The 70,732-nt window shown below is 51.7% G+C and overlaps 1 protein-coding gene and 1 pseudogene across 13 annotated transcripts; both read right to left on the minus strand.

Annotated features, from left to right (window-relative positions):
- Positions 1 to 2,628: 2,628 nt before the first annotated feature.
- LOC141917672 (tropomyosin beta chain-like) lies at positions 2,629 to 16,651 on the minus strand. Of its 13 annotated transcripts, none has more exons than XR_012621396.1 (10): positions 16,532 to 16,651; positions 15,644 to 15,769; positions 9,299 to 9,432; positions 8,069 to 8,186; positions 7,869 to 7,939; positions 7,035 to 7,110; positions 6,843 to 6,905; positions 6,071 to 6,140; positions 4,044 to 4,253; positions 2,629 to 2,934 (listed from the first exon to the last, which is right to left on the minus strand). XR_012621396.1 is itself a non-coding variant. In XM_074811061.1 (9 exons), the coding sequence occupies exons 1-9, from the start codon at positions 16,643 to 16,645 to the stop codon at positions 2,852 to 2,854; spliced, it is 855 nt and encodes a 284-aa protein (XP_074667162.1). In that variant the 5' UTR covers positions 16,646 to 16,651; the 3' UTR covers positions 2,629 to 2,851. The 13 variants fall into 13 exon arrangements, 9 of the variants coding, with proteins under 9 accessions (XP_074667162.1, XP_074667160.1, XP_074667166.1 ...); XR_012621395.1 differs by lacking the exon at positions 7,035 to 7,110 and adding an exon at positions 7,546 to 7,621; XR_012621398.1 differs by lacking the exons at positions 15,644 to 15,769; positions 16,532 to 16,651 and adding an exon at positions 11,582 to 11,812.
- Positions 16,652 to 20,936: 4,285 nt separating this feature from the next.
- On the minus strand, positions 20,937 to 45,920 carry LOC141917829 (talin-1-like; annotated as a pseudogene).
- Between the last annotated feature and the right edge of the window lie 24,812 nt (positions 45,921 to 70,732).

Consider the following 70,732-nt stretch of genomic DNA (forward strand, 5'->3'; position numbering starts at 1 on the left):
GGGTGAGGTGTGCTGTCTGTCCCCAAGGGTCCCTAGCTGCCTGTTGCCCCACCACAGGCCTGCCTCAGTGTAGGGGGCCTCTGGCACTGCCCCCAGACCCCCTGCAGTCCCTGAGCATGCAGGGCAGGGGCCACGCGCCCCCCACCCCCCTCACAGCTCAGGAAATGCAGCCCCCATGCGGGGCACTGCAGGGCAGGGCGTATGTAACTCATCCGGAAACAAGACAGCACCGCGTGGTTATAACTGTGTTTTCCTCCATCTGCTTTGTCCTCTGATGGGATTGGTAAATTGGTAATATTGATTATATTGACTGGGAGCTTCATGTGGTGCTTGGCTTTATGTGGCCTGACCTGTTCTGAAATCACCCAGAGCCCTGCAAAACCCACACAGCTTGGCAACACAGCTCTTCCCGCCCTCATCCAAATGTCTCGGGCTGTAAATGCAGGGGTACTCACACCCAAAGGAGGGGCTGGGGGGGCAGCAGTGGTTTCTGTCCGGCTCTGCGTGACTCAACATGTCTCATCAAAATGTATCTGCAATGTTCTTTGTGTGGTCCTTCCCCTCCAGCACATTGTTCAAGGCTATTGAACAGGAAGGAATCAGAGATGAGATGAGGCACCAGAGCGATGACAAAACTGGAGAAGAGAGTGGAGGTGAGAGGCTGCTGGAGGTTAATGTGGTGGTTTATCAAAAGGGTGGCAGCCCACACCAGAGCTGAAAGCACTTTGGGGAGATCTTCAGTCTTTCAGGCCAAGATAAATAAATCCAAAGGTTGAAATTCAATGGGAGAGGTGCAAGGGGAAGGAGGGAGGAGGGGATGGGCCCTGTGGTTCTCAGCGTGGATCTGAGTGGGGAGATGTGCCTCCAGGTCAAGCCCCCCCTGCTGCCTGGCCTCCCAGAGTTTCTCCCAGACTGCATCTTTCTGCAGGACCACAGGGGGAAGCAGATGGGTGAGAAGATGGAGAAAATGTGAAGCTTTGCTCAACCATGAAAGATACCCTCACATCTTTGGGGCAGAGCATCACCTGGGAACAGCAGCCAGGATCTTGCTGCCAAACCACAGAAAGTTCAGAGGGAGAAAAAGGCCCTTGCAGCAGGGTGTAAACAGTTAAGTTAAATGGACTGGTCCAAACCAGGAGGCTCGGCAGCTAATAGGGAAAAACACCTGGTGTGAAAGGGCTCTTTTTGTCCCAGCAGGAAGGCAAGGGCAACAGAGGCTGGATGCAGGGGACCCATCCTGATAGGTGTGCAGGGCAGGTTTGTTTGCAGTGCAGGGCACTGCTTGCTGGTACAAGCTCCTGAAGAAGAGATGGTTTTGCACTCTTGTTCCTTTTGCAGCCAAACAAACCCCTGCCTGGAAAGTGCTTTGACCAAACAACAGAATGGCTCAGCTGATGTGCTGTGGAAAAGCAAGGAGGACCCAAGGAGGAGCCCCAGCCCTTGTACAGGACCAGATCTGCCAGCCAGGACAGCTGTGCACAGTCCTTCCCCTCCAGCATGTCCCAGGGAGGGAGGCTGCCGCTCCTGGCAGGTCCTGCACCCCAGAAGGACAACCAGAAAATGAGTACCCAATGGAGGGGAACTCTTTTCCCTGTAGGAGAAGGTCTTAGAGCCACAAACCAGAGGTTCTGGGCCAGGGGGAGGGCAGGAGGCTGGCAGCACCTGGACAGGAAAGGGATGCAATCTCACCACCCTCCTTTTCTGAGCTGAGAGGTGCAGCAAATAAAGAAAAGCAGCTAACAAAAGCTATCCCTACCGGCCACTCACGGGGGCAATGGCCCAGCTCAACAAGGGGTCAGCATGAATTATGTTTCCTGGCAGCATGAGGCTGTGCTTTTAGAGGGATATTCGCCAGGTAGCGTGGGACAGCAGGGCTCAGTGCACATTGTGGAGGGGCCCAAAGTGGAGGGCAGGACTAGATCATGACTTTGGACATCCCCAGGGAATCCAGCCTTTTTTGGTGATAGCGATGAGACACATCCTGCAACTCTTTGTGTTGGAGAAAGCACAGAAAGCCAGGAAGAAACTTCCTGAACACTTTGGAAATTGGTTGCCTACTGCATTAATATTTGCTAGTTTATACGACTGTCCCTCACGCAGGCGTTCAGCAACTGGTAATAGAAAATGCAACTAGTACGTGGGGTAAACAGCTAACCACAGACCTGGAGAGACCCTGGTAAGTAATAGTGTGTGCATGCATGGTCACATGCTTGTATGCATGCTCAGATGGCATCATGAACATGAACCATGAAGCAGACTCCATGAAGAGATCAAAGACTTTGTGGCTTGTCCAAGTGCCAGGCAGGTAACATGCCAGCTGTGGAAGGGGACACGCCCATGACATATCTCTATCACTGTACTTGAAGAGGATGGTCAGTTTGGACTGAGCTTGAGACTTGGAGGTTTTCTGTGCATCCCAAGGAGGTGATGGAGACGTGGGAATGCAGCCCAAACTGTGCATGTTATTGCTCCCAGCCCCCCCACGGGCACAGAGGACATCCTTACATTTGCCATACCTGTCCCAGACTCAAGACCCTGCAGAGCCTCCTTGTGTAAACTGGGCAAGGAGACCCCCACCATGTCTCCCAGTACCTGTGCCTGCCCACAAGGACCAAATGCACCCAATAATCTTGTCAAACTGCTTTAATATTTGAACATGAAGTCAGGACAGAGCCAGTCAGGCTGTGCACAAGCAAGATACCCTTGATCCATGGTATAAGGCTTCAGGGCTTCTTTTCTCAATGGATGTGTGGATTTGGCCAAGACGCAGTTCAGCTGATTGTCATCCTGAGTGTGCCAGTGGGGTGCACGTGTGGGGTAGGGAAGAGTGACAGGGGATCCCCAGTGCAGCTTAAAGGTTGTTCAGTTCCAACAAAGTCTGGTCCAGGACCTGATGGATGCCCATGTTCTCCTCTTTGGCACTGGCCAGACTCTCTGTGAACACAAGGGACACGCAGCCAGCCACACACACGGACACAGCCCAAGCGTACCCAGGTGCAGCCGGACCCATGCACACCACACCAAGCACAGACACACACACAGAGACAGACATTTCAATACGGCACCAGCCTCCAGCCACGCAGGGCATCCCTGTGGAACAGACTCCGTGCAAGCAGCCCCGCTGCTAGCAGGGATGAGTCTAGCCACTCCAGGATCTGCCGAGGGGGCCAGGTCAGCCAGGCTGGTCGCTCAGGGTGGGCAGTCCCCACTCTTGGGCATTTCCATCCTCCCATGGCACCCCGTTGCCCACGGCCAGGCCCTCTGCAGCATGGATACCAATGATGGGTACCCCTTCCCAGCCAGCCACCAGCATGGCCCCATCTCCCTGCTCTGCCCACAGCACATCCTACCCCAGGGCATCACCACTGTCTGGCTGTAGGCTCACACACAAATCCTTGGCCAGCAAAAGAGGAGAGCCAGTGCCTACTGCATGACCCAGCGGTGCTCCATGAAGAAGAGTGAGACAGCAGCCCAGGAAGGAAGGCAGAGAGGACAGCAGAGAGAGAAGGAACAGAGCTAACAAGGCTACAGGGATGAGCTCTGCTGGGCAGTCTGCTGCCAAGGCAGCCTCCTCCACTGCTCCCTTCCAAACAGCAACCTCCTTCCCTCTAGAGATGGGGATGGGACGAGAGCTTTGTCCACCCAGCCCCGTCTCCCAGCACTCCCAGTCAGGCTCTTCCCCGTCCCCCACCTCAGGTTTGGGGCAACAGGTGCTGCCAGGTCCCCAGCTCCTGTCCCAGCCCTCCCAGCACCCTGCAGGGACCCCACTCCGAGAGGATCCTCCCTGCACAGTTTGGGGTGACCAGAGTGAGGGGAGAAGAGGCTGGCTGCTGACTCCTGGGACAAGGGGAGAAAGGCAGCGATACAAGCCCCTGCATCCCTCCCCAGCAGGGCCAGACTGATGCTGGGGGATAGCCCTCACTGCGTGGGCATCCCAGGATATCGCAAAAACCCTCGTTCCTCTCCCAAGAAAAAACGATCAGCTCTGTTCCCCCCCAAGTAGGGTGGTTACCCCCAGGGGGATAAGTCAAGGCTTCACGCACCGCCTAACCCCAGCAGGGAGTGAGGAGGGGCTCCTAGCCCCAAGCCAAGCTGGCCGAAACAAGGCAGAAAGTGGGGTCAGTGGCAGCCCGGGTGCGGGAGACTGGGCTGGGGCCAGGAGCTCTGGGCAGCTCAGTTGTTAAGTTCGGTAAGGATGACCTGCAGCTTGTTAGTGAGAACACGGTTTTTCTCTGCCTCCTGCTGGGAGCGCTCTAGAGAAAACAGAGACGTCAGTGCAGCAGAGGGAAGAGAGAGAGAAAGGTGAGTTAGTGAAAAGAGACAGCATTCCCCAAAGCCCTATCTGGAAACACTGCTGCTGCCCTGCCAGCAGCGGGGAACAAGCTGGGCTGGCAGGAAGAGGCAGCCGGTCTTGGGGCAGGAACAGGGCTGAGGGTCCATCAATTCAGGGACAGAGTTGTCAGGCAGGGTAGGATGCTGAGGAAGGAAGGGGAAGATGAGGATCAGGGACCCATTTAGGGCCAGGGATCACTGCTGAAGGGTAGGATCAGCCCCTTCAGTGTGGGAGGGTGATGAAGGAGAGATGCCAGGGCTGAGACTGCTGCTTGTGGGCAATGTCTGGGAGTGGGGACAGGGAATGGACAGGACCAGGTTTAACCCTGCTATTTCAGGCCAAAAGAGTCATGGAGAAGGTGGCATGAGATGAGGAAAGCTGTGTCCAAGAGCCGGGGGGTGGAGGGGGTTATCCCCTAGGTGGAGGCACAAAGGGCCCTGTCCCACTCAGCCTGGTAGTGCAAGAGCTACTCAGGGCTCAGCCGCATCCATCCCTGGGGTCCCATGGTTGTGAGCTGCCTGCAACCACCTCCTATCACCCGGCTGCCGGCACTCACATGAGACAGGCAGAAGATGAGAGACAGAGCAGCATGAAGAAAACAAAGGAGAAACAGGAGAGAAAATGCTTTATTGAGACCAACTCAGTAACCCAGAGGGACAGAACAGAAAAGAAAAAGTCATGAAACACAAACTGAAGAGCGATGTACAAAGGACAGAAGAGAGGCAAGGGCAAGGGAGGAGCAGGGGTCTGGAGGCTGCCTGCCTGGGGACAGGCTGCCTGCACAGTTGGACCCCCCGCTCCATCCCCTGGGCCTAAGCACTCCTCTCTGTTTTGGCAGTGGAGGTGCCACTTCCCCTGTGTGGTTCCCCCCTGCCCTGGGCTCAGCAAGCAGAACCAGGGGGCTTTGCTGGGGGGATGTGGGGGGCAGGTGTCCCCCCAGCACCAGAACTGTGGGGTCCCTGGTGCTTGTGCTGCCAAGGAGCCAAGGAGGGAGCTACTGAAGCAAAGGGCTCCTGGGCACAGCTCTGTTCCCCACCGGGCAATGCTGGGGCATACACCTGCAACTGTGTGGGCACAATCCACCCAGCGTGTGAAGGTCCTGGGGACTGCTCCCCTTTCCCACCAAACACCCCTAAGCACCTACACCTTCTCTCCCCACAGAGAGGGGTATTGCAGGAACACCCTGGGCTGGCTCCTGTCCCAAAGGAGCCGACAGACAAGAGAGGGCTGGGAAGGACAGACGGGACAGAGCAGGCAGGGAGAGTGGTGGGATGGCCAGGCAGGCAAGCAGCCAAGCTGGGGAGGGGTGAGACAGGCAAGGGGGTGTAGTGCTGGTGCCCAGTGGGGAGTTCAGAGGGAAGTGATGTCGTTAAGTGCATTGTCCAGCTCCTCGCTGATGGCTTTGTACTTCATCTTCTGTGAATAAACTTCATCTGCAGGCAGGGGGCGGGAGGGGGGCAGGCGGTGGAGAGAGAGAGTGGCTGTGAGCAGGGGGGTGAGGGCAGCAGGAGCATGCAGGCACAGGTGGTGTGGATGCACCCCTATTCCTCACCTGAGGGCAGAGCCACAGACCCCAGCATCTCTGCACCCCCACAGACAGACACCACAGCATCCAGCCTCCCCCCTCCCAGGACTCCTGCCCACCCCCTCACTCCAGCCAAGCCCTATCCAGCCCCACTTGGGGGCACATCCTTGTCAGTCCTCCTTGGGAAAGAGGGGCTGGTGAGGACATTTTACCTTCTAGATCATCGATGGTTTTCTCCAGCTTTGCCACAGACCGCTCTGCAAATTCAGCTCGGGTCTCAGCCTGCAGGAGTGCAGGGGTAGAGGGTGAGCTGTGGGGCACAACAGGGACAGCGCAGGCTGCACTGCATCTCAAATCTGCCCCACCTGCATCTCCTGTATCCCCCCCGCCATGGACCCTCCCCTGGGAAAGGCAAAGGACAAGGGCCCCATGGACCCCCATGCCCTAAATCAGCAGCAGGGGCGAGAGCTTGCCCTCAAAAGAGGCAGCTGGGCAAAGTGCCTCCATGTTAGGCTTCCCATTTATCCTAACCTGTCCTGACCACCAAAGCAGAGGCATGGGAGCCTGCACACTTCACAGGTTGTGTGTGCAACCAACACTAGACAGATCACCCCAAATCGAATGTGGCTTGAAGTTGGTGTGTGCAGGGCATGAATTCCTGCTAGCGCATGTCCTGGGAGCAGGACACAACACTGGGCAGAGGCAAGTGGAGCAGGAGCAGAGCACAGCATGGGGCTGCAGGATTCAGCCCAGTGGGGCTGTACTCCCTGGGGATACAAACACCAGCCCTCCAGATGGGACAGGGACCCTCTCCAGGGTAGTGAGACCCCATGGGGGCATCCCAGACCCAGCCATGCTGCAGGGCTGCAATTTGGGGGAAAGGTGAGAGGACATGGGTCAAAACCCACATGGAATGGCAAACTTGTACCTGCACCAGTGCAGTGCTAGCCCCTCTCTTGGGGGTCCTGGCCCCACACCCCTTACCTCCTTCAGTTTTTCCCCTAGAAGCTTGATTTCCTCCTCATATTTGTCCTCCTTGGTGGAATACTGCAGACAGAGATGGGCACCCATGAGCCCTACAGAACACCTCTGGCCATCCTTCACCCCGGTGGGTGACCCCAGCAGCCCCAGACCCCGCATGCTCTGTCCAGCCCCAGCAGCCCCGCCGGGTCCTACCTTGTCAGCTTGGGCCTCCAGGGACTTCAAGTTGTTGGTGACAATTTTCAGCTCCTCCTCTAGGTCACCACATTTACTACATCCCAAGCAGGGGCCACCAGGTGGGGAAACAGGGCCGAGGGGCAGATGAGAGGGGGGAGCAGAAAGAGCAGGCGCAGGGAAAGAGGAAAGAAAGAGAGAACAAGTTGAGAGAGGAGAAAACTCAGGCAGTGCAGGTGGAGAAGGAGCAGAGCCGCTGTGAGGAGAAGATGCTGGGACACATCCGTTCCTCGTGCCTCCTCGCACAGACGCCCCATGCACTGCTGCCAGCCAGGTTCCCACCAGCCCCGCCGAGGAGAGTGGACACAGAGGGATGGAGGAACATGCCCATCCTGCGCCCACCAGAGAGGGAGGCGAGGGGAGTCCAGTGGCAGAGGCAGTGATGCAGAGAGGAGATAGGTGGCTCACATGGTTCAAGAGACAGAGACAGAGGGGGACTGCTGCATGTCACCCTGCGCCCCTGCCCCAGTACCTCTTCCTCTGAGGCAATGAGGGATTTGAGAGTCTGGTCCATGGTCCGCAGCTCTTCTTCCAATTGTCTCATTCGGCTGGGGTGGAAGAGGGGCATCCCGGGGGGGACAGCAGAGAACAGGGTAAAGGACGTGCTGCTGGCAAGCTGGCATCCCCCTGCCCCCAGCCTGCGAGCCCAGTGACTACCCTGACAGCAGACCCTGCTGTTCCCAGGGAGGGACATCCCTGTCCCCACATGGACACACAGCCACCCCCAGCTGCTAGGGACTCAGGGCAAGGGCCACATGGGACCCCTGCATGCTGCCCACTGGGAGCCCTGCTCACCTCTCCGCCACCTCTGCCCTCTCCTCTGAGCGCTCCAGCTCTCCCTCAAGGACAACCAGCTTGCGAGCAACCTGTCAATGGCAGCAAGGGGCACGTGTCAGCCCCACGCTTGCTCTGGCTCAGGGCACAGGGCTGTGGGGAGGCATCCCCGGGTGCCGCTGGGGGAGTCAGCACTGGGGGAAGTGTGTGCGGGCATGCACCTCCTCATATTTGCGGTCAGCCTCCTCTGCTATGTGCTTCGCCTCCTTCAGCTGCACTTCCTGGAGCTCCATCTTCTCCTCATCCTTCATGGCCCTGTTTTCGATGACCTTCATGCCTCTGAGGAAAGCCCAAGCCAGAAGATGTTACTGCTGTGGGTTGAGGTGGCATCTGCACCCCCTGCCCACCCACTGTGCCCTGACCCTGCCATTCTCCAGTTCCGGAGACTTGGGACATCAGCACTCACTGGCCACCTCATGCAGTAGGGTCATACCAGTGGTACCCCAAGGATGCTTCTGCACACAATTAAAGCAGCAGAACGGACCCCAAGGCCACCCCAGGGCTATGTCCCAGAGCGAGATGTGGCCATGGTGCCTCTCAACCAGGCAAGTCCTGAACCCATCATCCAGGAGGGGTAAAAATGTGTGCAGCCCAGGACAAACTGGCCGCAATCTCCACAAAAGCAGCCTGACAGGCCAGCAACCTTTAGGAAATGCTAGAAAACATCCTGTGGGAAAGCCTTTTCCCATTCAGGGGTGATGCTCACAAGCAGGGGGTCACCAAACCCCCACGAACCCCTGCAGCAAGGACTCCTGCAGACTCTTCTCCTCTCGCTCAGATGCTGTTGCTCAAACTGGTCTTTGCCAATGGAGGGAAGAGCTCACGTATCTGTCAGGAATGCCGTGACGTGTCCAGGCATTCCCATACAACCTGAGTGCCCTCGCCTGCATGGCTCCTGCCTGGTAAACCTGCTTGCCTCAAGGATGGGGAAACACACTCTGCAGAACTTTTTTTTTGAACAAGGCTGGTTAGAACTTTTTTTTTTGAACAAGGCTGGTTTGTTCTCCAAGGTCAACCACAGTTCCCAGGTGCAGAAGTCCCCTCCTGGGCCGTTGCTCTGCTCTCAAGCAGAAGAGGCTGCTCTGGGGCAGAAAACAGGCTCCAGGCACCCTCTGGCTTCGGTTACAGACTGATATTTGTATAAGTACCAGATCAAATTTTTCAGGATTTTATGGGTGCCTTGGAAATTTCAAAGCATGCCAAGAATGCCCATATCTGGGGGACTTCTCTGTGTCATAACTTTGCTCTTTCCCTTCAGAGTCTGCAGGAAAACCAATGCAAATCCCATAAGATCACTTCAGGGGGATCCCCAAAGCCCACCACAAAACCAAGGGGGCTGCCTGCAATCAAGGGTGACCCAACATCACTCTCGCTGTCCCTCCCCATCACACCTCTCGCTCTCATCAGCCGCCTTCTCAGCCTCCTCCAGCTTCTGCAGGGCAGTGGCCAGGCGCTCCTGGGCTCGGTCCAGCTCCTCCTCCACCAGCTGGATACGGCGGTTCAGAGAAGCCACTTCAGCCTCGGCCTGGAGGAGCAAACCCCTCAGTCACCCCATGTGACATATCTCTCTCTCTCTATATATATATATAAAGCATTTTCGACAGTTACTTTTGCATTTGTTATCCAGAACACCCCTTGGCACTGTACAACAAGCTCGGCTGGGGCACGCATCCCATCACCTTTCTATATGGACAATGGGGTTCTCTCTATCCCTAGCACCCTGTTTGACATTGGCTCCTCCCAGCCATGCAACCCGAGCCCGGCACATGCAGCCCCTCCACTGCATCCTCGCACCTCCAGCTCCCACCTTGGAGAGGGACGAGGCACGTTTGCCAGGGTAGGGTGGCCAGAGTGGCCACGCCATCACAGGGATGGTATTTGGGGTTTGCAGAGCAGTGAGTAAAGGGAGAGGAATGCCCTGTGTGGCTTTGTTCCTGAAAAGGAGATTGTAGCTGCTTGTAGATTTCCTGTTTACAGAGGCAGCAGAGCGAGCCAGGAGCCTCTTCTGAGGGGAACCCCCCAGCCCTGTGCAATGGGGCAGCCCAAAGTTGAGCATGGCCCCCTCCCCCAACTCCTCCCCCTGCTGATGTACAGCACAGCACTAGGGGCAATGGAGTGAGTTGCCCTCAGCAGGCTGAAGCCCGACCAAGCTGCAGCTGCTGGGGCCCGCAGGACTGGAGCTCCCTGCTTTCCCAGGCTCCCTGCGTGTGGGGCCAGGAGCCAGGGCCGGCCAGGAGCAGTGGCCCTGGCCCCTGACAACCCCTTGACACCTGGCCCTGCGCTCTTTCCATTTAGTAAAGGCCTCCTACTTGCTCCATCACCACCACTGGGAAACACTGCCTCAGCAGCTCCTGGCCCTGCTCCCCACCAGGGGGGCTGCAGGGAATTAAAACCCCAGATGCAAAGAGATGAGTGTCAATGAGACCTCAGCCCCATGCACCAAGATGCAGGGAAGCATGCACCAACCTGGGAGATAATATCTCCTGCTTATTCACAAGCTGGAGCAGGCCTGGCCAGTTGCAGCACCCGGCCCTGACCAGTCTTGTGCTCCAGCACCAGGAATGCCCTGGGGAACATTGGCCAAGCAGGGGGGCCGTGGGAGCAGCAAGGGGCGTGGCAAGCCGGCAGGGTGGGGACGGGCACAGCCAGCACCGCTCCAATCAGGGCAGCCCAGCAGTGTGCCGAGTGGGCAGCTAGCCCCGTGGCTGGCACATGAGCAGCCTCCACCCCATGAACACCCTCTTTTTAGGCTCACTGAGAGCTCATCCCCAGTCCAACTGCCCAATGGGGAGCTGGGGCTGGCCCCCACCAGGACGATGCTCTGTTTGCAGAGAATCGTCCCCAAAGTGACTCAGAGCTGCCCAGATGGACGCTCAGGAACATGAGCTCTCCAGCAGTGCCCAGTGACTGGGGAACCTGATCTACGGCTGCAGGAAGGGGCCATTTCCTCCACACACAGCCTGAGTGACAACAGCCCAGGTACCGCACCCAGCTCTGACACTCCTGATATGGCGAGGATGTTAAAGGAGTAGGCATAGGAAAAAAGAGAGAAAAAAAACCTTGCAAGATCCAACAACAATAAAAAAGCCAAACCAGGAACAAGCTGCAGCCTGGAAATACTGTCCCACTGCCACAGTTGAAATTTTGGCCCACAGCAGTGCAAAGGGGTGGCTTGTCCCCACAAAGGGACACACTGGAGAGCCAAAGGCTCTGCAACTGCTGTGGCCCAGACCGCAGAGCCCACTGGAAGCCAGACAAGAGCCTGGGTGTGGGATTTTTAGCCATGCACACCACCGGCCTCCGAGGGGGGGATCCTTTCCCAGGATCTGCCTGACCCCAAGCAGAGCTGGCCACTGACTGCTCCCCAGTGCCCCGCCAGCCGGGGAAGCCCTGGGGAGTCTTGCCACACGGAGCATCCCTAGCAAGACCTGTGGAGGAGGCAGCTGGAGGAGGCAGCTCGGAGTCAGGGACACTGCCACAGCACCTGGACCCCCGGGATCTCCCGGCACTCCGCCCCGGGAGCAGCCAGCCTGGCTACCGGGGCGGGGGGAGCAACCGGAGCCAGCCTGCGGTGAAGGATGCCGGCGGCATTGCTGGAGCCGGTGGGGCATCCCGTGGAGCTGCCAGGGCGCCCCCCGCCGTGCTGTGCCCCCGCCCCCCTCCCTGCGCCTTACCCGCTCCCGGGCCTGCCGCTCGGCATCGGCCTCCCGCTGGAGGTGCTCAGCGCGCTCCTCCGCCTCGTCGGCCACCTGCTGCAGGCTCTGGATCTTCTTCTTGACGGCGTCGATGGAGCTGATGCCGGCCATGGCGGGGGGCTGCCGGCGGGGAGGCCGCGCCGCCGAGAGCCCTTTGTGGGATCCGCCCGGCTCGGGCAGGAAGCGCTCAGGCAGCGGCCGCTCCCGCTGCCCGCCCTGCCTCCATCCCTTCCTGCTGCTGCTGCTGCTCCTCCTCCTCCTCCTGCCACGGACCGACCTGGGCCGCCGCTCCCCCGAGCAGCGCACACAGACCCCCGGGCAGGGTGCACGGTGCCCACCCACGGCAGGGGACAGTCCCCCCCGCCCCAAATAGGACATAGTGTGCCCTCCTGGGCAGGACACATGGTCCTCCCCAAGCAGGGGTCACTGTCCCTATCCCCCCAAGGCAAGAAGCACAGTGGCTTCTGGACAGGGCACACCATCCCCCCACCCCAGGCAGGGTGCATGGTGCCCCCCTCCAGGCAGATGCACAGTGACCATGGGCAGGGCACATGGTGCACCCCCAGGATACAGGACATATTCCCCCCCCCAAGCAGGGCACATGATGTCCCCCCACCGACAGGGGTGCATAGTCCTACCAAGCTCCCCCAGAGTGTTGGAGAAAAGCCCAGGGAGTCTGGGGGTGCCAGAGCCTGGCCCCTGTGAGCCCCCATGGACACAGGAGCAATGTACCTATGGGTGCTCCCCAAGCTCTGCCCCCCACACCCCCTGCTGCAGAGCCAGGGGGCTCATGGGCTTTTGCCACGGGGCCATGGGGAAGAGCCCACTCCCAGGCATCCCCCTGGGGGACCTGGGGCTGGAGCTGTGGGGCACAGCCAAGTCCCCAGCAGCCATCCCACTCAGCCCCTTGGGATTCACTCCCCCAAGCGGGGACCTGGCCTACAGCCCCACAGAGACCCACGGGGCCCATGGAGCCCCCTGTACCCCCCAGCTGCCCTGGGGGCTCTGCCCCATAGAGGAGGCCAGTTCCCAGCTCCTGGCTCTGCTTCCTGGCCAGGGCACATGCCCTGATCCATCAGAAGAAGCCAGCGCTGGTGGCACTCAGTCCTCTGGTGGCACTCAATCCTCCCTTTAGGAACTCTGACAGTTCCTGGGCAGTCCCAGCTGCACTTCACACCTGACTCCAGGGATGCCAATTCCCAGGCTGACCCTGCTGGCTGCCCTCAGCTCCAGGGCCAGGGGTCCTGGGGGGAAACCGGCCACACCGTCGGCAGAGCCCTGCAGACCCACATCCCCCTGCTAAGCAGTGGCAGAAGAGACAACACTGCAGGTCCTCTGGGAGCACGTGGCCTTGGGCTTGGCCACAGTCCTGGCCGTTCCTGCACCACTCTCAGCCCTATGCCTGGGTGCCAAGAGTGCTCCCAGACCAGCACACAGGGCCTGGAGCAAAAAGCAGTGTCCCTGTCAGCAAAGGGGCAGAGGCAAGTTGGCTGTGGGCAGGAAGGGGGTAGGTTGGGGGGCAGCCACCTGGCTGGGCTGGGTGCCTCCTGCTCTGGCTCCACCCAGGGATGCAGTCACTTCCCAGCAGAGCCCCATTCCCTCCCACCAGCTCGAGGAGTCACCAAATAAGAGCAAAGTCTCAGACGGGGACAGCAACCAGGGCAGGAACTTTGGGATCACAGCCTGGAAACTGCAGAGTTTCCCTGAACCCCTGCTGCACCCCACGGGGTGGCCAGGGACAGGCCACCAGCTGGAGACACAGAGGGCTGGAGGGAGCTGATCTGGCTAAATCTGCTGTCCCGGCTGCACCATGTCCAGCAGCCCCTGCCCACATCCTGCCCTGGGCACCACGGGCTGTCCCTCCTGGGGTGAAGGAGGTGGTGGGGCCGCAGTGGCCTCACAGAGCTGCTGGGAAGGGGCCGCCAGCACTGTGGAGTTGCCAATCCGGGGTCAGGTGCTCTCTGGTCTGTGCCACCATCTGACCCCCCTCCAAGTGCCTGGGGAGGTTGCATTTGCACCCCTTAGTGCAGTCCCTGTGGGCTTCATGTGCTGCCACCCCATTTCAGAGGCAGGGCAATGCCGGAGCAGGGGGAAATTTATTCTTTTAAGGCATTTGTTGACATTTTTGCTGAGACCAGGAGCCTGCCTGGATCGCTGTGATGGGCCCTGACCTGGATGAAGAATGGGAACGCTCCGTGTCCTAGCAGCCAAGGAGGGTACAGGGGTCCCCAGGGAAGCGGGTGGGTGGGCTCTGGAGGTCTACCCTGCACTTCCTCCACCAGAACTGGGATCAGCTCTGTGCCTTGTCCTGGGAAGGAGATAATACCAGCCCTGGCACTTAGTGTTGTCATCACATTCAGGTCCCTGTCACAGGGACCTGGTGACTCCCAGTGCCCTGCACATGGCGCAGCCTGTCCAGGCTTCGGCATAGTCCTGGGGCAGCTGTGCTAGTGATGGGCTCCCATCCCTGCCTGCAGCACCTGCCTGCAGCCAGCCTGCTCTCCCTGACACTGCAGGACTGCTCTTTCTCCATGCCTCCCCATCCAGCCCTTCCCTGGAAGGGTTGGTGGGTCCTGTCCCCCATATCTGCTGGGACAGGACTCTCCTTGCCAAAGCCCACAGACTTGCCGAGCTGCTGTGGACCAAGAGCGCAGCAACGCACCCTCCCTGCCAAGGACAGCATCGCGTGGCCCGTTGCCAGCAGCAAACTGTTCTGCACCTCGCGGCTGATGTCTGCCCTGTGGCACCATTTTCCCCTTCCTCCGAGCCCCTCACCCGGGACATCCCATCCATGCTCAGCCAGATCCCGCACTGAGTTTACCCTGTCCCACACCAGCATGGATCCAGTCAGACCAGTACAGACCCCTGCTACACATGGCAGCCGCCCTGCCCAGCTTGATGTGCCTGTCCCATGCCAGGATAAATGTGCCCTTCCAGAGGATTTTTAATGTTTTAACTACTTGGTTTAGTATCTAACTAAACTGGGGCAGGTCTGTAGGGTCAGCAAACAATGATGGGAAGCCCCCCAGCTGCTCCCCAGGGGCTCTGGTCCACCCCAGGGACTTGTGTTGCTGCTGCTGCTGCTCATCCTTGTCTGCTTGCCCCTATCCTTGGTGGCTGCCTCAGAGATTTGATGCATCTCCCCCATTTAGCTCTATAAACCAGCTGGGATTGAATTTTTTGTTCTCAGTCCTAAAAAGCCTGGACATGCCCTGCTGGCCGCAGTCCAGCCAGCTCCCCTTTAGCTTCTCCTCCTGTTTCCAGGGTTGGTTTTCATCAAAGAAGGGCTGTCTATCAAAAGAAGGATTTATTTATAGGGTGTCAAATACCCTGTGTGGCACTGCAGGTCATTATACCCTATTCCTGAGCAGCTCCATGGCCACACACAGCTGTTCTACCCTTCATCCTGTCCAGGCACAAGCCAATTTCAACACCTTCCTAACATCTCCCCGGCGGGATCCATTTCTCAGGAGAAACATCAGTCACAGCACTAAATAAAACTCTTTCTGGCCTTGCTCTTCCCAGGGTACAGGGTGGTACATTGGACCCCAAAATGACCAAGCCCCCCCACGCACCCCAAGGATCCTTCCTCACAGCCAGATCTCTGCAGCTGACCACAGGCAAGAGCTTTTTCCATTTTTCTGCTCTTTTTTGCTTTCCTGCCAGTTTAGCAAGAACCACAGACTTTTTTTCTACAAGCATCACAGAGGTGCATGCCTGGGGACTGGTGACACAGATTGGGACACTCATCCCCATTAGCTTTGGGAAACCAGGCAGGAGGATGCCCACAAAGCTCCAGAGCTGACAGAGTGGTGCCTGCCACAGCCTGCCTGGCCCCTGCACCCTGAGCAGGATCCAGCCAGTCCCTGCCCTGCATCTCAGCTGGGTTCAGTGTCAGCATTGCAGGAATGGGATCCTGACAGTCTTTCACATGGACACTTTCCATATAAGGCCCCTCTCTTCCTTTACACCCCCCTACTCTACCCCCCCCCCGAGGTCCGGCACCCGTGCAGGGGAGGAGTTGCTGGCATGCCTACGTACATCTGTAGCTTTCTTCTCCGCCTGCTCCAGCTTCTCTTGGGCCTCCTTTACAGACTCGGAGTACTTCTCCACCTCATCCTCTGTGCCCTTCAGCTTCTTCTGCAGGCCCTGCTGTTCCTCTTCCAGCTGGGGAAGGGACAGAGGGCAGGGGTCAGGGGGGATGGTGATGCCCACAAGGCTGGAGAGGGGATGGCCATCCTCCTCCTGGGGTGGCTGAGGTTGGGGGCACAGCAGGAGCATGCAGACATGCTCACTCTGTTGACTTTGGAGCCACACATCCTCGGGGAGCCCTTGGTTCCCAGAGCCCGAGCAGCCCCCAGCATCCCTGAGCCTGGTGGGAGTAAGGGGGTGATGGGCTTCCTCCCTGTGCAAGGGACTGGAGAGGTCCTGACTGGGGGACACAGCTCCGGGGGACACTGAGAAGGTTCCCATCTCTGTGGCTGGGGTGGGAGTACACTGTCCCCAAGGGTCTCCCTGGCAGAGGGATAGGGAGGTGGCACTGTGGTGTCCCACCGAGACATGGCATGTTTGGGGGGACCAGTGTGAGTGGTCAGGGGCAACAGGCTGGAGTGCTGGTCCCTGGGAATGGGAACCCAGCAGGGTGAGGTCCCCAGGTACAGACACCCAGTGGGGTGAGACCCCAAGGGCTGGGCACTCCTAGAGCTGGGATCCGCAGGCTGGACACCCAGTAGGGCAAGGTCCCCAGGGCAGAACACCCCTAGGACAGGTGTCCCCAGGCTAGACACCCAGTGAGACGGTCCCCGGGGCTGAGCACCTCTAGGCAGAGGGTCCCCAGGCTGGACACTCAGCAGGATGGGGTCCCCGGGGCTTGAGACCCTTAAGACGGGGGTCCCTGGGCAATGCCGGGGGAGTCCATGGGACACCCACCTGCTTGCAGCGGTCCTCCGCCTGCTTCTTGTCGGCCTCCGCCTGCTCGGCGCGGTCGATGGCGTTCTCCTTGTCCAGTTTCAGCATCTGCATCTTCTTCTTGATGGCCTCCATGGTGGCGGCGGGGCGCAGGGTGGCGGCGGCGGGAGCACTGGGGGCGGCGGGAGCACCGACACTGGGGCCCCCGCCCCGTAGCGCCGCCTAAGAGCCGGGGAGGGGCTGCGCCGGGAGGGGGCCGCCTTGGCACCTCCCCCGCCACCCGTCAGAACCTTTTAGGGACAGGCTCGCCACCGGCCCCGCCGCGCCTAGCGGGACGGGCGGGCGGTGCCCCCGGCGGGCACCACTGCAGCCCCGGCGCCGGGCACCCACGGGGGCACCAGGTGAGAGATACCCCGGTGGCACTGTGAGAAGGACACCTGGGGGCACTGCACTAGGGACACCTCAGGACACTGCACTAAGGACACACTGGTGACACTGTGGAAGGGACACCCTGAAGCACTGCACTAGGTGTATCCCAGGGGCATTGGACTAGGGACACCCTGGGGGGAGCACTGTACTAGGGACACCCCGGAGCACTTCGGTAGGAGCATTTCTGTCAGTGCTTCCTCACACCCTGGTGGCACTGGGCTAGGGGGACACCCTGTTGCCTCTCACCACTTGTGGGGGACATCCCATGGCTGGCCCTGCACTTGGGACACCCATGGGCTGGCAGTGTGCTGTTACCATGCCCCAGGGACACCACCAGCCATCCACCCCCAGGGCCTGAGATGTGCTTCTGCTGCGGCCAGAGCTGTCCCTGTGCTAGAGGACACCATATGGCTGGAACTGTCCTAGGCACACCTTGTCACTGCACCCTGGGGCCTGGGACCCTGCTTCCTGGCACTGGCTTGCAGGAACTTCAGGGGCTGGCACAGCAATTGGGGGCATCCATGGGCTGGCACTGCAGTCTTGGGGACACTCACAGGCTGACTGAATTCAGGGATGCCCACAGGCTGTGATTGCACTTGGGGACACCATGGGCTGGTACTGCCCACATGGGGAAAATCCTCTGGGAGAGAAGTGAGCTGAGACCTCAACCTCCCTGTCCAGCTCCTGTGTCATGATGGGACAGGAGGGCCTTGGCTCTGCACAGGCTCCCTGGCACCCATCTCCCCACTGCCTTGCACCCTGGTGCCACCATCCCTGGCACCCATGGGAACACCTGGCCCATGCACAGCCCATAGGGTGGCATTTCAGCATGATACAGGGTATGCAGGCAGCCCGCTGCCCTGCTGTCTTTCTGCTCTAAATAAACTATATTCCACAGGCAAAAAAATGCAAACCTTTCAGATCCTGGCTCCTCCAAAAATAACATGCACTTTAATAACACTTGTAAATGCTTCTGGTGCATTTCCAGCTGCAGGGAGGGCTCTGGACCGGAGGGCTGGAAGGAGCTAGCAGAGGGGTCACAGGAGCTGTGTGACATATGGGGAGGCTGTCATGGGATGGGGACAGGAGGGGTGTTCAGGCTCCCCCAGTCCATCACCCTGGGACTGCATCCAGCCCTTGTCTGCCACAACTTTTCAGCACCAGTGCTCCAAGCAGAGAGGAGAAAAAAGTTTTTGAGAGTTGGAGAAAGTGGTTTTCTAGTAGCGCTCAGCCCTGGGTTGCAGGGGGCATAGGAGGGACAGGAGCAGCCGAGGACTGAGAGGTTGCTGGCACTGTGGGGAAAGGCACTGTTGCTGGACTCTGGAGAGCAACTATTAATACTTATGAATTAGGCACATATTTGGACAAGGAGAGTCGGTAACTGCCAGCATGTGGCTTCTGAGGGGAGGGGGAAGATGTGTCTCCCGGTTGTTCCTGGGCGAGGATGGATGGTTTTCTGTGAGGTGCTTCAGCCCGGATCAACTTGATGGTCTCAGCACTCAGGGGAAAGATGATGATGTGCATGGTGTGAGCAGCCAGGAAGGGCAAGGCAGGGCTTCAGCCCTCAAATGTCTCCCCTAAAGGAGCAGTTTCCCCTTGCTGCCTGCTTCCCTTTGCTCCAGGCATCAGGGTCACATCCGACGCCATCCGGGTGCCCAAGCCCACGAGTCTGCCCTCAAAGCCGTCATCTGGAGTGGCCTCCAGGACAAGGGGGTGCAGAGGGCTGTGGGTGCACATCCTTCCCATTGCTGCCCCATGCCCAGTCTCATCCCAGGCTAAGGTCTCCAAGAATGGGGATCCTCCCTCCATGCCCCACTCTAGGGTCCAACTGTCCCTTCTTGGGAAAAGCTTGTCCTGCCGTCTAACAGGAACTTCCTGGATGCAACCTGTGCCTCAGTGTCTTGCCCCATCCCTGGGCTCCCTGAGAAGTCAGGCTGCAGCTTCCCTGCCTGCCCCCAGCTTGGCCAGATTTGGGTGCTCACAGAGGTGCTGGTACCTTGTGACTGTAGCATCCCAGCTCCAAGTCCCCATGTGTGCTCACCCAAACCTGCCTGCCAAAAACCTGCTTTCTCTGGTGGGGGAGATTTAGGGGGCCAGGGCAAATCACATCCTATGTCCTTTCCCTGGTGTTTGTGCCTGTACTCCAGCCTGGAGGACACAGCAGGGAGGGTGTGCTTGCAGCCTGGTGCCAGGGGTGCCGGAGCTCCCATAGCCCCAGGCTGCCCAGATGAGGCCGAGGTCGCTGCCGCACTGCACTCACTCTCTGTCCTTGCTGGCTGCTCAGAGGAACCCCGTGTCTGGCCAGTACCTGGATGAGAGCCTGGTTCCAGGTCAACCCAGCGCAGATTGTCAGGGAACAGCTGGGAGGACTGGGATGCCTGCAAGACCCACAAATCCATCCTGGAGCCTGGCCAGGGGCAATTGTCCCAGGGGGGACAGCCCCTCCTGCACTCACAGGGACATGCCTGCAGGGGGACAGGGGGTCACTGGGAGTGATGCTGTGGGATGCTGCCTTTGCTGCTCATGATACTTGTAGCTCATACTGCTGTGGACAAGTCCTACAGACAGGGGACATGTGCCAGCCCAGCTGTGTCCCTGCTCCACCCCACAGCATCCCTGCTTGCCCCACCACTGCTTGGGCCACCCAAACCCCTGCTGAGTGACAGGGTGGGAACAGGTGGGGACATGCTCGGGGCAGCTGCCACCCACACAGGTTGGCCCTGGGGGGCTATTTCGAGGCATGAGCTCAGTGCCAGCAGCTGGGAGGGCTCCAGACACATTCCCAGCACTGTTGCAGGCCAAGCACTGCCACCTCCCCACTGGTGGGCTGCTGGTGACCAGGGGGGCCCCCACCTGCACCCCTGTAGCACCCTACCCAGGGATATTTTCAGCTGGTGGCAGAAGTATGGCCAGAAGCCTGTCTGGTCCCCCCCTGAAGCCCAAATCCCCCAGCAACAAAATGCCCAGGGCCCCTTCACGCAGTAGTCTGCCAGGTGCCTGTGGCTGGACATGCCTCAAATATTTTTTATGCTGTATAATCACCCACACAGCATTCCCCCCCCCCCCCTTGCCAGGAGGACAGGTGCCCATGGGCTCCCCTGCCCACCCTTTCTCCTAGAGGGTCACGTTGATAGGCAGGTAAAGGTAAGAAAGCAGGAAAAACAGATTTTATTGATGAACACATCTTTCCAAGGAGACATTGACATCCCCCAGCCCAGAGCCTCAAGGGGAAGCTGGTTTCCTCCACTGTTTAATAAATGAACATTGAAAGCTGCAGGCTCAATACTAGAGAAATGGAAAAGTTACAAAAATAGCACATCTTGGAAAATGTTGCAGGCACTTGGGAAGGAGGAAGAGAGCAGAGCTGGCTGGGGCCATGAGAGGGTAAAGCCCAGTAGGAAGCCAAGAGCAGCTCCAGGGACAAACCCATTGCATTCCCCCACGCAGAGTAGAGGCAGTGCAGCTTCCAGCCCTCCCAAAAGGGGCCCAAGTTTATAAGATGCTCATGGGGGGGAGGGTGCTTGGTGTCTCCCAGGGAAGCTGGGAAGGAAGAGAAGAAGGAGGAGGGAGATTCAGCCAGCAATATGGCACTGGAGATGAAAGGTGGCTCCATACAAGAGCTCAGTGAGGGACCACGCTGCTCCCTGCACCCCGCACAGAAGAGAGAGAAGAAAGGAGCACAAGTGGGAATGATGAAGGCACACGGAAACATCCCCCGCACGGGAGAACTCTCTGGCCCCCCACCCTGGGGCTGGTGCGTGAACCCTGAGCTGGTGCAGCCCCGGCTCCCACCCCAGCTGGGCCCCTCCAGGCACTCTGGCGTGCCCTGGGTGTGCATGGGTAGGTGGGCTTAGTGCAGTGCTGGAAAGTGGCGGCTGGGTTAGTCCCAGTGCTCTGGGTGCAGGCAGAGCTCTGGTCTAGCCCAGGCAGCCCTCCGCTTGAGGAGGGTTGTCTTAAATAGGAGCAGGTGGATGGTAGTCTGTGTGGTGAGCGGGGCTCAGTTCTGCTCCTTGGTCCACAGCTCCGAGGGCAGGAACTTGTACTGCTGCTGCCAGATCATGGACAGCTTCATCCGTGCCTCCTCCAGCTCCCGCTCCTTGCACAGAATTTCCTCTTGGGCAGCGATGATCTGCCAGGAAAGCATAGCAAGTGCCCTGGGGTCACAACTGCTTCTCTGTCAGGGATGGCCAGAGCCTCTGCCGTGGCAATGCCGAGCCCAGAGCCAGGCTCTTGGGCTACTGCTTACCCTCAGCACAGCCACAGCCTCCCTAGGCTGGCGTGGCTCTGGACACAAGGGCTACTGTCCCTACAGTGGGACTGCGGTCCTCTGGAGATAATGGGGAGAAGCAGAGCTCCTGGGGCTCAGCCCCACAGGCCCTGCGGAGAGTCTCAGCTGCAAGCCCGTGGCCAGGAGGCAGCACTGGGACCTGTGGCAGTCCATACCAGGTAGCTCTCACCCCTTACCAAATGCTCTGCCCTTCACGCATGTCCTGGACACTGGGATGGTGCAGGCACCACACCAAGGGCGTTATGCTCCTGGGAGCGTGCACAGTCACTGGCTGTGCTTGCTGCTACACATGGAAGGACAAGGGTGAAGCCATGGTGTTTAATTGGCACTGGGTGGGATGGGTGTACCCACACCATTATTTTGAGGCTCTGCAGAGACGTGCCCTGTGCTGGTGGGTGGTAGGACATGCTCCTGAGATGGGTGCACACAGGCTGCAGTGGCAGCCAGAGCCAGCCCTGATCCATGAGAGCAGCCCCACTCCTCACCTGTGCAATTCCCCCGACCATCTTCTCCTTCACCACTACCATCTCATCATGGTCCTGGAAGGCAGCTGCCTTCTGTGCTGCCTTCACCAAATTGTCCGATGCTTTCTTCACCGCACTGCCGGCAGACTGCAGTGGGGAAGAGGGGGAGTGGCAGCATAAATCCCAGCCCCAGTGCATGACCAATGCCTGACCCAGTGTGAAGGAACTCCTGCCCCAGGCCAGGCATGCTGAGAGCTGCAGGCAGGGATTCCTTTACATGGCTCGCTGCTGCACTACTACCACCCACTCATGACCATTTCAGGCACTGCTGCTCCCAGCTGGGCTCTGGCTCCCATCTGAGCTGCGGGGCGGGGGGGGGGGGGGGGGGGGGGGGAGGCAACACTGATGACCCTCTGATGACCCTTTGCCCTGAGGGAATGGTGCTAGGCATTAACCACTTGTGTGCCATGGCCTCTGAGGATTAAGAGTGCTACGAAACATGCCCCCCAAATATTAACCTAATGCCAGTGCACATATTTCAGGCATTTCCATGCCAGTTCATCAGCCCTGAATGCACCCAGGCTCACCAGCCCAGCATCACATATACACCTGGCCCACAGTAGCAGTAAAATCCAAGCTACCTGGAGCCTGCAACCCAACAAGCTCCCCACTGATACACACAGACAGGGAGTGTGAGCCTTGGGGAGACACCTCTGCTGTGGAGGGCCCCATCCTGAAGTCCCATGTGCCCTCACTCTACTACCACCCACCTCTCAAGCAGCCGGGAGGAGGCAGCTGGGGCTGGAGGGCAGCCTGGGACTCACCTGGAGCCGTTTCATGGCCTCTGAGTCATGGTCAGCCTTCACCTTGCAGGCTGTGCTGTGGAGGCAGCCACCCATTTGGCTGACAAGATGAGCTTCTCCTCACTGGCATGGCCCTGCACTGCTGCATTGGCAGCTTCACACAGGTTGTTGGTGGCAGCAGCCACCATGCATGCCTGTGGCAAGAGAGGTGGTCGGGGGTTTCAGGAGCCTCCCTCAGAGAATATACCTGGACTGGCCCCAAGGAGATCGTGGGACATGGGATGTGGATGACCAGCTTCCATGACATGTCTTAGCTGGTGGGAGAGGGAGCAAGAAGCAAGGCTGCTTCTTCCATAGAGGAGAAGCACAAAGACAGAGCATCCTCATCTTTGCAGCAGGAGCTGAGAGGAGGGTCCCCCCCCATCCCATGGGCATGGCCTTGATACTCACAGCTGAAATGAGTCCCTGGGACCACTGTCCATTGTCCACTGCATTGGCAGGGATGGTGCCCACCTGTGGGGTGGGAGAGGAGGAGTGAGGCTCACTGCCCTGCACACCCCTTGCCACAGAGCCCAAGGGCTGCAAGCAGCCCCAGGAGAAGGGAGAGCCCACCACAGCCCTAGATTTTCTTTACCCCTTACAGCCTTACCTTTCCTTGGGCCATTAATTCTCGCTGGGCTGCTGAGGCTGCCTTCACCAGGGCGCTTGTGGCTGCAGCAATGGATTTGACAGCTTCCAGGATCTGCTTCTCGAAGTTCAGGCTCTCATCTGCTTGATGCAGGCCAAAGCAGGTTGTAAGTCCCAGGCAGGGGTGCTGGGACAGATGGGGCAGAGCAGGAAGATGGCTGAGGGGGGCTGAGGGGGGCACATATAGAGCTGGATTAAAGGCCATGGGGTGCAGAAGGGTGCAGGCTGCCCAAGAAAGGTCCAGCCAAGGATGTGGGAGGTAGCAGGAGCGCAGGAAGAGAGACTGGCTGTTGGATGGGGCTTCCCACGCGTGACCCTTCATGTCTGGCTGAGGCCCAGGCAGGAGAGCCCCAGCCCTCCCCAAGCTGAGCATGGGGCTCAGCACCACTACACCTTGGGCTTGGCCCTTGGTTTCAGCTGCTCTAGCTTCTTGGTTGCAGCCTCAATGGCAGCCGCTGCCCCCAGCAGCTCATTTTCAGCGATGATGGTGGGGTCTTCTGGGTCAACCCACCCTGTCCCTAGAAAAACCAGGAAGTGAGGCAGGTTAAACCTGTGTGCAACCTCATTTCTGACTTGCCCTACCTCCTCTAGCAGCTGAGCCCTCCACCCTAATCTCAGTCCTTAGTCCTACCTCCTTGAGCAGGACCTTTCCTTACCTTTCATGGCCTCAGCTGCCTGAATGAGCTCGGTGACAGAGCTGGCCACACGCTTGGAGTAGCCTGCCAGCTGTTGCTTCAGCTCGTGAGTCGGCTTCTGCAGGATCTGTGGGGAAGGAGCAGAGGTAAGCACCTGGAAAAGAAGGGGCCCCACTGGCCTGTTTGGGGTGTGCTCCCCAGGGAAGGAGAGTGGGATTCCCCAGCATGCGTGTATGTATTGGGCATTGTCTGTGATGCTTTCTTGAGTGACCCTGGCTGGTCTCCTCCTGCCCGAGGATGGGATGAGCATCCACATCTTCTGGGACATCTTGCAGACACAAGTCCCTCAGTGCAAGCCTTCCTGCATTCAGTGGCTATCCCCTCCAGAATTTCTCCCCCCCCCAAAAAAAGTATTTCAAGCTCCAGAAGCATTTCCCCCTCACTGTCCCCATTTTGGAGGTTTGTCTGCAAAGACAAGCTGGGCAAGGGGGAGGACCCTGGAGGGCTGGCCCACCAGTGCAAGATGGCAGGCAGAGCCACAGGGGTCCTTCACTGGGGCAGGGGGACAGACATGCACACCCCATGGCATGTGTGTGTGCATACACACAGGATCCCTATGCGCGGAGTTCACTGCTGGCCCAACTTGCACTGCACAGGCAGCAGCCACCCTGTCAGCTAGAGCAGGTGTGAGTACACATGTGTGCACACATGGACCCCAGGGTCCTTGCAGACACACGCAAGTGCCACCCCAGCACTGGGCTGGGCACGCAGACATGCTGTGAGCAAGGCTCATGCTGAGGTTAGACACTGGCGGGCACCCCAATGTCGCCTTACTCACCAGCTGACAGAGAGGGAGGGAGAAGAGAGAGAAGACAGCAGTGAATGCCCTGTCTGGGAAACATGGGCACTGGGGATGGGGAGCACAGGAAGGTGGGTGCTCTCTGGTGGGGGGTGAAGGGCAGCCAAGAGGAGAGGTGGGAATGAAGGATCAGAGGCCCTGGGTAGGGAGCCGTGCTGCCAGCATTAGCTCATACTTCAGCCTCAGCAGTGCTAGGGGAGCTGGGGTGCCAGGAGGAGGCCAGCTGCCCAGACCCAGAGGAGCCACCTACACCCAGAGCAGCCAAGGAGCCATTCTCCTCCTCGCCCCCCTTTGTACCTTATTTCTCCCCACCCTGAATTGTTTCACTGCTGTTTTCAGCCACTGGATCTCTGCTTTTGAGGAGAGACACCTATCGTTACCAAATACCAAGACCTGGTGGAGGTTCGAAATTCTTCCTCTCCCCAGTGAAATATGCAGGCTTTCCTACTCTTCTGCTGGGAGCCATGTTTTCCATCCTGAGTCAAATAATCCCCTTTCTTGAACCCTAATCATGCTTGTTCATGCTCCATGTTCCCATGGGGACCCAGCATACAGCAACGGTCTTGCTGCTACCAGGGAGCGAGGCAGTATTGCATCTGCCATCTCCCTTCCCATTCCCCTACATGCCGCGATTGAGAGACGGGAGGCAGGCTTGATGCAAGCAAAGTTCTCCACTTTATTACATGTAACACTCATTTTTATAGAAAATCAGAAGATGCGTGTGTTAAATTGATTGGTTGCTAAGCTTCAGAATTCTTATCAGCGCGCGCTAATTGGTAGCTACTTAACACTTAGCAAGTGGACTAATAGCAACTAAGCCGCTCCTATAAAAAACTCTAAATTCCTTGCTGTCTGCACCGTCTTCGGCCGTTTATCAAGCATGACTCACAGGTTAGCAATTCTTCACCATATCAGCACTTTTCCCGGTGCTTTTCTCTTCCCTTTATCAGGCCTCCCAAGGTTTGTAGCCTACAAGTTCCAGTACATCCCCCTCTAACAACGGAGCAGTACAGGCCGTTCTGTCTGAGTCCTTCAAGTCGTACCCGACATCTCCCCCTTCCTTTTGCACAAAAAGAATTTTCTTCACGGAGCGTTCCATCAATCGTTGCAGACATTGTAACAAACAGGGTAAAAAAAGCAATAAGAGAATAAAAACAGTTAAAGCATAAACAATAGTCTTCACTAAGCTTCTTATCCAGCCTGATAGCCCCCGCTCTCCAAAGAGTTTGTCTAACCAATCCCACCGATCATCTTGTCGGAGTTTAGAGACTCCCTTTTTAAGTTGTTGAATACTGGCATGAATCGATTCTGAGTGGTCAGAGAGATTCATACAACACATACCTTCAAAATCTTCACAACCATGGCCTTGTGCTAAAAGCAAAAAATCTATAGCAGCTCTATTTTGCAATGTGGCATGGCGAACACTATCTACATCTAACAGAAGACCAGACAATGCCTTGCTAGTGGCATTTGTCTGTTTAGCAAGCCAGCAGCCAAGCTTATCTAATGTTGCTAACGCTTTCCCAGCAGCAGCTCCTGGTAGCAAAAAAGAAGCAAAAAAGCAGTGACTAAAAAACCAAAATTCTGTATTATCGTCACAGTTGGGGGTATATGCATGAAAGCTACACTTTGCCCTGTAGGGTAAGTGATGTTGTAAAATCATAGATGTATTAGGAGTCAGGACAGAGAGGTGTCCGAGGCTACATGGACTTCCCTTTATATGAGAAGGAATAACAGGCCACGCTCTGTCCCCACAAATAAAGAATATACCCAATAGTAACAAAAAAGGAGCATTGCTAGATTTGGACAGCTTTGTTGCTGTGTAATTACACCAGGCACTAGCATTTTTAAAGATAGGATGAGCAGGAGAAACATCCCATGCTTTAGACTGATTCTTTCCGGTATAGTTAAACTTAACACAAAAATCCATTTTTACTGATCCAAGGAGTTCAATTTCTTGTGGTTCCAGAGTAGCCTGTGGGAGAAAGGAGACCCATGCATCCCATTCACTCGTTAAATTTGGTGACAGAGCTGGAAAAGCATATTTTACACTCTCAGGTATTGGCCACTTATCTAGTGGCAGACTCATGAGGCATGTGGAAAAAGGGTTGTTAGGTGAGGCGGTGGCAAGACACAAAGTGTCTTGTCCAGTTATATTTGCTAGCGTGACCCATACATTGACCTTAGGGAGTGCAGGGGGAAATAAATAGCCCTGCGCTATTGTCATGAGCGCCAGGAAAACAGATATTATTTTAAAGAATTCTTTTTGCCCCCTTTTCTCTTCCACGCTAATCGCTTCCTGCATTTTTCTTTGGTCCATCTAACGATCCCCAGTTTATGAAGCTCCGTAGGTGTCCTCCGTAGCCTCAAGAAGGTCAGGAAGTTGTTCCGGAGGATGATCTGGAGGTTGAGTAGGGTCCCCGCTGGACTTGTCGGGTGCTCGAGGCAGGGATTCACGGAAAGGACGTACGTTCTTTGCTGGAATCCACCTGGGGCCTTTTTCTGTAGAGACACAAGCATAACCTCTTCCCCACGTGACAAGAGGATATGGTCCCATTATTTTACCTGTTTCCAGGTCGTGAACCAACACTGGGGCTTTAACTCGTGTCTCATCTTGTAGGACAGTTAATTAAAGCAGCTTGCTGAAGTCCTCAGGAGGACTAAGCTAGAGGAAGACTGGATCAAAAGGGTGCAGCTGGTGCTTGCAGTCATCACCTCTGCCACTGTGGGCACTGCCCCTCTCCCACGGGCTGAAGTCTCTTACTCCCACCACTCTCACTGGAAGCTGCTTCAGGATTTTGCTCCTGTGTTGTCGAATTTCCAGCCTCCACCTGTTTACAGCCAGTTAATCTCCATCTGTTGTTAGCCAAATACCTTTCTTCAGAGCCTTTTCATCTCTCTGACATCTGCTTCCATGGCAGGGGCTCAGCCACGTGCTGTGCCAGCACAGGCAGTGAAGGGGGCTGTTCAAAGACCTCAGCGGGAGGAGGTACAGAGCCTAGAGAACCTTGGGGGTTTGGGGAGCACCCTGGCATTCATGTGCAGCCTCTGCACACCCTGGGAACCAGGGTGGGGACACTCACCACCAGCATGTGCTCCAGCAGCTCCAGGTAGCCATTGGTGCACTCCTTGCCAAAGTGCAGTGCCCACTGCTGCATATCCCCACTCACCTCTGGATGGTAGGTGGCTTCCTGAAACCCAGAGACAGCAAACCCTGATTCACATCCAGGCACCTCCCCTGCAGGGTGCATGCTGCCCCCCACAAACCCATGCTAGACCCACAGCCCCTGCTGACCCCTGCTGTACCTTGCAGGCACACAGCATATCTGCAATGGCACAGCAGCTAAGGTTTGCCGTGGCGATGACTTCTTCCTGTCGACATGAGTTGCCAGAGGCCACCTCTTTGGCTGTGGCCATTGTGATGCCTTTTGTCATACAGATGAAGTCCTCTGGGGTGGAGACCATGGTGGGAGGCATGGGGGAGAAGACCTGCAAGGCGAGAGGTGGCAGTGAGGCATGGGGGCAGCTGGCAGGTGTGTGTGTGGGGGGGGGAGCAGCCATGCTTCCATGGCTGTACTCACTGCCAGCTCTTGGTGTATGTGCTCTATCATGGCCTCCAGTGCCTGCATCCCCTTTGTGGCCTCATCCTTGATGGCCTTCACTGTCTTCAGCAAGGAAGTGACGTTTGTCACCATCACCTGTGGAAGGGAGAACACCAGGTGAAGCCCCACATAAGCTGTGGGCTGCTGCCAGCACCTATTCCTCCCTCATGGTTTGGTCCAAAACTGCCCCGTCCCCATACTCTACTCGCACCATCTCATCTTGTTCTCCCATCAGTGCCTCCTCTGCATGTTGTGCTCCACCTTTTATGTGCCACTTCCTCCCCCACCTTGCCTTGACTGCCCCCCAGTTGTCCTCCTGCCTCCAGGCAGTCAGAGAAGCCCCCCTGCTCTTTCTCCAGACCCCTGTCCCATCCCCTCCTTCCCATCATGTTCAACTCAGACCATAGCAGAGTTCTTCAGCTGGTAGACAGCAGGGTCATCCCCAACTTTGCCAGCAGCTGCCTTGGTGGCACTGATCAGGTCCCAAAGTGCCTTGGCCACATCCTTCACAGAATTGATGAGGACCACCTAGGAGAGAACAAGACCAGGGCAACAGCTTGGCTATGGTTATGCTCAGGCTGGGGCTGGTGTGGTTCAGCAGCAGGAAATTTGGACACCCCAGGACACATGGTATACATGGAGTCCAGCTCAGCCAGCACCGGCCAAAGCCCAGCCAGCCCTCTCCACAACATGCAGAGTCCAGCCCAGAGCACCACACAACACCTTCAACCCTCAGCCACTTTAAGCAAGCTATAAGCAGCCTCCATTCACCCCACACACCCCATCCCACCTGAGTCTCCAGGTCTTCAGATCCCAGGCTGGCAGCACCAGCTTTACCACCTCCACCAGGTGGGTGATGGTAGACACAGAGGACTGGGCAGCCTGGGCTAGCTTCTCCTGGCTGGCTGTGGCATTCTGCACGAGCACCTTGGTGTCCTCCACCAGCGTCTTGGCTGTCTTCAAGATGCCCTCCCTAGGGAGAAGGGAGTCAGAGAGGACACAGCCCTCTACACACACACATATTCTTGGGGTGTAGAGACTCTAGACCGTGCCTTCTGTACGTACGAGCTGGAGGGAAAACAGAGCCAGCATGACCTGAACTTGCAGCTCTTCTTGGGGCTGGTCCGCAGCTCAGAAAGATGAGAGACTGCAGAACACAGCCTGCCCCTGGTCTCTGGATGAGCAGAGGCTGGGCAAGGCACCCAGGTACTGTCGCTGTTGAGATGGACACGACAAACACCGAATTGTACAAAATGGCTACTTCATTCTTCTAACAAGCCTTTTTATAACTTTATTAAGAGTATGTGTCCATATATGATTGGTTTAATTAGAGACTAACAGTTCGTGATTGGATGACCTCTTCTCTGTTGCAACCTCGATAACCTTCCTTTCCTTGCGGTCAGGCAGTTCCGGTCTGGTAGTTCCTTATTCTTGTTTACTCAGCTCTTCTCGGGACTTTCAAGCCTCTTAAGGGTACACGGTTATCTGCTCAAGGTCAATACCAAACTTACGTTCTGATCCCTCGGACCAGCCGAGGTCTCCCATAAGGTACCTGTGGTCAGTGAAGGTCTCCGAGTTCTCCTGATTGAGGGTTCCTGCCATGGCAAACATGATGGTGGTGTCGAGGTCAGCAATGATGCCAGAGACGGCACTGGCCACTGTGATGCAGGCTTGTGTCCCGCGGTTCCCAGCCTGCAGGGCTGCTGGCACGCGAGACACCTGCAGGGCATGAGCAGGGCAACTGGGGGAGCAGAGCAGGTTCAGGCATACTACCTCCAACTACCACTGCACACAACCTCCAACACCTCCCCAGAACAGAGCCACTTCACACCAAGGAGGGGAACTGGGAATCGTGTGGTTTGGACACCCCTTCTTAGCTTCCATATTTTTACCTTGTACCTATCATGTTTGAGGGTTCAGGAGATATTGGACTCCGCTAGTTTCCAAATGAATAAGGTTTGCATGATGGGCATCAGAGCATCACAGCCCATTCCTTCTTTAACTGCTCAACTCAATTTCAGTACTTAGGCAAGCACTCATAGGAGAACATGTTTCCTGAAAGCAATCTTGGAAAGGAAGGACCTGCAGGAGGCCCTGAGCGTGCAGACACATGCCGGGCACTATGAACAAGTGTTTGTTTTGTTTTTGTAACCTTGCTTACAAGCATTGCTGCTCTACCCTTATCAACTATCTTTTTAGCCATATTTTTGTCTGTTATTCAGAAGTGTGTTCTTTGGATTGACTGACGGACAGGATGCTTTCCACCATGTCAGCAAAAGGTACAGGAGAGATCAATCACCCAGCATAAGCTGCAGGCTGGCTAGAGAAGCAGCAAATGCTACACCCACCACTGCAAGAGCTGATTTGGAGGGCCTTGGGCTGCCACCATATGCTGGGTTTGTGTGGCGGGGTTTTTGGTAGTGGGGGAGGGGACTACAGCAGTGGCCCCCTGTGAGAATCTTCTCGAAAGCTCCCCCCCTCCCGGCTCCAAGCTGGACCTGCCTCTGGCCAAGGCCAAGCCAATTAGCGATGGTGGCTGTGCCTCTTCAATAATGTATTTAAGAAGGGGAACCTGAGAGCTGGAGGGACTTGGAGGACGAGTTACGAGAAGGACACCTACGCAAACACCAAGGTCAGTGGAAGGAAGGAGGAGGAAGGGGGGGAGGTGCGCCAGAGCAGAAAGCCCCCCTCTATCCTGTGGTGAGATGGCAGGGCCACCCCCCTGCCACCCACAGAGGTCACTGGAGGAGCAGAGTCCCTCCTGCAGCCTGTGGACCCCTGGGACTCTGTGGAAAGAAGAAGCCTCCACTGTTGTAGTTTGGTGCTGGGAGAACTGCAACAAGTGGGGGTGACACACGCTGGAGCATCTTGGGAAGAATACATCCCATGGGGAAGACTCACAGCGGAGAAGGTTTGTGGAGGACTGTCTCCCGTGAGAGGGATGCCAGGTGGAGCAGGGGGAAGAATGCAGAAGAGTGCTTCCCCCACACCTTGGAGGAAGAAGCGGTGGACTGACTGCACCCCCCATCCCCTGACCCTGTGCCACTGGGGAAGGAGGTAGAGATATCAGGAACAAAGCTGAGCCCAGGAAGAAGGGAGGTGTGGGGGGAGGTGCTTTTAAGATGTGGTAAAGCTTCTCACTGTCCTATTCTGTCTGTTAAGTGTTGTTGTTGTTAGTGTTTTGAATTAAAGTGGTCCTTTTTTTTAATTCCCCTAACAAGCCTGTCTTTTGCCTGTGACCATTAATGGGTGAGTGACCCCTCCCTGTCCGTTATCCCAATTCCTGAGCCTTCTGATTCATTTGTCTCCTTCCTAGCGCTGGGAGGGAAGGGGTGAATGAATGGCTGATGGTGCTCAGTTGCCCTCTGGGCTCAAATCATGACACACCAGTGTGTAGATTAGTCTTCCCTGGCAGGACATCATTGGCATGTCAGCAGGCAGCACCTGAATGTTGCACTCATCACAACACCAGCTGCTGTTACAAGTGCCTGGAGAGGGGGATCCATCCTCCACCCCATCAGCTGAATCAGGCCAGGGCAAGCATGGCTGAGAGAGCTGACAGAGCCCAACAGGATCAGGGGAGAGCCCAGCGCGATGGCTCCAAGGGCACGTGGCTCAATCCAGCATCCCTCCCACCTCACCATGCCATTTCACCTCTCTTCGGGCCGCTCACTTTCTCAGAAACCTTGTGTGTGCTCTCGATCAGCTCCTTCTTGGTGTAGGCATCGCTGGGGCTGCACTGCAGGGCTCCAGCCTTAGTGACCAGGGCAGCACAGCCATGAACCAGCTCCTGCACCCAGTGCTTGATGTGGAAGCCGATCTGGAGGGGAACACGTGCGTGAGAGATCCAGCAGGGAACTAAACCATTAAGTCCATGATACCTGCTGGGAAACCCCAGCCACCCCCACGCAGCTCCTCTCTTCCAATCCTCCCAACTCAGGCGGAAGGAAAAGGAAACATGGCTTTGCTCCATGTTTCCACACCATGTTGCAAGGGAGGTCTGAATGCTGCCTGCCCCCAGCTCCAATGGGAGGTTCGAGTGCCCCTGTCCTCTGCTCTCGTGCCCCAGTAAATCCTGCTCTGCCCCATGGCACACCCCACCCTCGCACCTCTTTGTTCTCGGCAGTGAGTGCAGCCAGCTTGGTCTCTTGCGCCAGCTTCCTGTACTCATTGGTGAGCTGGCTGGCCAGTATGCCCAGCTCATCTGGGTTGGTGGTGGATTTGGTGACCTGATGATGGAAGAAGACCAGGAGGTGAAGGGGCCCTACACTGGGATGGGCAAGCAAGGAGGGTGGTTGCCCTGTCTGGGTGGCAGGCACCACTTTCTGTGGTGATAGGCTTGCTTACACTCACCATCTCCTGCACAGTCACTGCGATGGCCTTGGCTGTCTTTATCATCGTGGTCTGGTAGTCCACAAAGGTCCCCTCTGGCTCGCCCATTGGCCCCTTGTCCAGATGCATGAGACCATCAGGAGAGTCTGGATCCAGCCACAGCCCAGAGACCTTTTAGGGTGATGTGAGAGACAAGAAACCAGGCCTGCGAGAAACTAAGAAAAGCAGCCTGAGAAAGCAAAACTTGAGGCTGATCGAAGAAATGCCTCAAACACTCGCAAGACAAAACTGTGAGTCACAGGGTGGATGGTGTGGAGGTTGAAGCTGATAAGGCTGCCCCAATAACACAGGATAGAGCTGGAGGAGGGAGCCCTGTGGAGACAGGACGGCTCTGCTCTGGTGCACCTGGCCAAATTTCAAGGACCATCTGTCCGGTGAATGACCTTTGCTTCATTATCCATGAAATGCATATTAAAGTTAACACCCCTCAATATGCTAACGAGGGCTAACATGATCATGCTAATTACATCATCCCATGAAACACCTTACCCCTCCCCGTACATGGGATACGTAGGGATGTGGGTCGACCTAGGGGACAGACCCAAGGAGAGTGTGTATAAATTGAGGGAGGGGAAGAAAGGGGGGAGCCCTGGAGAGTGCAGTGAAGCGAAGAAGATGGATGCAAGTGAAAAAGACGGCTGCCTCCTGGAACCCTCACTGGCGGGATCGATGCAGAAACCCAGATCGGTGATCTGTATTTCCCTATTCCCTCTATCTCCCTCTTTTCCTTTTTCCAGTAAGAAATGCAAGGCATATTGTATTGCTTGCCACAGCTTGCTATATACTTAGCCAATTATCGTGTGTTCAATTAGTACATTGTGGGTAGTTAATGAATCACAGAATCGTCTAGGTTGGAAAAGACCTTGAAGATCATCCAGTCCAACCATTAACCTAACATTGACAGTTCCCAACTACACCATATCCCTAAGCATTATGTCGACCCTACTCTTAAACACCTCCAGGGATGGGGACTCCACCACCTCCCTGGGCAGCCCATTCCAATGCCTAACAACCCGTTCTGTAAAGAAATACTTCCTAATATCTAGTCTAAACCTTCCCTGGCGCAACTTGAGGCCATTCCCTCTTGTCCTATCGCTTGTTACTTGGTTAAAGAGACTCATCCCCAGCTCTCTGCACCCTCCTTTCAGGTAGTTGTAGAGGGCGAAGAGGTCTCCCCTCATCCTCCTCTTCTCCAGACTAAACAGCCCCAGTTCCCTCAGCCGTTCCTCATAAGACCTGCACTCCAGACCCTTCACCAGCTTCGTTGCCCTTCTTTGGACACGCTCGAGTAATTCAATGTCCTTTTTGTAGTGAGGGGCCCAAAACTGAACACAGTAATCGAGGTGCGGCCTCACCAGTGCTGAGTACAGGGGTAAGATCACTTCCCTGTCCCTGCTGGCCATGCTATTTCTGATACAAGCCAGGATACCATTGGCCTTCTTGGCCACCTGGGCACACTGCTGTTTCATGTTCAGCTGGCTGTCAATCAACACCCCCAGGTCCCTCTCTGACTGGCAGCTCTCCAGCCACTCCTCCCCAAGCCTGTAGCGCTGCTGGGGGTTGTTGTGGCCAAAGTGCAGAACCTGGAATTTGGCCTTATTAAAACTCCTCCAGTTGGCCTTAGCCCATCGCTCCAGCCTGTCCAGATCTCTCTGCAGAGCCTCCCTACCCTCGAGCAGATCAACACTCCCACCCAACTTGGTGTCATCTGCAAACTTACTGAGGGTGCACTCGATCCCCTCGTCTAGATCATCAATAAAGATGTTAAACAGGAGTGGCCCCAAAACCGAGCCCTGGGGGACACCACTCGTGACCGGCCACTAACCAGATTTAACTCCGTTCACCACAACTCTTTGGGCCCAGCCATCCAGCCAGTTTTTTACTCAGCAAAGCATGTGCCCATCTAAGCCACGAGCAGCCAGTTTCGCCAGGAGAATGCTGTGGGAAACGGTGTCAAAGGCCTTACTAAAGTCAAGGTAAACAACATCCACAGCCTTTCCCTCATCCAATAAGCGGGTCGCCCTGTCGTAGAAGGAGATCAGGTTTGTTCAGGCAGGACCTGCCTTTCATAAACCCATGCTGACTAGGCCTGATCCCCTGGTTGTCCATTATATGACTTGTAATGGCACTCGATATGACCTGCTCCATGACATTCCCTGGCACCGAGGTCAGACTGACAGGTCTATAGTTTCCTGGATCTTCCTTTCTGCCTTTCTTGTAGATGGGTGTCACAGTTGGTACCCTCCAGTCCAATGGGACCTCCCCAATTAGCCATGATTTCAGGTAAATCATGGAAAGCAGCTTGGCGAGCACATCTGCCAACTCTTTCAGCACCCTTGGGTGTAACCCATCCGGTCCCACAGACTTGTGTGCATCCAAGTGGTGTAGCAGGTCTCTGATGACCTCCTCTTCAACTGTGCTGACGTCAGTCTGCTTCCCCTCCCCATCTCCCAGCTCATGAGGCTGGGTGTCCAGGGAACAGCCAGTTCCACTGCTAAAGACTGAGGCAAAGTAGGCGTTGAGCACCTCAGCCTTTTCCTCATCCTTAGTTACCATGTTCCCCTCTGCATCCAATAAAGGAGGGAGATTTTCCCTAATCCTCCTTTTGCTGTTGACGAATTTATAGAAACATTTTTTATTATCCTTAACAGCTGTAGCCAAGTTGAGCTCTAGCTGCGCTTTGGCTCTCCTAATGTTCTCCCTGCATAGCTTCACTACATCTTTATAGTCTTCATGAGAGACCAGGCCCCTCTTCCAAAGGCGATAGATTCTCCTTTTGTTCTTGAGATCCAGCCAGAGGTCCCTGTTTAGCCAGGCCGGTCTCCTTCCCCGCCTGCTTGTTTTTCAGCACACGGGAACAGCCTGCTCCTGTGCCTTTAAGACTTTGCTCTTGAAGTATGTCCAGCCTTCCTGGACTCCCATATCCTTCAAGACAGCCTCCCACAGGATTTTGTTAATCAGTCTTTTGAACAGGTCAAAGTTTGCCCTCCGGATGTCTAAGGTGGCAATTTTACTAACCCCTCTCTTTGTTTCTCGAAGGATCAAAAATTCGATCATCTCATGATCAGTGCACCCTAGACGGCCTCCAACCTTTACTTCCCCCACAAGCTCTTCCCTGTTCACCAGAAGCAGGTCCAGGAGGGCACCTTCCCTGGTCGGCTCACTCACCAGCTGTGTGAGGAAGTTATCCTCCACACATTTCAGGAACCTCCTGGATTGTTCCCCCTCTGCTGTGCTGTGATCCCAGCAGATACCCGGGAGGTTAAAGTCCCCCACAAGAACAGCGGCAAGTGACCGCGAGATTTCTCCCAACTGTTTATAGAAAGCTTCATCCACCTCACTGCTTTGGTTGGGGGGTCTATAGCAGACTCCCACAGCAAGATCTGCTTTATTGGTCCTTAACCTAATCCAAACACTCTCAACCCCATTATGACTATACTTGATTTCTGAGCTCTCATAACATTCTCTTACATACAGGGCCACTCCACCACCTCTCCTTCCCTGTCTATCCCTCCTGAAGAGCTTGTAGCCATCGATTACAGCACTCCAGTCGTGTGAGGCATCCCACCACGTTTCTGTTATAGCTACTATGTCATAGTTCTTGTGTTGCATCATGGCTTCAAGCTCCCCCTGTTTGTTGCTCATACTGCATTCATTGGTATAGATGTACTTGAGAGGAGCTAATGAATCCAACACCTTTTTGTGAGTGTGGGCCCCATTCCCTACCAGACCCTTCTCAGGTGCTTCCACGGTTCCTAAACATCTTTCCCTTCTCTCAAATGAAGTGGCAGAGGGAGAGCCCTCACCAGTCCACCATCCTTCAAGCTTTGGCATGCTTCCCTTGAGCTTGTTCCTAACAGGCCCAATTATCTGGACTTGTTTGGACTTGGAGACTTGTTGTACGCTCCATTGGGGATTTGCGAATCTGAGTCACTTGTCTCCCTCATGAGGTTCCCCCCAGCACCCTCTCTTCACCTGGCACTCACAGCATCCTGCCCGAGAGGTGTCAAGGTCTCAAAGTCATCCAGCATGGCCTGGGCTGTGTGCACCACCTGCATGCTGGAGTTGATGGTGCTGGTCAGGGCTTGCTGGGCTGCAGTCTGCAACACAGGGACAGACTAAGGTACACCAGGGGCTCTGTGTCCAGGCTCAAATATTCAGCTCATGCACCCTCCCACAACGTGGTGTAACACACTGTTGATGACAGTGCTCTAGGCAAGCACCTCCACAAAAGGAGGGTGCACCCAGCAAAAAGGGGGTCTCCCCTCTGCCCCTCCCCCTAGGAAATACTCCAACCCACTGCAAAGCATCTGCTCAGGGTGGGTATGAGCAAGTCCAACAGTTAGGCAGCTCCTAGGGAGCAGATGTAGAGGGACCTTTTTAAATGCTTCTCTGTCTGCAGAGAAGGATGTGGGGGGTGGTGGGGGGACAGGGACACAACACACCACGACAACACATCAACACCAGGCACAGGGCTCTGCTGCAAACAATGGCACTGGTGGGGCTGGCTGGGCACAGTAGCTTGGGGTGGCACAACCTGAAGGAGAGGCTGCGGCTGCCAGTCAGGGGAAAACACCAGGGTGGAGCTCAAGTTTGCAGGAGGACGCCAGCTCAGCCAGGCCAGCAAGTGCACGAGGCCAGTGGCACAGAGCCCCTGTTCTTCACAGAATCACAGAATCATCTAGGTTGGAAAAGACCTTGAAGATCATCTAGTCCAACCATTAACCTAACACTGACAGTTCCCAACTACACCATATCCCTAAGCGTTATGTCGACCCTACTCTTAAACACCTCCAGGGATGGGGACTCCACCACCTCCCTGGGCAGCCCATTCCAATGCCTAACAACCCGTTCTGTAAAGAAATACTTCCTAATATCTAGTCTAAACCTTCCCTGGCGCAACTTGAGGCCATTCCCTCTTGTCCTATCGCTTGTTACTTGGTTAAAGAGACTCATCCCCAGCTCTCTGCACCCTCCTTTCAGGTAGTTGTAGAGGGCGAAGAGGTCTCCCCTCAGCCTCCTCTTCTCCAGACTAAACAGCCCCAGTTCCCTCAGCCGTTCCTCATAAGACCTGCGCTCCAGACCCTTCACCAGCTTCGTTGCCCTTCTTTGGACACGCTCGAGTAATTCAATGTCCTTTTTGTAGTGAGGGGCCCAAAACTGAACACAGTAATCGAGGTGCGGCCTCACCAGTGCTGAGTACAGGGGTAAGATCACTTCCCTGTCCCTGCTGGCCACGCTATTTCTGATGCAAGCCAGGATACCATTGTCAAGCAAACGCCTGGCCGCAGACCCAAATGGACAGGTCTCTGCAAGCCTGACGAGCACCTCTCGGAGTCTGTCCCCTACGGTGGGCATGGGGAGAGCTTACCAGGGGAGGCGTGTGCCCTCAGTGCATCTGGTCACTGGTGATCTGCAGTTGAGACTGCAGCATCATGCCCACCTGTAAGTTTTCTGGTCCTCCAGCCCCTGTCCGCATGATGGCTGGCAGGGCCACTGAGCCCAGCTCCACCTTGCCTACATGGTTAAACTGCTGCTGCAAGACAGTCAACCTGAAACAGAGAGAAATACCAGGTCAAGGGATGCCCACAGCCCCAGCATCAGGCTCTCTGGGAGAGCTGCTGCTGAAGGACTGGCAGTTCTTCCTCCAGACACACTGTGCTGCAAGCTTGGCTGGAGCCCACTCTCCATTCAACTTCTGCTTGGCAGCTAACTTGCTCCTAAAGGACTTACTTCTTTGGAGACACGGAGTCTTCCAGCATGGTGGACTCCTCATCTCTCTCCAGTCCAAAGTGGTCTTTGCTCTTTTTTCTGTGGAGGGAAAGAGAAAACAGGTCAGCCAGCACACACCTCCCAGCCTCCTCCTCCTGCAGCCCAGGCACTACACCAGGACCATGGGGTCCCCCCAGCAGCACTGTGTGCCAATGGCTGTCTGAAGACAGATGGAAGGGGCACCCTGCACCCCTCTCCGGAGAGGAGACGGTTATCGGCACCTGGCTGCCCTTCCCAGCACATCCTCACCTTTTTCAGGATGATGTCAATGTAGCTGGCAATCAGCTGGGCAATCTGTTCCCCCTCTGTCGTCTGCACTGAGTAGTAACCATCCTGATAATCTCCAAAATCCTGCAACAGCACAGCACAGGGTAGCACCGGAGCATAGCACTGGCAGCTATCCTGAGCCCCTCTGGTATGCACTAAGCTCCCAGTGCTGGCCTCCAAAACAAGCCAGGGCTGGGAGAGGCACTGGAGGGCAAGGCTGTCCCACTGCAGGGCAATACCCAAGAGACGGGTTGGTTGGTGTGAGAGCAGACCCCCACAGGGTCACCATCAGGGAGGCCAGGTGGAGGACCAGGGCTGGCCCCTACCAGGGTGAAGCTCTTGGGTCCAGCACTTGATGTTGGTCAGGCTCCACTCCTGAATCACTTCCTTGGTCTTCTCATCCACGCGCATCACGCACTCCTTGGTGATCCCCAACAACTGCAGCACCAGCTTGTTCTTCCCCTTCATCTTCTGCAGGCTGCGACAGAAGGGTTACGGGCTGCCCCCAAGATGGATCCATCCATGCAGAGACCTTTAAGGCCTCCCTTGGCTACCAAACACCCTCAAGGCCACACTTTCAGGTGGTGACAACCATGACATGGGGCTTGGAAATGAGAAAAAGCATGTACCAAGAAGTGAGAAGGCAGCACACAGGGAAGGCCAAGGACAGGCAGATAGTGGGGATGCAGGGAAAACTGAAGCAACGTGGGTTGATGGGTAGCAGCTTAACAACAGATGGAGAGATACTGGAGAATGGAAATTCTGGTCAGGGGAGCCACTGCTCTACCTTGACCAGGAAGAAGGAGACCCTGTAGGTCTTGAGAGAACGGGCAAGTTTCATGTAGCAAACTTTGGCCTCAATCTTGCTCATGTTCCCGCAGTTCTTGGTGGGCCTGTGACAGCAAAGAGAGAACATCACACTAGCTCCATGGTCCCCTGGCTGTGCCACCATCACCCTGTCATTGCCTTTCCAGGCTCTTCCCACCCCACCAGCATCCCCTGCCCCTGCTACAGCATACCTCTGACCCTCTGAGACCTCAGGAGCAGGAGCTGCCTTGTCTGCCCACCTACAGCTCTTATTTCTCACCTGCCAAGCCACTACACGCTGCTTCCAGGGACAAGAATAGCCTCAACCTTTGGCAAGGACGAACAAGAAGCCCAAATCTTAACACCCCTCCCCACATAACATGAAGATCTTGTGCTCCCCTTTCTGCTTGATGTACTCCTTGGGCAGGAAATCCTTGAGTCTGCCAAGAGACAGCCAAGCCAGCTGTTAGTGGCAGAGCCCGAAGCCAGTGCTTGCCTTTGCCTACAAAGAGGCCCAACCCAGAGCCTTGGACAAACCCCTGCCAGGGCACGGGCTGGGAGTTTTTGGGAGCAGGAAGGATGTGGGAGAGGTTGCTGCATTAATGAAAGCTGCCCCAGGAGCCACCCTGCCAAGAGCAGGGTGGAGGTGCTAAGGATGCAGCCTCTCGCATGGCATCAGAGGAGGCTGTACAGTGGGCCAAGGTCCCCCCCCATCAGAAGGGGAGCTGGCTGCATGTCCCAGGAAAGTGCCAGAGGGAGCAGGACAGGGGGCTGGCACCCCTTGCAGCTGGCATGGACCTCCATGCTTGGGGACCATGCTGCAGGGAGGAGAGAGGTCACTCCAGAGACATCTGTATCCTCGAGCACTGTGTGCTGGTACAGTGCTGGGGGATGTTGAGCTGCTTGAGCCGCCTGGAAACAAGCCCGAGGGCTCCCCGGGACACCCACTCCAGAAAGCCTAGCTTGTGCTTCTGCTCATTGTGCGGCCCAAACTGGATCTGGCACTGGTAGCCAGCAAACTCACAGGCTTTGTCAAAGGAGACAGGGTGGGAACCATTAAGGATGTCATCGCGAGCCTGTGTGGGAAGAGAAGACACCACTGTGGGCCAGGCAACCACACAGCCCTGCCACCACTCCCCTCCACACTGGGCAGGACCTGTTTTCCATACAGAAAAGAAATGGCCATGAAAAAGAGGAGGATGTAGGAGCAGGCTGTCCCCTATAGGAACCATCACCATGCCTGGAAGAGGAACAGCAGTAGGACTTCAGGATGGTTCCTACCAGGCAGAGGAGACACGGGATCCCCTGCAGAACTCTAGAGTACACAGAGGGCAGGGCTGGGATTGCCAGCATTGGCTCTTACCCAGAAAACCTCTCCCAGGAGATAACTGGGCATCCTGAAGTGCCTCCTGTAGGTGGCTCCTGGCCAAAACCCTCAGCCACCAGCCCTGGCAGGGGGAAGGCACAGGGCAGCGGAGAGAGGTGCTCCAGGGGGCTGTACCTGCACATAGAGCAGGCTGAGCTGCACAGGATCTTGCAAGTCCACATTCTGGTCAGAGTAGAAGAACTTGTGCCGCAGCAGCAGCGTTTCATTGCTGTCAATGCCTTGCTCACACAGGGTCCGGCCGTGGTCCAGCCAATTCATTGCAGGCAACACCAGGGCGTGAGCAGGGACAGACACCCAGGCAGGGCTGGTCCCAGCCCTGGGGCTGCTCACGCAGAACAAGAAATGGATGTCCGTTTGGTGCATCTCAGCTCTCATCCCTCTGCCCTGGGCCTCCACACAGGAGAGACTCCAAGGAGCATGGGTACACGTCCCCTCGTCACAGTCCTTTCCACTCCCCTACACTGGGTCTTCCCCTTGCAGGGCGAGACCTGCTCCCCTCCCTGCCCACCAGCTCTCCTCCCCACTGCCTTCAGCACAGACTGACCCCATGCCCAGCATGTGCAGGCACATACACTCATCTGTGTGCAACTTCTGCTTGACCATATTCTCATCTTGCAGCAGGGTCTTGTCCTTCTTGAGGGTGCTGGTAACCTCCTCCTTCTTCTCTTCCATAGTCTCCCGAACAAGTGAGTACTCATCCTAGTTGGTGATGCCTGCAGAGGCAGAGCTCAGCACGACATCACTGCCAAATACAGAGCCTTGAGTGACACGGGTGCAGAGTGGTATCCTCTCCCCAGTGTCAGGCACCCCTCAGAAATCCCTGCTGCCAAGCTATCTGCCGCAGAGGTGCTGCCAGTACCCTGGTACCCCCCAACAGATGCTGCCATCTCTCCCCACTTCCCTTCCTCCCTGTTGCTGCTGCCCCCTCCTCTCACCGATCCAGGCACAGATCGTCATGAGCATGTCCACGACTGTTTTGGAGTCATCCACTGTTGCGGGAGGATATCGGACCTGCACAACTCTATGAGAGTTATAACAAGCAAAGCTGTTTATTTTTCCATTAGTACATACTTATGCTCTCACCAAAGCTCTTGCTTCATAATTAGCAAATCAGCAATTAGACAGCTATCAACCTTCTCTCCTATCAGCATAAAACCACTCTAACACGCGCTGTGCAGACCAATCACCTTCTTGTTCACGCGCTGTTCACGCGGCGGTAACTTCTCACAGTTCAGTACTTTTCCACAGTTCAGTGTTGCAGCTGTCCGTTGTTTTTCCCTGCCACCTTGGCACAACTCAGCAGTTTCTTATCTTTCTCCCAAGGCCTGTTTCTCATCAAAGCCTAGCTGTTGATTCAGAGGCTGTGCAGGGCTGACAGGCCGATGTCTCCCACATCTCCCCCTTCTTTGTGTTATAGTTGCACCTGCAAGACTTGTTTCAGAGCTTTATCAATTAAGCTTTAGACAAACTTCAGAAAACACAGCATACATAAACGATTCTACAAAAGGCTAAAAGTAAAACAGCAGTTACAGTTACTAGTTGAAAAGACTAGGACAGTCTTTGACTAAGTATTACAAAATAAGGAAGATACAGCATAGCACACTTACTTAATGGGGTACTAACATTCAGATCCGCAATTGCTGGGGAACCCTGGATGCAGCGAGAATTTAGAGTACCCTTCCTCGCAAACCGGAAATCCTACGCGATGCGTCCATCCGTAGGTGAGGCATCCAAAGTCGCTGCAAGCAGGTCCAGCCTCTAAATCAACAGGCCAAAATAACTGGCAATTTTCTTTGAGCGGAAACATCTGATCTCATCCTCCTGTTGGGTTCGACCCAGAGCCTGGCCACCACTCAAGGGGGAAAACCAAGGGAGTTTCTAATAAGGTTAAACACTTGAGTCCTTAATTCTTAATATTACTAAACAAAGAAAGTTGAATACACACATTCTTATAGCATTTCATCCTTATTAATAACTACATTTTGTCTAAGCTACATCTTTCACTAGTGACTAGTAAGCCTATATATTTCATTAAGGAGTTGCAATTACTGTCAGCATTTTCTCTTAAAAGAGTTGGCAACTGTAGTGTGATTAAGGACAGAGATAGTGTATTTTGTCCCATTGCAGTAGCAAGCATTACCCATACATTCTGCTTAAATGATCAGTCGAAGAGACCGCAAACTGTCGGCACAGGGGCACCCACAGCACCCACAGCCGGCTCCTGAGTGTCCACCAAAAGCTGCCTCTCATGCCTCAGGTGTGGTCGCACACACCTTGCCGGTAACCACCGGGGACCGTGACCTGTGGAGACACAAGCATAACCTATTCCCCAGGTTATTAAAGGATATGGTCCTTCCCAGTTACCACTTTCCATGTTTTTTGCTAACACTTGAGCCTTGCCCTGGACTTCTTGTTGATCTGGTATCTGCGACGAGAAGTGATGCAATATTGATGGCACCTGTGAGACAGGGGAAATGTTTAAAAAGTTCATGGCATATAATGCCTTATTTAGCCTTTTGTGAGGTGTAGATTGATACCCTCCATCTCCCCCGTTTTGTTGTTGCAATAGACGCTTTAGCGTGCCATGCGTACGCTCCACAATGGCCTGTCCGGTCGGTGAGTGGGGAATACCGGTCAGATGCTTGACTCCCCACTGTATGGCAGGACGCAAACACTGCTCCAGAAAAGGTATCAACAGACACAGGTACATATTTTAACGTTCCAAATGCAGCAAAGTGAGTGACGTCAGATTGCCATAATTCTGAGGAGGTGAGTCCCCGAGGGTTGACACCACTAGCTGTTGAAGAGAGGGAGTCCTCTGGTATTCAGGGCAAGTGGCAATGATGTCTTTAGCCTGACGCCTTGATGAAGAAAACTGGTTTTGTATTGCCCTGGCGTTTTGGTGGAAAAAATGCATGTGAAAGCCGAGCTTGGTCAAAGACATTTGTATTAGCCACTGTAACATGTGCATAGTAACCGGAACAATGATACACACAGGTTCCTGACCAGCAAGTAATAGTAGGCACTGCCTACCTTTCATGATCAGTTTGGCAAACATCCAGGCACAATGCAAGGCAGCAGGGCAGGCACCTGCATCACCTCCCCACTGTGGCCATATCTGACTGCAGAGCCAAGGTGGGTACCTGGTGGAAGGACATGGGATGGATGCTCGCCCCATTGCGAAGCATGTAGTAGTCCAGAGCCTTTCAGCATCCAGCCAGATCCCTTTCTTTGGGTCTTCATCCAAGAGGAACAGCCTAAAATCATTGGCTGAAAAACAAGTAAAATTTCTGCCAGGGTAATCCTGAGCAGGACAGGGCCGCCATGATGCCTGCCAGCGTGTGCCCAGGGATGTGCCTCAGCCCAGCACACGAAGCACAGCAGTACTGTGCATGGTGGAGCCCAGCAAAAAGCTGGCAAGCAATCTTCAAGGTACATATTTTACCATAAAGTTATTGTTGGAAGCAAAGTGAAGCAAAGGTCCGCGCGTGGAAGCAAAACAAAAAGAAAACAGATTTATTCTCTACTTCCCATGAACAGGCGATGTCGGGCCTTCTCAGGAAGCAGGGCTCCAATACGCGCAGTGGTTGCCTCGGAGGACCAAGGGTGACCCCACCCCCTTCCTCCTTTCTCCCAGCTTTATACTGAGCAGACATCATATGGTCTGGAATATCCCTTTGGTCAGTTCGGGTCAGCTGTCCTGGTTGTGTCCCCTCCCAAGATCTTGCCCACCCCGTCCCACTGTGGGGGGGAGAAATGTCGGAAAGAGCCTTGGTGCTGTGTAAGCACTACTCAGCAGTAGCCACAACACCAGTGTGCTATCAACACCCTGCCAGCTCCCAACATAAAACACAGCACCATGAGGGCTGCTATAGGGGAAAACCAATTCCGGCTCAGCCAGACCCAGTACAGTCTGGCTTCAAAACAGCAAAAAATCTGCAAAACACACATTTCCTTAACACATGGTGCCCAGAACAAACACAGGATGGGATGGAGATCCAGTGATTTGTGTTGCCATGGCACCAAGGAGGAATGAGAAGCGAGGTGGAGGCCACTCTGTCCCGTTCTTCCACTTTTCTCAAGGAACATTTGACACGACTATGCAGATTTATCTCCTGCTCTTCCCCTTCTCTCAAGGACTGTTTTGCAGAACTCTGTGGACCTTATCTCTCATTCTTCCTCTTTTCCCACAAAACCAGTGCACACCTTGCACCAAGGAATGTGCTGTGTCGTTACTCAAGAAACAATGGCTTGACCACAGTCCCACCCACTCACACATACATACTGAGATAAATACTACCCCTGAGTTTGTATCTAAATCAGAGGGATGATAATCTGATACCAAATCAGAGGGACAGATCGATGGGTTTGTACTCCTCGCCACCACCCCACCCCCCCAGAAGGGACACCTTTTCGTAAGATTTGGGCCCTCGGCTACGCCAAGTGATTACCCAGGAATTAAGTGTGTGTGATTGCAATTGTTTTTGTGTGTAGTGCTATATAGCCAACCTGCAGTTTGTGCATTTATCGTAGGCAATCTCAAAGAATCTGTAGATGTTGCATAGGAACAAACTGTACTATTTGTGAACCTGACTGCTTCTCTTGAATGCCACCGGACCTACAGCACATGGGCTGTTCGTGCATCTGGTGTCAGGCCTATAGTTATGGCCATAATTGGCATAGCTATTAAGAGATAAGTCCAGCCACCCCTAGCCCCTCTAATCTCTGAGGACCGGCTAGAACGCAAGGGGATTCATCTCTTACCAAATTAATTCATTACCTTAAATGCAACAGTTATCTATGGGAAAAAAATCATCTGAAGCATGCCTATGCAATGCCAAACTTGGAACTGACCACAACTGAAGGAAGAGCTTGGAGTTGTGGTTAACAGCTTTCTGAAATCTTCAGTGCAGTGTGTAGCAGCGGCCAAAGCAAGGTAGTAAAATGCTGGGCATCACTGGGAAGGGTGCTGGGAACTTGTCTATAAAACCTAGGCACATCCACACTGAGTACTCCATGGTGGTGTGTTCTGCACCTCCCCAGGATACAGTGGAGCTTGAAAAGATAGAGAGGGGCAACTTAAATGATAGAGCCTTGGTATGAGTGACTAAAGATGCTGGGACTCCTCTGGGGAGGAGACTGAAGGAGGATGGGATTGAAGCTTACAAGGTATGTTGGGTTTGTGTGTGGTGGGGGTTTTTGGTAGCAAGGGAGGGGGCTACGGCAGTGGCCCCTGTGAGAAGCTTCTTGAAGCTCCCCCAGATCCAAGTTGGACCCGCCTCTGCCGAAGGCCGAGCCAATTAGTGATGGTGGCTGCGCCTCTGTGATAATGTATTTAAGAAGGGGAACCTGGGAGGAGGAGTAGGAGTTATGAGGAGGACACCTATGCAAACACTGAGGTCAGTGGAAGAAAGGAGAGAAGAGGGGGAGGTGTGCTGGAGCAGAGATTCCCCTGCAGCCCATGGTGAGAGGGCAGGCTGTGCCCCTGCAGCCCATGGAGGTCACTGGTAAAGCAGATGCCCACCTGTAGCCCATGGAGGACCCCACACTGGAGCAGGTGGCTGCGCCCAAAGAAGGCTGGGACTCTGAGGGAAGCACTGGGAGTATTGGAACACATATGAGGGACCCACGCTGGAGCAGTTCATGAAGAGCTGCAGCCTGTGGGAAGGACTTATGTCAGAGAAAGTTTGTGGAGGACTGTCTCCTGTGAGAGGGACCCCATGCTGGAGCAGGGGAAGAGCGTGAGGGGTCCTCCCCCTGAGGAGGAAGGAGAAGAGGGACTGACCGCAACCCCCATCCCCTGTCCCCCTGCACTGCTGTAGGGGGAGGAGGGAGACAAATCGGAAGCAAAGCTGAGCCCAGGAAGAAGGGAGGGGCAGGGGGAAGGTGTAGGTGTTTTTAAGATGTGGTTGTATTTCTCACTGTCCTACGCTGTTAAGTGTTGTTGTTAGTGTCCGAATTAAGTTGATGTTCTTTTTTTTCCCCTAATGAGTCTGTCTTTTGCCCATGACCGTAATGGGTGAGTCATCCCTCTCTGTCCTTATCTCGATTCCTGAGCCTTTTGTCTTATTTTCTCCTTCCCATTCCTGTGGAGAAAGGAGTGAGTGAGCAGCTTCGTGGTGCTCAGTTGTCCGCTGGGCTCAAACCGTGACACAAGGTCTCAGAAGTGGTGAGAAAGTATAGAAGTGCTGTTCACCAAATCCTACTCCCTCAGGGCTGGAGTACCCAGTGAGAGTGCTTATGATGATGCCCAGGCAGTGGCACCCTGGCTTGGACCCACAGGGATGGCCCCGTCTTCTTGCTGCAAGAGGCTAGGAGCATGCATGGCTTTGCCCTGGGAAAGGTCCTTCTCCACCTTTCCAACAACCCCATGCCACAGGCTGTCTTAGCTCGCTGGTAAGTTTATAATGAGTCATCTCCTTGGCAGCTCTCTGCAGGGAAGGGACAAATTCCTGAGGCACTCTGCTCCTGCCTGGCTAGCGCTGCTGTTAGGATCCTACTAAACAGGGAGCAGAAAAATCACTGAGGCTTGCCTTTTTTTTTTTTTTTAATAAAAAACAAAAGCCGCTATTTTCAAAGCAAATTCTAAAAGGATAATTCTAAAGCACTGAAAACTGAGCAGCTTGCCCCAGATCCATAGCTTGGGCAGGGAGAGGTGCTTCCTGAGACAGAGCAAGAGTAGGACTGGAAACCTACACTGAAGTTCCCCCCCAGTCCAAAGGTCACCAAAAAACAGGGCAGCTCAAAAACGGACAGCCCCACCCCCCCACCCCCCCCCCCCCCCAAGTGCCACCGGGTAAGGAGAACAAAGAAAAATAACAGCTTCAAGGAACAGATAGGAAAAGAAAAGCCGTGAGCAACTGAAAAGGAACTTGGGAATAAGCAGTTCCCTTTAAGGCTTTCCCCTTGCCTTTTTTTTTTTTTTATAAGCAGGCTGGCTCACACCTGGGAGTAGGAAACGCAATGCTCCTTTACAGCTCCGCATCCACATAAACATCCAGTCCCTCTCTGAAACCGAAAGCCATGATCCGCCAGACAGCATCCCAGAAGCCAGCTGGGCACCACAAGAGAAGGCATTTCCTTTCATCCATGATGAATTTGCAGCTCCTGAATGCCGCCACACTCCTCCTCCTCTTCCCACAACTGCTGACCTCATGTTTGCTGCCTTCCTGATGCATGGCTCTCTTCTGTTGCAGACCCTCTTTCAGAGGTGGCAGGGACCCAGGAGAGCCCCCAAGACCATGTCCCAGTACTCCAGGCCCGCCCCCCCCATGACGGGGACAGGCCACATCCGTTTGGGCATGAATTGCATCATGACCTCATGGGCCATAAGCTTATTTTTGAGCCTTGGGGCAGGAGGGAGATATTAGAGCTGAGAAAGTTTAGCAAGATAATGGAGCACCAGCACAGAGTCAGTCAGAGAGCTGCTGGGGGGGTACAGACCTGACAAAAGACTATATATTCCCCAAGAAAGGAAAAATTAACTTATATGGTTTATTAATGCTCACTACGACAATGTCCTGGGTTTGTGTGTGTGGTGGGGGGTTTTGGTAGCGGGGGAGGGGGCTACAGCAGTGGCCCCTGTGAGAAGCTTCTTGATGTTCCCCCGGCTCCAAGTTGGCCCTGCCTCTGGCCAAGGCCGAGCCAATTAGCGATGGTGGCCATGCCTCTGTGATAACATATTTAAGAAGGGGAACCTGGGAGGAAGAGTTGCGAGAACATCTATTCAAACACTGAGGTCAGTGGAAGAAAGGAGAAGGGGGAGTGAGGTGCACTGGAGCAGAGGCCCCCCTGTATGCCGTGGTGAGAGGGCAGGGCTGCCCCCCCCACTACCCATGGAGGTCTATGGTGGAGCAGAGATTTGCCTGTGGAGGACCCCACACCAGAGCAGGTGACTGTGCCCAAAGAAGGCCGGGACTCTGTGGGAAGAAGCAGCCCTCACTGTTGTAGTTTGGCACTGGGAGGATTGCTACACCAGAGCAGCTAGGGAAACGCTGCAGCCCGTGGAAGGGACTCATGTCGGAGAAAGTTTGTGGAGGACTGTCTCCTGTGAGAGGTAGACCATACTGGAGCAGAGGAAGAATGCCATAAGTTCCCAACCCCCTCCCCCCCCCCCCCCCCCCCGAGGTGGAAGAAGTGGCAGGACTGATCGCGCCGCCTATTCCCTGCCCCTTGCACTGCTGGAGGGAGGAGGGAGAGAGATTGGGAGCAAAGCTGAGTCTGGGAAGAAGGGAGGGGTGGGGGGAAGGTGTTTTCAAGATGTGGCAATGCTTCTCACTGTCCTACTCTGTCTGTTAGGTGGTGGTGGTGTTAGTGTCTGTATTAAATTTATGTTCTTTTTTTCTTCCCCTAATGAGTCTGTCTTTTGCCCATGACTGTAACGGGTGAGTCATCCCTCCCTGTCCTTATCTCAATTCCCAAGCCTTTTCTTTATTTTCTCCTTCTCAGTGCTGGGGGGAGAAGGGGGGGGTGAACAGCTGCATGGTCCTCAGTTGCCCTCTGAGCTCAAACCACGACTGTGACTGTTTAAACCCACCTAGTCCTGCCTAGTGGTGATGAATGCAAGTAGGAGAGAGAAGCACAGACAGAAAGGGCAGCAGTCTCAAAGAGCTTGACGAATAGTTCACTTCCAAATGTGTTTTCCTACCTCCCAAGCTCCCAAATTTCTTCTGGGGTGTCAAGGAGGAAGCCCAAGGAGCTCAGCCCCTCACCTCAACCAGGCAGAAGGACTTGGACCTTGCTCCCCCCACCCCTCTGTGCCAGCTGGGAAAACCCAGACAGGCATGAGGACAAGAGAGGAAAGAGAAGCTGGTGAAATGCCAGGATCCAAGCTGAGGTGGCCCTGGCACACCAGACAGCTCCACGGCAGACTTACGCTGTCCCATCTGGGCCTCAGGCACCTGCTCGCGGATCATCTAGCAGGCATCATACACCATGGTAGAGGGCTCAAACTGCATTGTCTTCATCATGTTGCCAATGCTGATCTTCATCAAGAGGGCAACCATGGTGGTGGCTCAGCTGTCCCCACTCCTGTGTCACCTTCTGGAGGAGACAGTCAGGTTAGCTCTGACTGCTGTTCCCGCATGGTCCCCTCCGATGCACAGTGTCCTTCCTCTTCCTCTGGCAGCACCTCTGCTCCCCAAAAGCTGGGACTTGGCTTCTAGCAGCAAGCAAGGGCTGCACCCCACGCTGGTGAGACCATGAGGGAGTCCTGCTTTTCAGCCCTGTGCTGACCCCAGGGTCACTGGCCAGCATCAGGACCCTTGTCTCCCTGTCCCAAGGTCCCAAAGCTGATTTTGCTCACATGCAGTGATTTGCAGAAAAAGACTCTACAACTCGAATAGAGTTATACAACAGGTATGTTTACTCCAGCCAGGGTGCAAGGGGATTTCTCCACAAAGCTTGCACACCCACCGCACATTTTACCAAAAACTTATCGAGTGTGGATATACATATTCATTGGATTACATAACACAAACATACACATGCATGAGCAAGGCTGGGTTAGTTCTAGAGGCTGGTGTCAGCAGTTTATGTTCTCTTTGCACCTGTGCATTGCCTCCTGGGAGGTGTCTTCGCGGGGGGGGGGGGCTTTGGGAGGAAGGCTCGTAGTCTTTCTCACCTTGTTTTTTCCCCGGAGCATGCGCAGATTCTCTTGGCCAATTTCTTGAACAACAAAAATGTTTTTCAGCCGGTTTACTCATCCTATCTTATTTAAGGGAACCAATGAAACTTCTACAATCCGTATATGGCTATCTTTACTCATTACCGAGGCCCAACTAGTTAGAGCACACCTGTTCCTCAAGGACAAAACCATGATATTTTGCTGAACACTGCAGTTCTTGGTAGATTTTCACAGTAAACTGTTTTGTTTTGATGGACACAGTAGTCCTTGGTAAAATTCCACAGAACAGTCTGGGCAAGCAGGATTCTTAGCAATATTAAAAATTACTATAAGTAATACTATAACTTGCTATAAGTAAGTAAATAAGTTGCTAAATGGTTTTCTATAAGTAAATAAGTAAATAAGTCTTAAAACAAGTAATCATTTCTCTGTATCAGCAGGAGCAATGGCAGCTGGTACTCAGCAGCAATGTTACCAGCAAGGAGGAAGCAGGAGCACATGATGGTATCCTGATCCAATGTCGCGGGAGGTTTCAATACGATCCCAAGAGCGAGATTAAGACACAAACGAGGTCAAATGCTGTATACCGAAAACAGGTTTTTATTATTAGAGAAGTGGAGAGGGGTAGCGATAGGACAGAATGGAAGGAAAAGACAGAAATAAAGCAAGGATGCGGGATAGGGCTGCAAGAATAGTCACCACCATGGATCCAGCGGCATCCCGTTGGTCCTCAGTCTTCGTGCACACGGATCTGGCTTCAATGGTAGATGCACACTGAGCAAAATTTTCTGCTGCCTTTTTAAGTTCATCGTATCTGCTGATTAACATATCTGCTCGCCTTTAGGTTTTTTTTCCTCTGGTCCAACAGGTTTTGTTGCATCTGGCTTCAGGGCAGGAACGTTTGCCTCCTGTCAGTTCATTAGCCATGCATGTATGGGGTCTGGCCTACACAATAGAGCCACAAATGGCTACAGGATGGGGCCAACTCAGCACACCTCTGCCCCTTTGAGGCTTGTCTAAAGAGTCAGGACAATGCAACCCCAAAGAAGTGGGGGGGGTGCATCCTTCAATACACTCCCGCTTCTCTGGGCGACATCCCCCAGACCAATTCACAGGCTGAAGCAGCTTCTCTTGGAGGTTTGCACAGACACAAGCAAGCTTTGAGGCAGTCATAGGACATTTCAGTCTCTCACAGATGGAAGGAGTTATAATTAAACCTGCCATAACACAGAAGCTGCAAGAGGAAAACCAAGCTTTGACCAGGAGCTGGTGGGGCCCTGCCCCGGCTATCAGGGCCCCCCACGTTGCCAGCAGATGGTGCTGAGCTGGCAGCCTGAGCACAGAGGGACCTGGAAGGATTGAAAAGCCTGAAGTTGCTCGGGGAGGTGAGATAAGGGCACCAGGCACCAAACCCACCCATTAAAAATAATTACCTGACGAAAGCACCAGTCACGCCAAGTACCATGTTGGCACTTGGAAACTGGGGTTTATGGCAGCAGCTGCAGCACAAACCCAGGGCAGGGGAGCCCATGTGAAGGGCTATGTGCAGGAGAGCAAGGGACCCAGCTGCTGCAGCTCTTGCTGCAAGGGCACACGAGACCCGCATCACTCCATCTGAAATGGGCCCCAAGCTGGGTTCAGTTTGAAGGATCACCTTCAAGCTTGAAGGACTGCATAGATCAGCTTCAGAGCAAGCGCCACTCAACAGGGCTCCAAAACACCGGGTTTAATAACACCTAATTAGAATGATGAGCAAAATTGGAAAGAAATAACAAAGGAAGGTTGCAAATAATCCCCCCTACTTGCCTGCTGTGGCTTGTAGAGTGAGCCCTTTCCTTTGGGTTTACCTGCTGTGCAGCAGCTTCAGTGCTTTCCCAAGTTGCTGCATGTCTTTGAGATTAGGAGCTAGGAAATTAAAATAGGATATAGAAATTAAGCACTCAAGAAATGAAGGTATAACTTAGTTTAGAGATAAAGATGGAAGACTTAGAGATCAGGCTAGGGGCTAGAGGCCCATTAGTTAAAAGATAACTAAGATTGAATAGGATAATAGATCATAGTCGATGGGCCAGAGAGCAGAACAATATGGAAACCTTGATTAATGGAAGCTGTGAGGGAACGCTTCCTGATGGAATAGGAAGACAGCCCTAAAAACTGGTCAAAACCCACCCTATAGTCCGGCCCAAGTCCAGGAGGTTACAGAGACTGCGCAAGAAACAGAGGTAAAAGGTTCAACAGTGAGGAAGAGGAGCTACTTCATCTCTGCGACCCCAGCCCATGACCACCGGGACACACTGCGTAGACGCGACTAGGAGGAGACCGGGGTAGAACATATGAAAAAGACTTTCAGGCTCATTGTGAGAAACGCTCAGTTGCCAATTATCAGCGGCTCAGACAGGATGCGGTGTGAAGCACTCTTTATTACGTTCTTGCAAGACCGGGCGCCCCATCAGGTGGACGCACCTAACAGCCATCGTGCAATGGTTTATATCCCTTTCTCCCGACCGCGAGTTCCCTCCCCTGATTCCTCATTGGCTGAGTACTACAGGGTGTACAGACTTCCCGAACCGCCTACCGATACGCCCCTTCATGTATGTGTTCATACGTCGCATGTTCATGGAAATGAACCTTGGCTTTCTCCAGGGCGGAGAAGTTAATATGCATGAGCTCATCACGCAAGCGTACTAAGAAGGAAAAGTTCGAAATTCAGGTTCCCCAAGTCTTTCGGTATCTGCATCCATCTAAAGCCAGTTCCAAGTACTGGGTCATCACAGTTGACAAAAAGACCACTTGCCTTCTAGCCCTAGGCCAGGGATTTCAATGGTTGTGAATTGCTCTTGTTGATTGCTTTGGTGAATCGCTCCTGCCCTTCCCATCAGGCTTATTATGCGACAACATCATTCTTTCCCTTACAATTCCCCCCTGTTTTTATTTATACTCTTGTTGCTTTTCGCATATTCTCAGAGTATTGTTCTATGAACATTTTTCGAGTGTTGAAAACATGATTTCACATCTTTTCTCTGATGACAAGTCACCTCTTGCATCTTCATCTCCTTCTTCCTCTAGTAACAGCATCTTGCCAAGATAGGGGGGTGGTTCCAGAGGCATCTGTTTTGACAAGGCGGTTTCAATGAGACGCTGGACCAATCCTTGGACGCAAGGGATTATGTAGCATCCTACGGAGACAGTGGAGAAAGTAGGTGGTATCTTGACATCCTTGTTCTTCCCCAGTCCGCACATGCGCAGTAGAGTCTCTCGAACTTTCCCGGGCTTTCTGGTGTTGCTGGGGGCTTCTGACAGGGGTCCCTCCAGTACTTTTCCATTGCGCAATAGCAGTCCATAGGAGTCTGTGTGTACAGAAAAAGAACTCCGAACCATTTTAAAAACAAAACCACAGTAAATCTCCTTTAACTTATGTACATGGCAAAATACCAGCAGCATACCTGCTCCTCACATTAAAGTCACTATATTTTTAACACGAATCACCACCATATTCTTCACAATCCCTCGCATTTTATTAAATCGATTCATGTTTGCGTTTATCCCTTGAATGACTGAATGAATCAATTTAATAAAACATGGAATCATACATGGTATAAACATTAGGGCAGCAAATGTACACAACAGATAAAATCAAAGCTGTTTTACCCACGGTGTTCCAGGTAACCAGGACCATAGATTGCCATTCCAGCCATTCCACATTTGCTATCTGTGATGGGGAGGCGGTATAGAGACCCACAGCCAGCTTGATAATCCCAAAGGTCCCCCACAAACCCAGCAGTGACTTAAATTGAAGGTTTTACTTATAGTCTTTGTTAATAAAACAAACTCATTATTTTCAAAGGGGTCATATGAGTTGGTAGCATTTTGACTCTTTTTAGCCATTATGAGGCTAACATACACAGTGAGGAGAAAAAGCCAGCTACCATAGTGAGGTCCGGTATGGCACATTTTTCTGTTTACCCCTGGACCCATTGGGTTGCTGCCAACGGTCGGGTTCGTGTCTTCTTAACAGCAAAAATGGAGGCCAATCCGGTCTTGCCCTCACTTGGACTTATCCTCAGCTTTTCCCTCACTCCCTTTTACTTTTTTTTTTTTTTTCTAATTCCTTTGTTCAACTGATCTATGTTTTTATGCAAAACAGTCTAAAACCGAAAATCATAGATATTACAACTTTTTAACATATGTACATACACACAGGGTTCATGTAGACGATTCAGGATCTCACTACTATCGGTATCACTCAGTCTGTTTTAATAAGTCCAGTCTTATTTTAGCTCCATCGTATTCGAAGCTTCAGATCTCCAGGTGCTGACACGATCTTCTAATTGGGTTCACCTGTAACTGGTCCTTTTACCCTGGAAATATGAGTCCATCCTCTTTCAGCAGTTCTTACAGCTGTCTCCATAGTCAATAATACCAGGAATGGTCCTTCCCATCTAGGAGATAAGCTTTCCTCCTTCCAAGTTTTGATCATTACTTTATCTCCAGATTGTATTTTGTGTACTGCAAATCCTAAAGGAGTTGTCTGGGCTAACATTCTTTTTATTCTTAATTCTTTTAGGTTTTTCTCAATAGTTTTAATATATTGTTGAATCGTCATGTCTTCTATTAATGGATGCCCTAAAGGCATACCTTGGGAATATGGCATCCCATATAACATCTCAAAAGATGAGAGTCCTGTCTCTGAATTTGGCATAGTCCTAATATGAAGTAAGGCTAAGGGTGTTATATGTTGAGAAAACGAGACCAAAAGTTTCCAACCCAATCAGAATTTATTATAATTTCAGCAAGCAAAGTTAGCGAGCAAAAATCAGCGCTGGGCAGCCGGGGAGTCTCCGCTCCATCAACGGCGCCACTCTTCCCTTTTTACAGTCCCTTTTTATATACAGTCTTCTTCCCGGTTGACGTAGTTTCTTTCGGTATACTCTGCACATGTTCGTTTTGCTACTAGGGGGTCGCAGGGATGGAGGTTCTCAATCTTCCTTATTCGATCCTCTCAATATCTGGGTGGAGACTTGACCTGTGGGGGCTGATTAAGCAGGCCAAACGACATCTGGGTGGAGACCAGACCTGTGGGGGCTGATTAAGCAGGCCAAACTACATCTGGGTGGAGACCAGACCTGTGGGGGCTGATTAAGCAGGCCAAACGACATCTGGGTGGAGACCAGACCTGTGGGGGCTGATTAAGCAGGCCTAACAGTATCTGGGTCTCACCCACCAAGAGGCCCCCAGCATATCCTGCCAAGCAAACAAGCACTTTATCCTGCTGACATTTTAGTGAACAAACCCACCCAATCTATCACAATCCCCCCTTTTCTATTTCTTAATTTTGTTCACTAAACCTTTTTAATTCTTGTTGACTCAAATTCAAGCTTTCTTCCATTTCCATATCTCCTCGGAGTGGTTCGTATTTAGCTCTAACAAGCATTAAGTGTGCAGCTTCCAAGCGACTTTTTACAATTGTAATTAGTTTGTTAAAAATGCATGGTCCAAAAGTTAATCCCAAAATAAGCAACAGCAGAGGGCCAGCTATAGTCGAAAGCAAAGTTGTTAGCCAAGGGGAATAATTGAACCAGGATTCATACCAGCTCTGTTGAGCCTCTCTTTCCCATTTCCGTTGTTCTAACCTCTTTCGTAACTCAGTCATTGTATCAATTGTTACCCCTGTATGGTCTGCATAAGTACAACATTCTTCCTTGAGTGCTACACATAATCCTCCTTGTTGTAGTAATAAGAGATCTAATCCCCTTCTATTTTGCATTACTACCTCAGATAAGGATCTTAATGACTTTACCAATCCATCAATCGCTAGCTCAATTTTACCCAGATCTTCGTCTACTGTTACTCGGAGTGCCTTCATTTCTTTTTGATTGTTTACTAAGGAGGCGATTCCTGTTCCTGCGCCTATGCCACTGATGGTGAGAAGAGTAGCAATGGTAAGGACAGTGATTGGTTCTCGTTTTACTAAATGATGTTCAGGGGTTATATGCTGATCATAAATATATTCGCTAGGATGGTAAGTAATACGTGGTATTATTGATACCTGAATGCAGTATTCACTGCTTTCGTTAAATGCAACAAGAGATATACACGGGGTGATCCCAATGTTTGAACATATCCATTTCGTATTAGCGGCGGGAATCAGCCACTGTGCAGGTCTCTTGTTTTTTGATATTTTTGCTCCACAGAGATGCATTTTATGGGTGGGGACCTTTCCAATGCATCTCCCTTTACCTGTTACTTGGGACAAAGTGAGTCCCTGTGTCTGGTCCTTTCCTTTTTTCCATATGCACCGTGCAGGGTTAGTTCCATTTACTCTTTTAGCTTTAGCAGTCATTCCTACAGCCTCATAAAAAGGTGGCCTAATATTATAACATAACCAACAGTCTTTCGTTAACTCAGGTTTGGTTTTGTTTAGTATCCCATAACTAGCTTGCATAATTTTCCATAGAGTACTATATCCATATATATTGATTTCAGAGGTCAAATTAGTGGGTTGGGTATACTTTCTCTGGTAATTAGTGGTATTGTTTTTAACATTAATAGTAGAAATTGCCAGATTTGGTCCAATGGGTTCTGGGGTTTCATTAGGTGCAATTTCTTTCTTAATTGTTATAAGATTTCCCCGATCTGCTCCAGGTTCCCAATGTCTAATTCCCCAGGTTCTTCCCAGGATCCACCCTGAGTCTTCTGTTTTTTTTATATTAATATATATATATGAACATGTTCCTTTAGAGAGCATCTCTCCTGAGGGACCTTTCCAAGGTGGTGTACACCCAGCTGGACCAAATCCTACTTTAAGATACTGATCTGGTCCCCCTCCTGGAGCCCAATCAGAAGCGATAGTTTCACAGCCCCAATAGGCACAAAAATAATGGCCAGGGTAATTACAATATGGTTTCCTTCGGTTGGAACTAGGACACATGTAAAATCCTGTTAAATTCAAAATTTAACACAGTGGTCTATTCCCGTTAGATCACACAATCCCACAATGAAGCTTGGAGCCCCTGGTACAGTTGATGTACGTAAGATTTTACCATCTAATCTGGTTAGGGACCATTTAAAAGGTTGGTGTGTTTCCAGTTCTGCAGTACAATAACTTAATTTTAGCCATAACAATATTACAATTATGATATGCAAGGTTTGAGATGATGTTCCCCTGTATACCAGATTCCCTCTGCGTTGATTCCTGTGAAATGCAGACAGGGTTAAAAGTATGTTATTCACCCATTTTTCTTTACCAATCCCGTGGTAATTCTGCCAGCATCTCAGCAACGCTCCAGTTGGACGGCTCCTTCCTCCACAGTCGTCTTTCCCTCTGCCTCGCTCGTCGACTCGGGTGCTTCGAGCCACGAGGTGTACCATCTTCTCGGCAGCAAGGATGTTCTTCAGGAGGAAACGCTCGCCGTCTAAGATCCTGTCTCGTAAAATAGGATCTCCAATTTGTATGTTTAATTTCAGGAACGTCACAGCGGACTTTACTGATGAGCTTACGACAGAGGCTCTCAGTGATTTCCGCTACAAAAGGCTTTGGTTCATTCGGGTGATAACAATAAAAATTTGGTTCAATTCCTTTTGTAAATATATCCCACCATTCTTTTGAGCCCGAGGTTAATTCTCCTTTAAATATTTTGCAGGTTAATGTCCAATTAGTGATTTCCCTTTGCAATTTATAACAGGAAATGCAAACCTCTCGGGGAGGGTATCCTTTAACACAATGAGTCCACCACCTTTCCTTGCATACCTTACAGGTATAACATACAAAGGGATGACAATTACAGTACTTATTTCCACACCTTATTTTAACATCATCATTACTTATAAGTCCATCATCTAAGTAATAAGGGTTAGGTAAATACTCAATCCTGTAAGGGTCCAAGTCCATTAAGTCCTCTGGAATTTTAATTTCAAGTCTCCAACCGGGCTGGTGATTTTCCACGAAGAGTTAGTGATAGGTCCTTTTATTAAGCGGGCATGGGTCCAACCTCGTTCAGCAGTTCGGACAGCAGTCTCTGTGGTAAGCAATACAAGGTAAGGTCCGTCCCATTGAGGGGTTAATGATGATTCCTTCCATGATTTAATTAATACCCAGTCTCCTGGCTGGATTTTATGAATAGCCAAGTCCAGAGGAGGTCTTTGCACCACCATTCCCTTTTTCCATAATTCATTTCGATATTTCATTAAGTTTATAATATAGGAGTTTAATTTCTGGTCTCTCACTCTAGGATGGTCTTGGGGTTCCTCTAAATCATAAGGCATTCCGTATAGCATCTCAAAAGGTGAAATCCCAAGATCAGCCCTAGGTCTAGTTCTCAAATTAAGTAGTGCGAGTGGTAAACACTTCACCCAGGATAACTGGGTTTCCATCATTAGTTTGGTGAGCTGTTTCTTAATTTCTGCATTCATCCTCTCTACTTTCCCCGAACTTTGGGGATGCCATGGTGTATGATGTTCCCATTTTGTTCCCATTGCCACCAAAACCTCCTGTATTATTTTAGACACAAAGTGGGGACCTCGATCTGAGTCAATAACTTCACTCATTCCATATCTTGGTATTATGTTTTCCAACAGTATTTTTACTACTGTGTGAGCAGTTGCTCTAACAGTGGGGAAAGCCTCTACAAAATGAGTTAGGTGGTCTACTATCACTAGCAAATATTTATATCTTCCCACTTTTGGTAGCTCAGTAAAATCTATCTGAATGTTAGCAAATGGTCTGTGGGCAAGCTGTCTGCCACCCAGTGGTCTTTAACTTGGGTTTTATTGACCCTTTTGCAAATTAGGCAGTCTTCTACTACTCGTTTTGCCAAATTATATATTCCAATGCTCATATATTTAGTAGCAAATTGGTCTACTAATGCTTGTACTCCCCAATGAGTCTGATCGTGAAACCTTTGCAAAGTTTCTAGTGCAAGTGTTTTTGGTAGAATAGTTCTCCCATCGGGGAGATTCCAATGTCCCTCCTGGTTTTCTTTTACGCCCATCTCCTTTAATTTAGCTTTCTCCTGCAGGGTGAAGCTATACAATCTGTATTTCTTTACCTCTGAGGTATCGTGGCTAAGAGTATCAACTGGGGTCCAGTCTTTTAGGGCCGCTCTTTTTGCTTCTCGGTCAGCTACATTGTTTCCCCTATTTCGGATATCCACTCCTTTTTGATGTCCCTTTAGATGTACCACTGCAATTCCTTTTGGACCCCATAGAGCTTTTAATATCTGCACTATTAATTCCTGATGGATTATGTCCTTTCCCTGTGAATTTATTAATCCTCTTTCTTCCCATATTTTCCCAAAGGTATGCACTACTCCATATGCATACTTAGAGTCGGTAAATATAGTTCCTACTTTATTTCTTAGATATTCCAAAGCTCTTAGCACTGCATATAATTCACACGCCTGGGCTGACCAGGAATGATTTAATGGTCCTGATTCCAATACTTTGAGATTTGGTCCTTTAATAATTGCATATCCTGATTTTCTTTTCCCATTCACTACTCGTGACGAGCCATCCACAAATAATTTTTCTCCTTCTCCTAGTTCTTCCTCTTCCAAATCTGGTCTAATTTTAGTTTGACTTTCTATGGTTATGAAACAATCATGTATCAACTGTGAGTCCCAGGGTTCTCCGTACAGGAACTGGGCTGGATTCTGGAGGGTTGTGACTTCCAGGGATAGTTTTGGGGAATCAATCAATATTCCTTCATATTTTAAAAGCCTGGAATCTGTGACCCATTTTTCTGCCTTTTGTTGCAAGATGCCCCGAATGTTATGAGGCGATAAAACCCTTAATTCTCCATTAAAAGTTATTTTATTTGCTTCTTCTACCAGGAGTGCAGCTGCTACTACTGCTTGTAGGCAGGTGGGCCAACCCTTGCTAACCGGGTCTAGTAACTTAGACAGATATCCTACTGGTTTCTTTTTCCCTGCCCAGTCCTGGGTAAGGACTCCATAGGCAGTTCCCTCATCAGTATTAACAAAGAGGGAAAAGGGTCTTTTTAGGTCAGGTAAGCTTAGTACTGGGGCAGTTATAAGATCTTTTTGCAGTCGTTCCAAATGTTGTTCATCTTCCATGGTCCATTTTAGCAGGTTATCCTGGCTCAATTTATTATACAAAAATTTTACTTTGCTGCTATAATTTTCAATCCATTGTCTGCAATACCCGACCAGACCCAATAATTGTCTTATCTGCTTTTTATTTGTAGGAGGGGGTATTGACAATATCCCTTTTATTCGTTCGGAATCTATTCTCTTTTCTCCTTTTGATAAATAATGCCCCAGATATTTAACTTCTTCTTCCACAAATTGTAGCTTGGATCGTGATACCTTCAGTCCCTTTAGAGCCAGGAAGTTTAATAATTTAATGCTTTCTTGCCTTACTATTGCTTCCTCCTTTCCTGCAATTAAAAGATCATCCACATACTGGATCAAGATGGTATTTTCATTTACCACATATTCTTGGAGAATTTTCTCCAATGCTTGCCTGAATAAATTCGGTGACTCGGTAAATCCTTGAGGTAAGACCGTCCACCTTAATTGCTGTCGACGGTGGGTTTCAGGATCTTCCCATTCAAAGGCAAAATAATTTCGGCTTTCCTCACTCAGGGGGCAAGCCCAGAAGGCATCTTTTAAATCAATTACACTATACCAGTGATTTTCTGGCCCTATCCTACTAAGCAAGGTATAAGGATTAGCCACTATGGGGAATCGAGTTACGGTTCTTTTGTTAATTTCCCTTAAATCATGCACTAATCTATAAGACCCATCTGATTTCTTTACGGGTAGGATGGGAGTGTTAAAGGGGGACATACATGGTTCTAAAAGGCCTTTTTCAAGTAACCTTTCAATCTCAGGCTTTAACCCCCACTTTCCTTCTGGTGGAATTGGATATTGTTTGATTCGTATAGGTACCTCCGGATTAATAATGGTTACTGAAAATGGAGGTATCTGTAGCTTACCAATCGTTTCTGGGGTATACCATACCTCTGGGTTAACTTCCTTTTCATCTTCCACTCGAAGGGGGCATAACCTAATCTTTAGTTCTTTATTTTTTACTTCCAAATTAATTCCTAATTCTATTATTAGATCTCTACCCAATAAATTGTAATCAGCCTCAGGGACTAATAATAATGATCCCATCCCAAATTTGGAATGTGTTTCAAATACTATATTTTTGATAATGGGTACTTCAAAGGGTTCTCCCTTGGCTCCTATAACTTGGGCCGTTTCAGATGATACTTTACAGCCCTGGGGCATTATCTGGATAGTGGATCTTTCAGCCCCTGAATCTACCAGGAACTCGAATTCCTGTTGCTGGGGACCTACCTTAACTTTTATCAAGGGCTCCTTATGTTTTTGGGTCCCCAGCAAATAGAGCCCCTGACATCCCTAATCTTCCTTGAACATTCTTTCGTCCTGCAGCCGCTTCCTGCATTCCCTTTTTATGTGTCCTCGGGCACCACAATAGAAACAGGTGCCCTGTTCTCTTCGTCATATCATTCCTTCAGTTTTTTCTGTCCTGAATCTGGGGTTTTCTTTTAGGAAATCCCCATATTTTCCTAGTGTACGAGGAGGTGTCTGATTCCTTGGGCCTTTTTGTCCCTCCCGGACAGCTGCCACCATCATCCTGACTTGCTTCTTATGATTTTCGTCATCCCTCCGGACGTACACTTTCTGAGCCTCTCGCAATAACTCATCTAACCCCCGGTCCTGCCAGTTGTCCATCTTTTCTAATTTTTTTCTTATGTCATCCCAAGATTTGGCTACAAATTGAGTTTTCAGCAATGCCTGTCCCACTTGGGTGTCCGGATCCAATCCTGAATACATCTGGAGGCTTTTTCTCAGCCTCTCTAACCAATCGGTGGGGCTTTCCTCTTTTTTCTGCCTCTCATTAAAGGCTTTGTTTATATTTTGCCCCCTGGGCACAGATTCTCGGATGCCTTGAATAATAATAGTCCTTAGGTCCTGCATATGAGTTCTGTGGTTTGGGTTTTGGTGGTCCCAATTTGGTCGCTGTATGGGCCATTTTTCATCTGCAAAAGGACCTTGTACATGCTGGGCATCCCATATTCTCATTCCGGCCCTTCTGATCATATTTCTTTCTTCTGCAGTAAATAGTATACTCAAAATAGACTGCATTTCATCCCAGGTATAGGTGTTAGGACCTAGGAATTGATCAATCCTTTCAGCAACCCCCAAAGGATCTTCTATCAAGTTTCCCATTTCTTTTTTGAATTCCCTAACATCCCCCGAGTTAAGGGGTATAGATACAAATCCTATCCCTGGTTGTGGTCCCCCCATTGGTGTCTCCCGGAGTGGATATAATTTTTGTTGTTTTGCCTGACTTCTAGTTGCCCTTCTGGAACTTCTGGGGGTGTCTGAGGAAGTTCCAGAGTCGCTCTCAGTTTCCTCAGGGGCTGAGGGTGGTGGATTGGCAATAGGTGGTGGGGGTGGTATATAAGGTGGGGGTAATAAGGGAACCTCTTCTTTGTCTCGTTTTTTCTTATCGTTTTTCCCACCCCCCTTTTCTTTTAGGGCAAACAGATAGCTTTTGGCTCCTGATCCCATCCACATGTTAGCATAATCACTCTCCTCTGGATTAACCGGTTCCTTAGAATTGACATATGTGTTTAGGGCCTCACATACCAAATTTTCAAAAGACCCAAAGATTGGCCAGCAGACATGTTCTTCCTTAATATTCTGACCTCCCCAAATTTCCATACAAAAATGGATCATTTTTGCTTTATTCTTTCCTTTGCTTTTTGAAAAATCCCTCCAATTTGTCAACATTAATCCTAAGGGACTATCAGGCGGGATAGGGGGCAACCGCACAGGGGGCCCTCCACCCATGGGACCAGGGGGCTTGCTTTTCCCCTGTCCCATCTTCCGAAGCGCACTCTTTCTCACTCACACACGTTCCCCTGGTTCGTGGCCCACGCCCTCGCGGGCTATGGGAACCGCACTACTGAGGGTCCGCACTCGCTTGGTTCCACTGGAACCACTCACATGCAACGCTTCAGGATCACCAACCCCAACCGAACGGATTTCCAAATATACTTACGCGTCCTGTGTCTTCGTCGGGACTTTTTGTGCACAAAGATTACAGGGTCGACCGGTTACTTTTGCTCACTACTTTAGATTTTGGGTTCGTCAGTGGAAAGTGTGGAGACTTTGGGAACAGCTAGGACCACCAAAGGATGGTGGGGCGCCTTCCCTGCTGCCCAAGTCCAGCCACTATATTTCCATCCGAGTCACGGCACCAAATTGTTATATATTGAGAAACCGAGACCAAAAGTTTCCAACCCAATCAGAATTTATTATAATTTCAGCAAGCAAAGTTAGCGAGCAAAAATCAGCGCTGGGCAGCCGGGGAGTCTCCGCTCCATCAACGGCACCACTCTTCCCTTTTTACAGTCCCTTTTTATATACAGTCTTCTTCCCGGTTGACGTAGTTTCTTTCGGTATACTCTGCACATGTTCGTTTTGCTACTAGGGGGTCGCAGGGATGGAGGTTCTCAATCTTCCTTATTCGATCCTCTCAATATCTGGGTGGAGACTTGACCTGTGGGGGCTGATTAAGCAAGCCTAACGGCATCTGGGTGGAGACCAGACCTGTGGGGGCTGATTAAGCAGGCCAAACGACATCTGGGTGGAGACCAGACCTGTGGGGGCTGATTAAGCAGGCCTAACGGTATCTGGGTCTCACCCACCAAGAGGCCCCCAGCATATCCTGCCAAGCAAACAAGCACTTTATCCTGCTGACATTTTAGTGAACAAACCCACCCAGTCTATCACAATCCCCCCTTTTCTATTTCTTAATTTTGTTCACTAAACCTTTTTAATTCTTGTTGACTCAAATTCAAGCTTTCTTCCATTTCCATATCTCCTCGGAGTGGTTCGTATTTAGCTCTAACAAGCATTAAGTGTGCAGCTTCCAAGCGACTTTTTACAATTGTAATTAGTTTGTTAAAAATGCATGGTCCAAAAGTTAATCCCAAAATAAGCAACAGCAGAGGGCCAGCTATAGTCGAAAGCAAAGTTGTTAGCCAAGGGGAATAATTGAACCAGGATTCATACCAGCTCTGTTGAGCCTCTCTTTCCCGTTTCCGTTGTTCTAACCTCTTTCGTAACTCAGTCATTGTATCAATTGTTACCCCTGTATGGTCTGCATAAGTACAACATTCTTCCTTGAGTGCTACACATAATCCTCCTTGTTGTAGTAATAAGAGATCTAATCCCCTTCTATTTTGCATTACTACCTCAGATAAGGATCTTAATGACTTTACCAATCCATCAATCGCTAGCTCGATTTTACCGAGATCTTCGTCTACTGTTACTCGGAGTGCCTTCATTTCTTTTTGATTGTTTACTAAGGAGGCGATTCCTGTTCCTGCGCCTATACCACTGATGGTGAGAAGAGTAGCAATGGTAAGGACAGTGATTGGTTCTCGTTTTACTAAATGATGTTCAGGGGTTATATGCTGATCATAAATATATTCGCTAGGATGGTAAGTAATACGTGGTATTATTGATACCTGAATGCAGTATTCACTGCTTTCGTTAAATGCAACAAGAGATATACACGGGGTGATCCCAATGTTTGAACATATCCATTCCGTATTAGCGGCGGGAATCAGCCACTGTGCAGGTCTCTCGTTTTTTGATATTTTTGCTCCACAGAGATGCATTTTATGGGTGGGGACCTTTCCAATGCATCTCCCTTTACCTGTTACTTGGGACAAAGTGAGTCCCTGTGTCTGGTCCTTTCCTTTTTTCCATATGCACCGTGCAGGGTTAGTTCCATTTACTCTTTTAGCTTTAGCAGTCATTCCTACAGCCTCATAAAAAGGTGGTCTAATATTATAACATAACCAACAGTCTTTCGTTAACTCAGGTTTGGTTTTGTTTAGTATCCCATAACTAGCTTGCATAATTTTCCATAGAGTACTATATCCATATATATTGATTTCAGAGGTCAAATTAGTGGGTTGGGTATACTTTCTCTGGTAATTAGTGGTATTGTTTTTAACATTAATAGTAGAAATTGCCAGATTTGGTCCAATGGGTTCTGGGGTTTCATTAGGTGCAATTTCTTTCTTAATTGTTATAAGATTTCCCCGATCTGCTCCAGGTTCCCAATGTCTAATTCCCCAGGTTCTTCCCAGGATCCACCCTGGGTCTTCTGGTTTTTTTATATTAATATATATATATGAACATGTTCCTTTAGAGAGCATCTCTCCTGAGGGACCTTTCCAAGGTGGTGTACACCCAGCTGGACCAAATCCTACTTTAAGATACTGATCTGGTCCCCCTCCTGGAGCCCAATCAGAAGCGATAGTTTCACAGCCCCAATAGGCACAAAAATAATGGCCAGGGTAATTACAATATGGTTTCCCTCGGTTGGAACTAGGACACATGTAAAATCCTGTTAAATTCAAAATTTTACCACAGTGGTCTATTCCCGTTAGATCACACAATCCCACAATGAAGCTTGGAGCCCCTGGTACAGTTGATGTACGTAAGATTTTACCATCTAATCTGGTTAGGGACCATTTAAAAGGTTGGTGTGTTTCCAGTTCTGCAGTACAATAACTTAATTTTAGCCATAACAATATTACAATTATGATATGCAAGGTTTGAGATGATGTTCCCCTGTATACCAGATTCCCTCTGCGTTGATTCCTGTGAAATGCAGACAGGGTTAAAAGTATGTTATTCACCCATTTTTCTTTACCAATCCCGTGGTAATTCTGCCAGCATCTCAGCAACGCTCCAGTTGGACGGCTCCTTCCTCCACAGTCGTCTTTCCCTCTGCCTCGCTCGTCGACTCGGGTGCTTCGAGCCACGAGGTGTACCATCTTCTCGGCAGCAAGGATGCTCTTCAGGAGGAAACACTCGCCGTCTAAGATCCTGTCTCGTAAAATAGGATCTCCAATTTGTATGTTTAATTTCAGGAACGTCACAACGGACTTTACTGATGAGCTTACGACAGAGGCTCTCAGTGATTTCCGCTACAAAAGGCTTTGGTTCATTCGGGTGATAACAATAAAAATTTGGTTCAATTCCTTTTGTAAATATATCCCACCATTCTTTTGAGCCTGAGGTTAATTCTCCTTTAGATATTTTGCAGGTTAATGTCCAATTAGTGATTTCCCTTTGCAATTTATAACAGGAAATGCAAACCCCTCGGGGAGGGTATCCTTTAACACAATGAGTCCACCACCTTTCCTTGCATACCTTACAGGTATAACATACAAAGGGATGACAATTACAGTACTTATTTCCACACCTTATTTTAACATCATCATTACTTATAAGTCCATCATCTAAGTAATAAGGGTTAGGTAAATACTCAATCCTGTAAGGGTCCAAGTCCATTAAGTCCTCTGAAATTTTAATTTCAAGTCTCCAACCGGGCTGGTGATTTTCCACGAAGAGTTAGTGATAGGTCCTTTTATTAAGCGGGCATGGGTCCAACCTCGTTCAGCAGTTCGGACAGCAGTCTCTGTGGTAAGCAATACAAGGTAAGGTCCGTCCCATTGAGGGGTTAATGATGATTCCTTCCATGATTTAATTAATACCCAGTCTCCTGGCTGGATTTTATGAATAGCCAAGTCCAGAGGAGGTCTTTGCACCACCATTCCCTTTTTCCATAATTCATTTCGATATTTCATTAAGTTTATAATATAGGAGTTTAATTTCTGGTCTCTTACTCTAGGATGGTCTTGGGGTTCCTCTAAATCATAAGGCATTCCGTATAGCATCTCAAAAGGTGAAATCCCAAGATCAGCCCTTGGTCTAGTTCTCAAATTAAGTAGTGCGAGTGGTAAACACTTCACCCAGGATAACCGGGTTTCCATCATTAGTTTGGTGAGCTGTTTCTTAATTTCTGCATTCATCCTCTCTACTTTCCCCGAACTTTGGGGATGCCATGGTGTATGATGTTCCCATTTTGTTCCCATTGCTACCAAAACCTCCTGTATTATTTTAGACACAAAGTGGGGACCTCGATCTGAGTCAATAACTTCACTCATTCCATATCTTGGTATTATGTTTTCCAACAGTATTTTTACTACTGTGTGAGCAGTTGCTCTAACAGTGGGGAAAGCCTCTACAAAATGAGTTAGATGGTCTACTATCACTAGCAAATATTTATATCTTCCCACTTTTGGTAGCTCAGTAAAATCTATCTGAATGTTAGCAAATGGTCTGTGGGCAAGCTGTCTGCCACCCAGTGGTCTTTCTCTAACTTGGGTTTTATTGACCCTTTTGCAAATTAGGCAGTCTTCTACTACTCGTTTTGCCAAATTATATATTCCAATGCTCATATATTTAGTAGCAAATTGGTCTACTAATGCTTGTACTCCCCAATGAGTCTGATCGTGAAACCTTTGCAAAGTTTCTAATGCAAGTGTTTTTGGTAGAATAGTTCTCCCATCGGGGAGATTCCAATGTCCCCCCTGGTTTTCTTTTACGCCCATCTCCTTTAATTTAGCTTTCTCCTGCAGGGTGAAGCTATACAATCTGTATTTCTTTACCTCTGAGGTATCGTGGCTAAGAGTATCAACTGGGGTCCAGTCTTTTAGGGCTGCTCTTTTTGCTTCTCGGTCAGCTACATTGTTTCCCCTATTTCGGATATCCACTCCTTTTTGATGTCCCTTTAGATGTACCACTGCAATTCCTTTTGGACCCCGTAGAGCTTTTAATATCTGCACTATTAATTCCTGATGGATTATGTCCTTTCCCTGTGAATTTATTAATCCTCTTTCTTCCCATATTTTCCCAAAGGTATGCACTACTCCATATGCATACTTAGAGTCGGTAAATATAGTTCCTACTTTATTTCTTAGATATTCCAAAGCTCTTAGCACTGCATATAATTCACACGCCTGGGCTGACCAGGAATGATTTAATGGTCCTGATTCCAATACTTTGAGATTTGGTCCTTTAATAATTGCATATCCTGATTTTCTTTTCCCATTCACTACTCGTGACGAGCCATCCACAAATAATTTTTCTCCTTCTCCTAGTTCTTCCTCTTCCAAATCTGGTCTAATTTTAGTTTGACTTTCTATGGTTATGAAACAATCATGTATCAACTGTGAGTCCCAGGGTTCTCCGTACAGGAACTGGGCTGGATTCTGGAGGGTTGTGACTTCCAGGGATAGTTTTGGGGAATCAATCAATATTCCTTCATATTTTAAAAGCCTGGAATCTGTGACCCATTTTTCTGCCTTTTGTTGCAAGATGCCCCGAATGTTATGAGGCGATAAAACCCTTAATTCTCCATTAAAAGTTATTTTATTTGCTTCTTCTACCAGGAGTGCAGCTGCTACTACTGCTTGTAGGCAGGTGGGCCAACCCTTGCTAACCGGGTCTAGTAACTTAGACAGATATCCTACTGGTTTCTTTTTCCCTGCCCAGTCCTGGGTAAGGACTCCATAGGCAGTTCCCTCATCAGTATTAACAAAGAGGGAAAAGGGTCTTTTTAGGTCAGGTAAGCTTAGTACTGGGGCAGTTATAAGATCTTTTTGCAGTCGTTCCAAATGTTGTTCATCTTCCATGGTCCATTTTAGCAGGTTATCCTGGCTCAATTTATTATACAAAAATTTTACTTTGCTGCTATAATTTTCAATCCATTGTCTGCAATACCCGACCAGACCCAATAATTGTCTTATCTGCTTTTTATTTGTAGGAGGGGGTATTGACAATATCCCTTTTATTCGTTCGGAATCTATTCTCTTTTCTCCTTTTGATAAATAATGCCCCAGATATTTAACTTCTTCTTCCACAAATTGTAGCTTGGATCGTGATACCTTCAGTCCCTTTAGAGCCAGGAAGTTTAATAATTTAATGCTTTCTTGCCTTACTATTGCTTCCTCCTTTCCTGCAATTAAAAGATCATCCACATACTGGATCAAGATGGTATTTTCATTTACCACATATTCTTGGAGAATTTTCTCCAATGCTTGCCTGAATAAATTCGGTGACTCGGTAAATCCTTGAGGTAAGACCGTCCACCTTAATTGCTGTCGACGGTGGGTTTCAGGATCTTCCCATTCAAAGGCAAAATAATTTCGGCTTTCCTCACTCAGGGGGCAAGCCCAGAAGGCATCTTTTAAATCAATTACACTATACCAGTGATTTTCTGGCCCTATCCTACTAAGCAAGGTATAAGGATTAGCCACTATGGGGAATCGAGTTACGGTTCTTTTGTTAATTTCCCTTAAATCATGCACTAATCTATAAGACCCATCTGATTTCTTTACGGGTAGGATGGGAGTGTTAAAGGGGGACATACATGGTTCTAAAAGGCCTTTTTCAAGTAACCTTTCAATCTCAGGCTTTAACCCCCACTTTCCTTCTGGTGGAATTGGATATTGTTTGATTCGTATAGGTACCTCCGGATTAATAATGGTTACTGAAAATGGAGGTATCTGTAGCTTACCAATCGTTTCTGGGGTATACCATACCTCTGGGTTAACTTCCTTTTCATCTTCCACTCGAAGGGGGCATAACCTAATCTTTAGTTCTTTATTTTTTACTTCCAAATTAATTCCTAATTCTATTATTAGATCTCTACCCAATAAATTGTAATCAGCCTCAGGGACTAATAATAATGATCCCATCCCAAATTTGGAATGTGTTTCAAATACTATATTTTTGATAATGGGTACTTCAAAGGGTTCTCCCTTGGCTCCTATAACTTGGGCCGTTTCAGATGATACTTTACAGCCCTGGGGCATTATCTGGATAGTGGATCTTTCAGCCCCTGAATCTACCAGGAACTCGAATTCCTGTTGCTGGGGACCTACCTTAACTTTTATCAAGGGCTCCTTATGTTTTTGGGTCCCCAGCAAATAGAGCCCCTGACATCCCTAATCTTCCTTGAACATTCTTTCGTCCTGCAGCCGCTTCCTGCATTCCCTTTTTATGTGTCCTCGGGCACCACAATAGAAACAGGTGCCCTGTTCTCTTCGTCATATCATTCCTTCAGTTTTTTCTGTCCTGAATCTGGGGTTTTCTTTTAGGAAATCCCCATATTTTCCTAGTGTACGAGGAGGTGTCTGATTCCTTGGGCCTTTTTGTCCCTCCCGGACAGCTGCCACCATCATCCTGACTTGCTTCTTATGATTTTCGTCATCCCTCCGGACGTACACTTTCTGAGCCTCTCGCAATAACTCATCTAACCCCCGGTCCTGCCAGTTGT

Source organism: Strix aluco, chromosome W, assembly GCF_031877795.1.
Source record: "Strix aluco isolate bStrAlu1 chromosome W, bStrAlu1.hap1, whole genome shotgun sequence".
NCBI lineage: Eukaryota > Metazoa > Chordata > Aves > Strigiformes > Strigidae > Strix > Strix aluco.

Coding starts and splice junctions, on each gene's coding strand:
- LOC141917672 (XM_074811061.1), bottom strand. CDS start 16,645: ATGGAGGCCATCAAGAAGAAGATGCAGATGCTGAAACTGGACAAGGAG. Junction 7,940..8,068: donor CTGACCGCAAATATGAGGAG/GTGCATGCCCGC, acceptor TGCCATTGACAG/GTTGCTCGCAAGCTGGTTGT. Junction 6,141..6,842: donor TAGGGGAAAAACTGAAGGAG/GTAAGGGGTGTG, acceptor GCACTCCTGCAG/GCTGAGACCCGAGCTGAATT.